This window comes from Cucurbita pepo, chromosome LG15 (genome assembly GCF_002806865.2).
Source record: "Cucurbita pepo subsp. pepo cultivar mu-cu-16 chromosome LG15, ASM280686v2, whole genome shotgun sequence".
In the NCBI taxonomy this organism is placed as follows: Eukaryota; Viridiplantae; Streptophyta; class Magnoliopsida; order Cucurbitales; family Cucurbitaceae; genus Cucurbita; species Cucurbita pepo.
The window spans coordinates 565,853-632,543 of NC_036652.1; the positions used below are offsets into that span (position 1 = coordinate 565,853).

At 37.9% G+C, this 66,691-nt stretch overlaps 9 protein-coding genes across 10 annotated transcripts; 7 read left to right on the plus strand and 2 right to left on the minus strand.

Annotated features, from left to right (window-relative positions):
• Positions 1-3,309: 3,309 nt before the first annotated feature.
• LOC111811216 (actin-depolymerizing factor-like) lies at positions 3,310-7,378 on the minus strand. The gene is made up of 3 exons (XM_023697970.1): positions 7,202-7,378; positions 5,746-6,011; positions 3,310-3,753 (listed from the first exon to the last, which is right to left on the minus strand). Exons 1-3 carry the CDS (start codon positions 7,223-7,225, stop codon positions 3,603-3,605), a joined length of 441 nt encoding a protein of 146 aa, XP_023553738.1. The 5' UTR covers positions 7,226-7,378; the 3' UTR covers positions 3,310-3,602.
• Positions 7,379-13,650: 6,272 nt separating this feature from the next.
• Positions 13,651-15,307, plus strand: LOC111811215 (transcription factor MYB4-like). Of its 2 annotated transcripts, none has more exons than XM_023697968.1 (3): positions 13,651-13,808; positions 13,967-14,099; positions 14,844-15,307. In XM_023697968.1, the coding sequence occupies exons 1-3, from the start codon at positions 13,676-13,678 to the stop codon at positions 15,253-15,255; spliced, it is 678 nt and encodes a 225-aa protein (XP_023553736.1). In that variant the 5' UTR covers positions 13,651-13,675; the 3' UTR covers positions 15,256-15,307. The 2 variants fall into 2 exon arrangements, with proteins under 2 accessions (XP_023553736.1, XP_023553737.1); XM_023697969.1 differs by having other exon boundaries at positions 13,970-14,099.
• Positions 15,308-18,959: 3,652 nt separating this feature from the next.
• On the plus strand, positions 18,960-22,284 carry LOC111811211 (11S globulin seed storage protein 2-like). The gene is made up of 4 exons (XM_023697964.1): positions 18,960-19,304; positions 19,380-19,660; positions 20,107-20,544; positions 21,619-22,284. Exons 1-4 carry the CDS (start codon positions 19,007-19,009, stop codon positions 22,018-22,020), a joined length of 1,419 nt encoding a protein of 472 aa, XP_023553732.1. The 5' UTR covers positions 18,960-19,006; the 3' UTR covers positions 22,021-22,284.
• A 2,653-nt stretch (positions 22,285-24,937) lies between these two features.
• On the plus strand, positions 24,938-27,538 carry LOC111811210 (11S globulin subunit beta-like). The gene is made up of 3 exons (XM_023697963.1): positions 24,938-25,564; positions 26,370-26,912; positions 26,993-27,538. Exons 1-3 carry the CDS (start codon positions 24,980-24,982, stop codon positions 27,398-27,400), a joined length of 1,536 nt encoding a protein of 511 aa, XP_023553731.1. The 5' UTR covers positions 24,938-24,979; the 3' UTR covers positions 27,401-27,538.
• On the minus strand, positions 27,455-30,011 carry LOC111811212 (patellin-4-like). The gene is made up of 6 exons (XM_023697965.1): positions 29,901-30,011; positions 28,983-29,196; positions 28,439-28,905; positions 28,207-28,331; positions 27,983-28,124; positions 27,455-27,899 (listed from the first exon to the last, which is right to left on the minus strand). The coding sequence occupies exons 1-6, from the start codon at positions 30,009-30,011 to the stop codon at positions 27,630-27,632; spliced, it is 1,329 nt and encodes a 442-aa protein (XP_023553733.1). The 3' UTR covers positions 27,455-27,629.
• A 1,825-nt stretch (positions 30,012-31,836) lies between these two features.
• Positions 31,837-36,365, plus strand: LOC111811214 (rho-N domain-containing protein 1, chloroplastic-like). The gene is made up of 2 exons (XM_023697967.1): positions 31,837-32,028; positions 34,982-36,365. Exons 1-2 carry the CDS (start codon positions 31,989-31,991, stop codon positions 36,184-36,186), a joined length of 1,245 nt encoding a protein of 414 aa, XP_023553735.1. The 5' UTR covers positions 31,837-31,988; the 3' UTR covers positions 36,187-36,365.
• Positions 36,366-42,157: 5,792 nt separating this feature from the next.
• LOC111776234 (protein LIGHT-DEPENDENT SHORT HYPOCOTYLS 3-like) lies at positions 42,158-42,957 on the plus strand. Its single transcript, XM_023655629.1, has one exon. It carries the CDS (start codon positions 42,229-42,231, stop codon positions 42,781-42,783), a length of 555 nt encoding a protein of 184 aa, XP_023511397.1. The 5' UTR covers positions 42,158-42,228; the 3' UTR covers positions 42,784-42,957.
• An 8,643-nt stretch (positions 42,958-51,600) lies between these two features.
• Positions 51,601-52,872, plus strand: LOC111811873 (protein LIGHT-DEPENDENT SHORT HYPOCOTYLS 3-like). Its single transcript, XM_023698911.1, has 3 exons — positions 51,601-51,843; positions 51,950-52,135; positions 52,263-52,872. The coding sequence occupies exons 2-3, from the start codon at positions 51,957-51,959 to the stop codon at positions 52,570-52,572; spliced, it is 489 nt and encodes a 162-aa protein (XP_023554679.1). The 5' UTR covers positions 51,601-51,843; positions 51,950-51,956; the 3' UTR covers positions 52,573-52,872.
• An 8,644-nt stretch (positions 52,873-61,516) lies between these two features.
• LOC111811871 (probable arabinose 5-phosphate isomerase) lies at positions 61,517-66,226 on the plus strand. Its single transcript, XM_023698909.1, has 3 exons — positions 61,517-62,384; positions 65,552-65,775; positions 65,873-66,226. Exons 1-3 carry the CDS (start codon positions 61,704-61,706, stop codon positions 66,027-66,029), a joined length of 1,062 nt encoding a protein of 353 aa, XP_023554677.1. The 5' UTR covers positions 61,517-61,703; the 3' UTR covers positions 66,030-66,226.
• Positions 66,227-66,691: the final 465 nt, after the last annotated feature.

Consider the following 66,691-nt stretch of genomic DNA (forward strand, 5'->3'; position numbering starts at 1 on the left):
GGGGCTTCCCGAACATCCATCCATCCGGGTTCTATCGAGGCATAGGCCCTCCCGTGCCCATGCCGAGTCATTTACGGATACCGTACCGGATAGCGGGTGTATGTAGCAACCTCCAACACGCGGGCTAGGGCGCAATACCGGCACACCCGTGCCGTCCGGTACTGTCCTTCAAAAACCCATTTCAAAGGAAGTCGCCCGAGACACTCGTCTCGGCACGCTCGCCCACACTGTGACACACGTATGTGCCACAGGGTAGCTCACTTAGGCCACAGGGCCCAGGGGTGGTGGAGAGCTAACACCATGGTACCCCCTATAGTACATTTTGAGCCATTTTCATTCTACCAGGAGTAGACATGATTTTCGTGAGGTGTCATACGGTGTCGTGCATTGTCCGTCCAATGTCCGATCGACACCAAACTTGGCGAGCATTCATATTTCATATGGACGGACTTAACTCCCGAACCGCATGACCAAATTCCTTCCGGAACCTCGACTTTTGAGGTTAAGGCCCGGGGCCCTACCCGGCCCTTCAACAAGCCTATCTTGTCCTTCATGTCTATGCTGATGTCTCTGTTATGCTTGTGTCTCAACATGTCTTCAATACCCACTTTGCGTGGTGGTGTGTTGGATGATGCATCGTCCTCCTCGATCGCATCATGGCATTCTTCTACGTTGGCCCGCATATGGCCGGATGGGCGTCTCTTGAGGGACGCCCCTTTGCTTGTCATGGCGTGAGGGTCACAACCTACTCTCTTCATAGTAAGGTTGTGACATTCTCCCCCACTTAACTTAGTCATCGTCCTCGATGACTTACTCGGGTCACAATCATATTGCAGATTGTGACACTGAGCGCCCAAAGGAGTGAATTGTGAGATCCCACATTGGTTGAGGACGCTGAGCGCCCAAATGGGTGAATTGTGAGATCCCACATTGGTTGAGGACGCTGAGCTCCCAAATGGGTGAATTGTGAAAATGGGTGAATTGTGAGATCCCACATTGGTTGAGGACGTTGAGCGCCCAAAGGGGTGAATTGTGAGATCTTACATTGGTTGAGGACGCTGAGTGTCACGGTCATGCTTGTCCAGGGCATGTTGGTTATCGTAGATCGATTCTCAAAATATGCGACATTCATCCCCACTCTCAAATTATGCTCGGCGGAACTCACAGCCCAACTGTTTTTCAAACACGTTGTAAAGTTATGGGGCATTCCGTCGAGCATCATCAGTGATAGGATGGCAGATTCATTGGGACATTCTGGACTGAGTTATTCGCTTTCTTGGGAACAACCTTAAACATCTCCTCGAGTTATCACCTTCAAACCGATGGACAGACAGAACGGTTCAATTGCTTGCTCGAAGAATACTTACGTCACTTCGACGCTCGCCAAAAGAACTGGATACAATTGTTAGATGTCGCCCAATTTTGCTTCAATTGTCAAACAAGCTCGTCTACAGGGAAGAGTCCCTTCGAAATTGTAAGTAGACGACAACCGGCCTTACCCCATATTATTGATCATCCTTATGCAGGAAAAAACCCTCAAGCTCACAACTTTACAAGAGAATGGAAGCAGACGACAGATATAGCCCGGGCATATTTAGAGAAGGCTTCCAAGCATATGAAGAAATGAGCGGACAAGAAGCGTCGCCCCCTTCATTTCCGTGCAGGAGATCAAGTCCTTATCAAGCTGAGACCAGAACAGATCAGATTTCGTAGCCGAAAGGACCAGAGATTAGTTCGTAAATACGAAGGCCCGGTTGAAGTCCTTAAAAAGATTGGGGCTACCTCCTACCGAGTTGCACTCCCCGCATGGATGAAAATTCACCCCGTCATTCATGTGAGCAACTTGAAGCCCTATCACCCTGATCCAGACGACGACCATCGAAATACAACCACAAGACCGAGCATCGATCTGAAACAAAAAGAGACAAAGGAAGTGGAAGAGATCCTAGCCGACAGGGTTAGGAAGATAGGAAGACCTGTACGGACGATTCGTGAATTCCTTGTCAAATGGAAGAATCTCCCTACAGAGGAAACAAGCTGGGAACGCGCCGAAGATCTGAACTCCGCCGCCACCCACATCGCAAGGTATGAAAGTAGTCGGTTGACGGGGACGTCAACCAATTAGGTGGGGGAGGGTGTCACGGTCATGCCTGTCCAGGGCCTGTTGCCCATGGCCGCATGCCCATGACAAGCCAAACCCTTGTCATGTCTTTTCATTCTAGTGTTTTTCCCTTTGTAATTCTAGAGCGTATGACACCTCAAGAAAATCATGTCTAGGCCTGCCAGAACTAAAATGGCCCAGAATGTACTATAGGGGGATATGACTAGTCGTCAACTTCTCCCTACCCAAGGTTATATATGCTAAGCTGTTGTTATCTTTCTCTTGCTTGCTTATATAACGTCTCTTTCTAAAATCTCTCTCTCTCGTTTTCTAAAACCTTCTTTTAAAACCGAGGCTAGAGGCTCGACCGTACGTCGCTTGGCCGTAGGCGACGCAAGAACAAATTGGCTTAACTCACTTGTCGCTGGAAAGTGAGTGCCGCACAATCGCTAGTCCGCTGCCTTCGAAAGTGCGATTGTGTCACTGAGCGCCCAAATGGGTGAATTGTGAGATCCCACATTGGTTGAGGACGCTGAGCACCCAAAGGGGTGAATTGTGAGATCTCACGTTGGTTGAGGACGCTGAGCATCCAAAGGGGTGGATTGTGAGATCCCACATTGGTTGAGGATGCTGAGCGCCCAAAGGGGTGAATTGTGAGATCCGACGCTGACCCTCAAGGGGGTGGATTGTGAGATCCGATGCTGGCCCTCAAGGGGGTGAATTGTGAGATCCCACATTGGTTGAGGACGCTGAGCGCCCGAAGGGGTGGATTGTGAGATCCCACATCCATTGGAGAAGGAAATGAAGCATTCCTTATAAGGCAACAATGTGAAAACTTTTGCCTAATAGACGCATTTTAAAAATCGTGAGGTCGCAACGATACGTAACGGGCCAAAGCAGACAATACCTACTAGCGATGGACTTGGGCTGTAAACAAATAGTATTAAACCCAAACACCAAGCGGTGTGTCAACGAGGACACTGGACCACCCCACATCCATTGGAGAGGAGAACGAACCATTTCTTATAAGAGTGTGGAAACCTCTCCCTAGTAAACACGTTTTAAAAATCGTGAGGTTGACAATAATACATAGGCTAATGACAATATCTGTTAGTAGTGGACTTGGGCTATTACAATCTATGTTCGGTAACAGGTAGTGTTCTTCATTTCACATCATAAAATGCAATAGAGATATTGAGACAGATCCATCAGAGAACAAGTTACCAATGACAATACGTTCGATAGATATCTAAACATTTTGTATTACAAACATATCTACATCTGAGAAGCAGCCATAGCAACCAGACATCAACATCATGTCGATCAACCATATATCAGCATTCTACAGATGTTAGTTTATTTTACGGTTTTGTGCAACGTTTTCATTCGCCAAGGGATCGGTTTTACATATATCGAAACGGGGATAAACCGATTCATGAGTATTCAAAATACAAGCTGGTTTACCCCGACGAGAACAACAAATTAAACTAACCGAGACTGTTCATTGAGCACGGTCTCTGATCACATCCAGGTCCATCTCTGCAGGGTCGGTAGCTTGAATCTCATAGTGTATGCCATTGAGATCGTGTCGAAAGCTGTCCTTCGATGTCGCATAGAGCATCTTAGCACGGATTCGTGAACTAGCTGGAGACCTGAAGTACAATAATCTAGTGTGAAGAATAATCCATGAATAACCAAGTGACTATGAACATGAAGAATCCTAGTGGCTAGAGATTAGAAATTGTAGTTTGATTTTAAATAGTCGCTGGTGATCAGTTGGTCATAGGATCAAAACCTCGGATAACTAACGTTTTTGTAATAGCCCAAGCCCACCACTAGCAGATATTGTCTGCTTTGGCCCGTTACGTACCACTGTCAGCCTCACGGTTTTAAAATACGTCTACTCGGGAGAGGTTTTTCACACCTTTATAAAGAATGTTTCGTTCTCCCTCTCCAACCGATGTGGGATCTCACAATCCATCCCCCTTAACACCGCCCGGTGTCTGTCTCTGATGCCATTTGTAACAGCTCAAGCCCACCGCTAGTAGATATTGTCCGCTTTGGTCCGTTACGTATCGCCATCAGCCTCACAGCTTTAAAACGCGTCTACTAGAGAGAGGTTTACACACCCTTATAAGGAGTGCTTCGTTCCTCTCTCTCCAACCGACGTGGGATCTCACAATCCACCCATTTTGGGGGCTCCATTGTCCTCGCTGGCACACTGCCCGGTGTCTAACTTTGATACCATTTGTAACAGCCCAAGCCCACCGCTAGCAGACATGATCCACTTTGGCCTGTTACGTATCCCCATCAACCTCACGGTTTTAAAACGCGTCTACTNAAGGAGTGCTTCGTTCCTCTCTCTCCAACCGACGTGGGATCTCACAATCCACCCATTTTGGGGGCTCCATTGTCCTCGCTGGCACACTGCCCGGTGTCTAACTTTGATACCATTTGTAACAGCCCAAGCCCACCGCTAGCAGACATGATCCACTTTGGCCTGTTACGTATCCCCATCAACCTCACGGTTTTAAAACGCGTCTACTAGAGAGAGGTTTACACACCCTTATAAGGAGTGTTTCGTTCCTCTCTCTCCAACCGACGTGGGATCTCACAATCCACCCATTTTGGGGGCTCCATTGTCCTCGCTGGCACACTGCCCGGTGTCTAACTTTGATACCATTTGTAACAGCCCAAGCCCACCGCTAGCAGACATGATCCACTTTGGCCTGTTACGTATCCCCATCAACCTCACGGTTTTAAAACGCGTCTACTAGAGAGAGGTTTACACACCCTTATAAGGAGTGTTTCGTTCCTCTCTCTCCAACCGACGTGGGATCTCACAATCCACCCATTTTGGGGGCTCCATTGTCCTCGCTGGCACACTGCCCGGTGTCTAACTTTGATACCATTTGTAACAGCCCAAGCCCACCGCTAGCAGACATGATCCACTTTGGCCTGTTACGTATCCCCATCAACCTCACGGTTTTAAAACGCGTCTACTAGAGAGAGGTTTACACACCCTTATAAGGAGTGTTTCGTTCCTCTCTCTCCAACCGACGTGGGATCTCACAATCCACCCATTTTGGGGGCTCCATTGTCCTCGCTGGCACACTGCCCGGTGTCTAACTTTGATACCATTTGTAACAGCCCAAGCCCACCGCTAGCAGACATGATCCACTTTGGCCTGTTACGTATCCCCATCAACCTCACGGTTTTAAAACGCGTCTACTAGAGAGAGGTTTACACACCCTTATAAGGAGTGTTTCGTTCCTCTCTCTCCAACCGACGTGGGATCTCACAATCCACCCATTTTGGGGGCCCCAGTGTCCTCGCTGGCACACTGCCCGGTGTCTAACTTTGATACCATTTGTAACAGCCCAAGCCCACCGCTAGCAAATATTGTCCGTTTTGGCTCTGTTACGTATCGCCATCAGCCTCACGGTTTTAAAACACGTCTGCTAGGAAGAGGTTTTCCACACCCTCATAAGGAATACTTCGTTCTCCTCTCCAACCGACGGGGGATCTCACAGTTTTCGTTAGTATGTGTGTTGTGGAGCAACACAATGAACAATGTATATCAAGTAGACATTAACATAGCAATAAGAAAGATAAGAGTAAGTTGATGATAGGTAAAAGCTAACCATGCTATGAAAAATATCTTGCTCTTCTGGCAGTTGTCGGATGTCACGAAATCAAAATCATAGACAGCGTAACGACAATCGTTGTCGGGCAGAGCAGCAGTGAAATCTTCATAGCTCTCTGCAGGACTGCCAATCTTGTCAACCACCACCTCTCGTTTCTTTTCATCGACCTTAAAGATCACGTATCGATACATTTTCTTTCTCTGTAGCTCAGAAAATATTTTCTTGGTGTGTTCATTCACACCCATTGCAGATAAAGTGTTTTGCTGCAAAGGTAATTCATAAATGTCAAGCAATCAAATAGAAGTCCATGGAGGAATCACATCAACAAATAACAGTAACAGCTTCCCAGTTTTGCTAGGGAGTGGTTTCCACACCCTTATAAACAATGCTTCGTTTTCTTCTTCAACCAATGTGGGATCTCACAATCCACCCCCTTTCAGGGCCCAACGTCCTCGCTGGCATTTGTTCCCCTCTCCAATCGACGTGGGATCTCACAATCCACCCCCTTTCAGGACCAGCGTCCTCGCTGACACTCCAACCGATATGGGATCTCACAATTCACTCCCTTTCGGGGCCCAACGTCCTCACTGACACTCGTTCCCCTCTCCAACCGATGTGGGATCTCACAATCCACCCCCTTTCAGGGCCCAGTGTCCTCACTGACAATCGTCCCCCTCTACAATCGATGTGGGGTCTCACAATCCACCCCCTCTCGGAGTCCAGCGTCCTCGTTGGCACTCGTTCCCCTCTCCAACCAATGTGGGATCTTACAGTCCACCCCCTTTCAGGGCCCAGCGTCCTCACTGACAATCGTCCCCCTCTACAATCGATGTGGGATCTCACAATCCACCCCCTCTCGGAGTCCAACGTCCTCGTTGGCACTCGTTCCCTTCTCCAACCGATGTGGGATCTCACAATCCAGCTTCTTTAGAAGCCCAACGTCCTCAGTAGCACTCGTTCCTCTCTTCAATCAACGTGGGATCTCACATATACCAACAAAGTAAACAAACAGAGCAGAACACCATGATTAATCCCGAGATCCCAAATAGATTCAAGTTTTATAATCCTAAAGTTTCTAAAAAGAAATTGCAGAACGAACAAAGAAGAAGACACTGGCACAGAATCAGACCCCACCCTCCACCTCCAAAACCTGATCAGTAAGGATCATAACTTCCTCCCTTTAAATCAAAGCTTTCAGAGCCATAACATAACCTCCCTAATCCAACTTTTTTCACCAAAACACACCATATTTGCAGAACAAAAGCAAGAAGTTAAGGTCACAAAATACATATATGCAGGCTCCACAAGATGGGTAGTTCTCAAAGATCAAAAATGGGTTAAGAATCAAGAGATACACATAATCAGCATCAAATCAGAACAAAACCCAGTTTCCCAGTTGACATGTAGTTGAGTTAAAAGCAAAGAAAACATGAAAGTAAGAACATAAAGATACCCGTCGGAGGCCTCTGAACGACATGATGACCGGAGAAGCGGCGGCGATTAAGAAGCTTAAGCAAAGGGAGGAGGAGAAGAAAGATCAGAGATGGTAGGCACAAGAACCAGAGGCAGAAGATATAGAAAGAAGAGAAAGGGAAAGGAAATGAGACCCAATGGCTAATCCTCCCAATTTCCCAAACAATCAAACTGAAATATTCTTCACTTTCAAAGTTTTTTTTTTTTTTTTGTACTAAAAAAAATACAAATTTTGGTAAAATAACTTTCATCTCAACTTAATTCTATTTGTTCTTGGCTTTTGATTTAAATTTAGTTTATATTTGGTGATTTTAGTTTCAAAAAACAAAATGTTTGGTTTTAATTCTTAATTTATAAGTTTGAAATTAATTTTTAAATGGTCTATCATCAGACCATCTAACATCAAAATAGAAAAAAATACACGAATGAACCGAGACTATTTACACGAATGAGTCAAAAGTTTAAAAGAATTGAAAGTCACTATCTATACTAATAAGATGCACTTTCTTTTTCGGTAGCTCAATCACAGTAATTTCATGATTAAGCGTGAAAGAGATATTTTTTAGGATGCATGTGAGTGAGAATAAAGTACCCTGAGAGGACGAGTAAATAACGTGACCATGTTGAGGTTCATCAGGTGTTGAATCCAGATTCTGAATCTTGGGCATGGATTGTTACTTAGATATGGTTTGGGGACAGGCGGAGTTTGAATAAAGCATACTAGGAGGACACGAGTAGATAACGTGACCATGTTGAGGGTTATTAGGGGTCAAATCTAGATTTCGAATCCTGGGCATGGGTCGTTACCTATGATTCTGGGACAAACCAAGGTAGAGGTTGTTTTCACGGTTGACCAATACTCAAGTTGATATATATTTTTTAATCGGTTAGACTTTTTAATAAAAAAAATATAAGTTGCAAATAAGGAAAATGATAAAATAATGAAATTACATGTGATATTTGAATAAATTTGGGTTTATTATATAATTAAATGTGGCAATTAGCTCATAGATCCAACTCACATATTTAATATATATATTCTTTTTTAGGAAAAAAAAAAGCTTATTATTATTATTATGGAAATCATGTATTATTTTCGTTTAGCTTACAAATTTGCAAAAATAGTATTGAAATGCAATTAATTTCTTCCTCCCTACACAATTTCTAGGTACTTTTTATGGGGCTTTGGTGGTTCTATTTCCGTTCGGCTCTTTAATGTATTATTTGTCTCGAACATATCTGTATTCTTTGAAAAATACAATATATTTCTTTGACAGTATGCGGATTGGGTTAGGTTGTGAAAATCTTTTGGATCAACCGAAATTTTGGGTTGATTGGATTGGTGATTCGAGCCATCCAAATAAAATTCACAACCCAACTCATCCCGATCTAACCCTTTTATTTTTAGGTTGGGTTAGGTTGTCTGGTTATTCTTTCAGTTTTTTAAAAAATTATTTACTATCCTCCCAAGGTGAAGGTCATCTGTCTGATCTATATGGAATTTTTGTTTATATGGTTACATTGAATTAACCAAATGAGGAGTTTATAGCCTTTCTTTGACAAATTAACTACTTGTCTCGGGTGGAAACCTTACGACAAGCCTCTGGAAAGGGAAATCCTTGACACGGGAACTCTCTCTTGAGGTCTTTGGCTTTACTCATTTAGGGCTTGCGTGACCCATCAATTCATGGTGGCAAAGTGGGCAGGGCAATCGTATGCTCCACGAGGAAAGCGCTTGAGGAAATATAAACACTATCATCTCTTAGAGTAGAACAAGCGCTCTAGGAAAAGAACGGTTTCCTTGTTACTAGGTAAATCTCATAAATTTCACCCGTTATAATGTTATCACTGACATCGTTATAAATGTCAAATGTTCTTGATTTTCATAATAATCTTAAAATTAAGGTTTGGTTGTAACTCTATTTTCGAATTGGTCGAGTTGACTCAACCAAAAAAATGTCAACCCACAAACCGACCTAAATCTTTTATTTTTCAAAAATTCAATCCAACTTTTGGGTTGTAACCCTATTTTTCGAATCGGTCGAGTTGACTCAACCAAAAAAATGTCAACCCACAAACCGACCTAAATTTTTTATTTTTTAAAAATTCAATCCAACTTTTATGGTTTGCGTTAGGTAGTCTAAATCAGTCAGATTCACGACTTATTTGACATTTTATAAATGTTTCAAAACTTAGATCACCACTCTATTAGCCACGGTGACATTGATTCAAGTCCAATTTTTTTGTTCAAAGTTCTATTTTTTTTTTTCCTTCAAATATAATATTAAAACGTTTACAAATAATTAATGATAATATCGTATTTTTTTAAAAAAAATATAGTAACATTTTTCCAAAGGTAAAGTTTAAAGTTATACCGTTTTAACTTTTCACCCTCTTTTTCATCTCCCTCTCACTGTCATAGGTACGTCCCTATCGAGAAATACACTTTATTGATGGAAAACGTAGCAAATTTTATGTTTTTAGCAATTTTTTTTTGATACGTTACGTGTATAAATATGTTAATAATACATTAATTTTTTTTACCAGACATACCAAATCGAGAAACTATAATACACTAAAAAATAAAATCGACAATTTAAAAAGATTAAAAAGGAATTTAAGAATCATATAGTATATTACATTAATAAATTATGAGTTAGGATATAAATACTATATAATAAAATGTTTAATAGAAAAAATGATTAAAAATTTATTAAAGTTTAGAAAATAAAAAAGAAAAAAAGAAAAAGGATGCGTTGTAGTAACGCAGGGTTGTCTTTAATAATGTCTGGTGGGTCTTTCATTACTTCTGGGGCCCACTTTCCTTCAATTCCTCGCACGTGTCCATCTTCCCCACACGCTTTATCTTATTCTAATGCATTTTCTTTCTTTTTTTTCGATAAATAAATAAAATATTAAATTTTGTATTTAATAAGTTTATGTATTAAATAGAAAATAAATAAAAAATTATGCTAAATTAACAAGAATATCCTCTAAATAAGATAAAAGATACACATCTTTAAATTTAAAAAAATTTAAAAATATTATTATCATGAAAAATATTAATATTTTATTTAAAAAATAGGGTGAATTTTAAATTTTTTTTAATAAACTTAAATTTTTTAAAACAATTTAAAAAAATTTAAAGTTCTTTTAAAAAGTTTAAAATTATATTTACAGTTACTGTCACGTTTAAAAAAATATTCATTAATTTTTAAAAATAATATTAAAAGGTTTAGAGATAATTTATNATTGACGATATTTTTTTATATAAATAAAGGTTGCCGATCCTATTTTTAAAAATTTTAAATTTATTTATCATTAATTATATTTATATATTTTAGGTGAGGGGAAACCAATCTCCACCGTCGGATGGACCCACCGAAATTAAGATCTTATGTAGGACAATTGGTCGGAAAGTTGGCCAGGGTGGGGCCCACAGGCTATAGCCAATCTCCTCACGTTTTACCGCCGCCGCGTTGTTATTATTATTATTATTATTATTATTATCAAACTTTAATATTCAATTTCAAATAATGATTTCATTAAATATCATTTTCGAGTTTGAATATATAGTGAATTTATTATCACTGTTGGGGAATAAATTAATAAGTAAAAAAAAAAAAAAAAAAAAGGTTAAAATCAACCAAGGCCTAGGCACACGATCTAACCCAGGTACGTGATCTGATCTAACCTAGGCACGTGACCCAAATCAAAACCCACACATACGATTCAAAGGGGTTTGAGCACGGTTCTCTCTTTAGCTATTGGTTTACGTCTAATTCACTTCTGAATAATTAGTTTAGCTTACCACTTCATCACGCGGAATAAGCATTGGAATCGTTTTCATTTTATTTAGAATTAAACAAAATTAAAAGTTAGCAAATTATAAGACTCGATCAATTTAGAGGTATATATATCACTGATCAAGAGGTCTGAATTCGATCCTCATCTTCACGTGTTGGACCCAAAAAAAACTTTAGTTTATTACTTCCCGTTCCTTTACGAGGACCTATCAAAATAGGTAGGTCCAAACCTTGTCCTCTTTCCGACCGAGCGATAATAGCTAGGGTTAGTCGTTTGAGATCAGTAAATTCCTACCCCTTTCTCACTTGAATTGAATATAGAAAAATCATTTTTTAGATTTGGTGATATGATTATGAAGAATTATTTGAATAAATAATAATTAATAGATGGTCAAAAATGGGTGAAGGGAAGATCTTAAAGAAAAGTTTTAATCTTAATTAATTAACATTAACTAACTTTCCTTCCTCTTTCCTTTTAAGTTTAAAAGTCTCCAAAGACATCATTACAAACCTTTAATTAGTGGATGTCTTCTCACTCACAATTTGTATATCCTTAAATGCTCCATTTTCTTCACAAATAACTCCGAGGTTGACTTATACCAACTTTTCCACCTCCCCTTCTTAATTGAAATGTTTTTTTCAAGCCTTTCTTAGCCGCAGATTAGTGTGAGCAACACGTCCTGGACGGGCATAATCATGACACTGGACAACTTACTCGATTTGAGCTACTTTTGAGGGTGAATATTGTGCCCACAAACCAACACGATTCTCATATCTACATTTCCTGCAATATAGTCACGTTACTTCCTCTTTGCTTCTAAGAGTGAGGACTATCCCTATAAACCAACACGAGTCTTTCTAGGATGTCTGGCCTTTCTCTGCATCCGCTGCAACATGGTTAAGTTACTTACTCCTTGCTATCGATTAAAGCAAAACACACTTAATTGTAGAGTTTCTATGATTGAGCCACTGAAAAAGAAGGTGCAACTTGTTGGTATATGTAGTAACTTTTAGTTTTTTAGAGTCTTTCTTAACCATCATATCTTCAGGATTGCTCTCATTCAAATGTGAACTCGGTTCATTCATGTACCCCTCCTTTACTCTAGTATCACATGCCCACAAGCTTCCACATTGGTTCGTTCTCGAACCACATCTTACAAGAAAAGGTACCGCTTTGATACCAATTCTTATGTCCCATGTCCATAATTTGGATAGGGATTCGAAATCTAGACTTGGCATCTGATAACTCTTATATTCTCCCGCATCTCCTACCATATGGTCAAATTACCTATTTTTCACTTCTAGAGTCAAAATTATCCCAACAAACCAATATGGGTCCTTTCAGCATTTTTTGTCCTCACTCACATGCTTCATAGTGTTGCTCCAAGCAAAACATGCTTAACCTTAAAGTTTCTATGATTGAGCTATCGAGAAGGAAAGTGCACCTTGTTGGTATAGGTAATGATTTTCAATTCTTTTAACATGATATGCCATGTACACTTCTTAACATGATTATTTTAGGATTATGAAATACTGTTATGTTATGCCACGTACGTGTTCATGAAAGTTATATTTATGAAAGAATGAATGTACGACCTAAATCATATGTTATGACATGATTTAAAGCTATGGAGAACTCATGCATTTGTGTATGTCATGTGCATTGGGATACTTCCCCATTATGATGAGTATAGACCCGTACATTGTGATATCTATGTACACCCTGATATTATGCGGGCTTCTTTCCCTCTATGTCTCCAGCAACGTGAGCGTGCACTAGCTGAAGGGTAGACCCAGGGGGTGCGTATATGCCCATTTGGTGGCTCCAAGTACATGGGTCGTGTGTAGAGAAGTACTGCACATCCAATTTTTGCTCAAATTGGAAAGCAGAGTTCAAGGCTATGAAATGTTTTATGAAAGAATAGGTCCCACCATGATTGCTTGTGTATGCATCTCCCGACCCCAAGCCAAGTGTTACTCTTACTTTTCAGGTAAAAGTAATGCATCCTTGTATAGATGATGACATCATGGTGACGACCATGAGACCAAAGCTAGAGTAGATGCATTGATGTTGTTCTTCTTTCGTAGTCTTACGTTTGTAACTAATGTTAGTGATGCGTCATAATTTGTGAGTGAATGATATTTGAGTTATTAACGACAAATGTATCGTGAATAAGAAGATTTTTTTAAAAATAATTATAAAAAAAAAAACAACCCGACAACCAAACCCAACCTTGTAAACTCTATTCGAGTTATTCGAGCGTCAACCCAACCAATCCAAAATTTCGAATTGGTCGAAAAGATTTTCCCAACCAATCGAACTCGTGGGTATCCATAGATAGCAACGTTTCAAAAGAAGAGTATGCAAAAGTTGATGGGTTTGTGGAAAAACAAAATGTTAAAAGAAAACCCACGTTTTAATTTGAGGAAAGAAACCCTAATGGTATCACATCGAACAGCCCCACAATAGAAAGGTAATTTCCTCGAAGGATTGTAATTTGTAGGCTGATTTTCCCCTTTAAAAACCAAACACAAGTGCGCCCTCTTTTCCACCCACTTTCCCTTCTCTAATTCCCTTTTTCTTACACATATATATGCATAATTCAAGCCCTCATCTCTCTCTCTGTTAGGGCTCTAAAGAACTCAACATGGTGAGAGCTCCATGCTGTGAGAAAATGGGGCTCAAGAAAGGCCCTTGGACCCCTCAAGAAGATCAGATTCTCATCAATTATATCACTCTCTATGGCCATGGAAATTGGCGAGCCCTCCCAAAGCAATCTGGTAAGTTTATATGTCCTTTTACTCAAAACCCATTAAAAAAAATCTAGCTTTTCTATGAACTTGGCCAAGAAATGAGAGGGAAATGCTTTCTAGCTCGATTTTTCTTCGTTTTCTTACGTGGGTTGGCTCGTTTTTTCATAATTTCTTATGGGTTTTAGCAGGATTGTTAAGGTGTGGAAAAAGTTGCAGGCTTCGGTGGATTAATTATCTAAGACCAGACATTAAACGAGGAAATTTAACCAAGGAAGAAGAGGAAACCATTATTAAGCTACATCGAGTGCTTGGAAACAGGTTCGTTTCTCCTTAAATCTAAAAGGGTTATCACTACTCGTAGAAAAACTGAACCTAACGTTACCAATTCTGAAAGAGCTACCAGATACCTTTCAGCAAGTTACCAATGAGTGAAATGGCTAGTTATCGTTAATTGTTTGTCTTTCTAGTAGCTTTTCTTCTCTATTGTTTGTTCTTGGAGAGATAGATTCAAACCTATAGATGAAAGAAGAAAACAAAAAGTTTTTTTAGGTGTTAAGTTATATATTTTCATTGTGAAAAATTCAAATATTAATGTCCGTACCAAAACAAATTATTGAACCGCTGTTATTACGTAGTTGTCTCGTAATAATTTAAAATGTATGTTTTCTTCTAATAACTTTTCGATACAGATTTGAAACACATTTTGTGCTCTCTCGTACAAACAGCAAAAAACCGTCCTTCGCATGGTTTTTGTCTCGTTCATGCTTTCTCAAGTACAAAACGACTAAAATTGTCAACCACATTATTCTAGCCTGTTAGGCAAGTTCTCGTGACTCAGGTGTTCTCGAAAATTGATATAGTTTAACCATAGCTAATTATTTAGATTTCACATCGATTATTGCATAATCTTTAATCCATTTTATGTCATCATGTGACACTAACGAACAAAACGACATTGAACTTAACAAACAAAACATGTTTTTTGTTTTCAACCAATAATTAAGAATCTAGGTTCTTGGTTTTTCCAATAAACTGACATTTTATATGTCTTCTTGATCGTAGATGGTCGGCAATTGCAGCAAGGTTACCGGGAAGAACCGACAACGAGATAAAAAACGTTTGGAATACCCATTTGAAGAAAAGACAAAATTACACCGCCATGAACCGGCGAATCTGCGGCGGCGACGAAGAACCTGCAACACAACCCTTCAAATTTACGACCTTTCACTCCATGCAGAACCCTGCTTCGACTTCTTCGCCGCCCCATTGCTCCCGTGAAAGCTCCTCCATCGTCTTGCCGGAGAACGGTGACTTGTCGACGAATAATCTGCCCGAAGCCGACGAAAACTTCTGGGTGGAAGTTTTGGCCGGCGATCAGATCGCCACCGTGGAGAGCCAACAGGGATTTGGAGGTGAAAGCCAAGGACAGTTTGATAGTATGAATTTTTGGTACAATATTTGTTCGAGGTTATAACCCGAACCAATCCTACCTTATTTTAAAAATTAAGAATATTTGATGTTTGAAACCAATATTAGTAATTTGCTGATAATTGATATTTGAGTTTTTATGAAATTTTAATTATTAATATAACATCCTATTTTTTTCTAAAATAATTATAAGAGAGAATAAATCATATTTATACACAATACTAAACTTGGGTCGGGTCGGGTTAGGTTGAGTTAGGTCGGCTTGTGAATTCTATTTGGGTTGTTTATACTAAACTTGGGTCGGGTCGGGTTAGGTTGAGTTAGGTCGGCTTGTGAATTCTATTTGGGTGGTTTAGGTAACCAGCCTAATCCACTTGAAATTTTGAGTTGACAAGTTAGGTTGTCGGGTTGTATTTTTACTGCGTATAAAAAATCTTATTTATACACCATATATGTTATATTAATAATTAAAATTAAGTTGGCTGTGAATTCTTTTTAGTGGTTCGAGTCACTAATCTAACCCACTTGAAATTTCGACTGATTCAAAAGTTTTTCTCGATACAACTCAACTCAACTGGTATATATTTTTAGTTTCTCGAACTTATTTTTTACAAAAATAATTATAAATTTATTGGAAAAAAATAGTTAAATTTGAATATTGGAAAGTTGAAGTAAAATATATACAATTTTATATTGCAAATTGTAAGGCCGACATAAAATTCCATGTAAAAGGAGAAGTATTCAAATTGGATTCTTCAAGCATTATTGTCATGTTTTAAACATCTCTATTTATCCTTTTTATCCCTCCCTCAATAATTAATATCTCTCTAAGTGTCGGTAAAAATATAAATCTAGATTCGACACCGGATGAACCCGACATTCTACTACATCCCGTGCGACATGGTCAGGTTATCTAGTTCTCGCTTCTAAACAGTTCGGCTGTGGTCTCGATTTATTCATTACTCAACTTTTACTCGACGTCTCGTTGAAATTGAGAGACTAAATAAAAATTACCCACCAACTTAATTGTATTTTTTTTTTATTGTAATATAAAGTTAAAAGTTTTTATAAAATGTAATAAAGATATATTTTATTGGACATGAAAATCTATAGAAAGATTTCATGGATTAATTTTTAGAAATAAAATCTTACAAAAATACTAAATTTATGGTCCTTAAAATGTTTAAATACATTGAAATTGAGTATTAGACTGCAAAAAAAAAAAAAAAAAGTTTATTTATTTATTTATTTATAGTGGAAAATGGGTTAGTGGGTTATTTCATTCTAATTTTTAATTTCAAATTTCACTATTTTGATTGAAATTTAGTGATAAGATGTCTCCCCATTAATAGTAGAAAAATATACAAATAAAATGTGTTTTTTAATCATAATTGAGAGCTAATGATCGTGAGATTCCATATTGAAAAGGATAACGAAATATTTCTTATAAGAGTATGAAAATCTATTTCTAGTAGACACGTATTAAAACTGTGAGGCTGACGGTGATATGTAACGAGCCAAAATGGGCAATATCTACTAGCGATGGGCTTGGGCTGTTACAAATGGTATCATAGCCAGTCACTGGGTGGCGGGATAGCAAGGATGCTGGCCCTATGAGAGTGGATTTTCAACTTTCGATTTTGATTCAACTTTTGTGTATTTAGATGGTATTAAAGCGGAACCTCTCCTTATATGATGTGGTTTTGGATGAACGAATGTGGAAGTTGGTGGTCACGTGATGATTGATTAAAAATGGTACATGAATGAACCAAGACCTAAATCTAAATGAGAGTGATTCTTAAAATATGATAGTTAAAAAATACTTAAAATAATTGATAGTTACTGTCTATATGAACAATATGTCTCAATCTTTCCCAACGTAAATGGACATGTGTAATTATTTGTGACACTCGAGTAAAGGACAGAAACATGAATAAATCGAGATCACATTCGAGTGAGAACGATCCTAAAGATAAGATGACTAAGAAATACTTAAATGAATTGATGAGTATTTGTAAGAGAAGTTATTAGTCGTTGAGCATTTCAGAAGATTCAAACTACATAAATTTCTTGAACGATTTTGCAAATTACACAACGTTTTCAATAATCTAAGTTCCAACCCTTAAAAATACTTCTAAAATTTGTTATTTATTTTTTAAAAAATATTCACATTCTTTCGAAAATATTTTCCTTAACCTTTTATAATATTTTGGAATTTAAAACCCAAAACAATACGACCATGAACAAGAATAGAATTTTGGATCTTCACCTATGACTAATAATTTCTTCTAGGAAAAACTAGCCAGCGTTGAGATATACGTTTTTCTGTTGATGAACATAGCATCGAGAGAAGTGTACTTCTGGCAATGCTAGCACTTCTTGTGTCACTACGGTATCATTTCTCTTGACACAATGCATAAACATAAGATAAACATAATTTCTTCTAGTGTAAAGATATGTCGGCATAGGTTCGTCTTATCAACTATTCTTTCTTTTTGAGACAAAAAAAAAAAAAAAAAAAAAAAAAAANCGTTAAAACATCACAAAAACTCTAAGTAAGCCTAACACATACAATTCACTCTCGATGTCTCGTAAGTATCTCAAAGTACCTCGTGACAAACACTTGCTCTCGTATGTAAAATATCTTAATAAATTTAATAATATTTCATCAACAAAAATATAATTTAATGCTCTACCAATATAAACACTTCATAACATAATGATCTACTTGCAAAAAAATGTAATATATGCGTGTGAGAAATGAGGTGGGACAGAGAATATAATCTCGAATTTTCGACCCTGTTTATCTAAAAGAGAGAAATATCTCCTTATTCCTCCATTCTCGATCGAACCGAGAATTCTTGATATGAACTAAGAGACATCAATCATACAATATACTTCAATGAAGATGTGAAAAAAAATGTTGTTGAAATTATCAAAAGACGTTTCAATTTATGCCACATTGAAAAGAATGAAGCTTCATTGTTATAAATTTTGAGTCGATTATAATTTAGAGTTATGATGTTTGTTTAATATTTTTTAACGCTTATTTACAATCGATAATAATGGTCCTACAGTATACCTAGTGACTAATTATAATCAAAGTATGAATAGGCTATATAAAGTCAGGTATGTTATCATTGTAATGAACTTCGAAAATGTAGTAAAATGAGCATTTATGTTTTCTAACCAATGACTAAGTTTCTTTGCAATTCTACGTAATTTAGATAATCAATCTTACTTGTGAAATGATTCGAATCTCAAACGAGTGTTCTTGCCTTCCAATATTTGATCAACAAGAATCATTCAAACTAGACATGATCAATCTTGAGTGATTCGAATCTCAAACAAGTGTTCTTGCTTTAAGATATTTAATCAACAACGTAATCTAATTTTACTTTCCCTTAGGAGTGATTTCATATCAATTCTCTCCTCTAATCGAGGCAGGTCTTCATGAGTCCTAACCCCATAAATTTAATGAACGTCTCTAATTAAAACTTGATTTGCACGACACGAATCACTTGATATGCTATCAAACAAAAAATCAAAGCTCAAAAACAACAATTAGATAAAAGACAAAGGGGGAAGGCAAAGAAAGAAAAACAAAGACAAATGGTGGGTGTGTGCAAAACCATTTCCATGCATTCACCACGTCCTAGATTCCAATTTCAGAGAGCAGCCCAAATGTTGCTTCATTTCAACACCAAACACTCCCCTTTGTTCTATATATTAACCCCTTTCTCAATCCCATTTCATCTCACTATCTCCTTTCTACTCTTCTCTTCTATACTTCAACTATGGCGACCAGAGTTGTACTGGCGATTTTGCTATGTCTTGTTGCTTGTGGGTCGAGCTCTCAGTTGCATGAGCGGCGCTCGTTCAGGGAAGAAGCTCAGCAATGCCGACTCGACAGGATTCGATCGATGCCACCATCGCGTCGTATCGAGTCTGAGGGAGGCATCACTGAGCTTTGGGATGAAGCTGAGGAAGACTTTCAATGTGCTGGAGTTGCTGCCATTAGAAACATCATAAGGCCCAACTGTCTCTCTTTGCCTAAATTCCACAGCTCCCCTATGCTCATTTACATCGAGCAAGGTACGATTCGAATGAAATTCGTTTCAAAATTACTCACAAACATGTTCTAAAAATTATGGTTTACAAATGGAACAGGTGAAGGGTTTTTGGGGCTGAACTACCCCGGGTGCGCGGAGACATATGAGGCACAGTTGGCACAATCGTCAAGAAGGTCTTCGAGGCGCATGGGTCGTCGAATTGGCGCCGGGAAAGAGGATGACCAACACCAAAAGGTGCGGAGAGTTCGCCGTGGTGACATGATCGTTGTGCCTGCTGGCACTGTCCAATGGTGCCACAACGACGGCGGGCAAGACCTCGTCGCCGTCGCCTTCTTGGATCTCAACAACGAAGACAACCAACTCGACCTCCGCATCAGGGTATTCCAATTCTACCTTAAAAATCTCAACTTTAATAGTTTGTAGGTAAGGAATACATCTCCATTGGTACAAGGTCTTTTGGGAAACCAAAAGCAAAGCGATGAGAGCTAATGTTCAAATTGGACAATATCATACCATTGTGGAGTGTCGTGATTCCTAACATGGTATCAGAGCCATGTCGATAGAGTCCTAAAATGTTGAACAAAGAAGTTGTGAGCCTCGAAAGTGTAGTCAAAAGCGACCCAAGTGTCGAACAAAGGGTGTACTTTGTTCGAGGACTCCAGAAAAGGAGTCGAGCCTTGATTAAGGGAAGACTGTTCGAGGGCTCCATAAGCCTCATAAAAGGCTCTATGTTGTACTTTGTAGCCACGAGAGCTAATACTCAAATTGGACAATATCATATCATTATGGAGGTTCGTGATTTCTAACCGACAGTTATTTTGTAGGGATCTTTCTTGGCGGGTGGAATTCCAAGGGAAGAAAGGAGGGAACTTAGAGGATCAAAAAATAATGATCTTGTGAACATCTATAATGGGTTTGATCAGGATTTTCTTGCACAAGCTTACAACGTTCCAACAGATTTGGTGAGGAGAATGCAAGAAGAAAGGAGTAGTGGACTGATCGTGAAGTGTGATGAACAAATGTCGTTTTTGACACCGGAGGAGGAGGAAGAAGAATTGAGTGAATCGCCTTCAAGAAGGGAAGAGATATCAAATGGGTTGGAAGAAACCATATGCACTGCTAGAGTTCAGCACAACATGAACACCCAAAGAGAAGCTGATGTATACTCCAGGGAGGCTGGTAGGATTAACATTTTGAACCAACTCAAGCTCCCTATTCTCAGATTCATGGGCATGAGTGCAGAGAAAGGCCATCTCTTCCCGGTAAAATACTAACCCTCGTTTCATTTCATTTCATTTATTGTGAGATCCCAATCAAGAGGAGAACGAAGCATTCTTTAGAAGGGTGTAGAAATCTCTCCCTTGTATACACGTTTTAAAAATCTTGAGGGAAACCTCTACTAGTAGTGTGCTTGGACCGTTTCAAATGGTATCAGAGTTAGACACCGAGCGGTGTGTTAGCGAGGACGCTGGGCTCCCGAGGGGTGGATTATGAGATCTCACATCGGTTGGAGAGGGGAACGAAACATTCCTTGTAAGGGTGTGTAAACCTCGCCCAAAGAGGACAATATCTGTTAGCGATGTGCTTGGGCCGTTACAAATGGTATCAGAGCCAGACACTGGGTGGTGTGCTAGTGAGAACACTGAGCCCGAAGGGGTGGATTGTGAGATTCTACATCAGCTGTAGAACGGAACGAAGCACTCTTATAAGAGTGTGAAAACCTCTCCCTAGCAAACGCTTTTTAAAAACCTAAGCCAGAAAGGGAAAACTCAAAAAGAACAATATCTGCCAGCGGTGTGCTTGAGCCGTTACAAATAGTATCAGAATCAGACACTGGGCAGTGTGCCAGCGAAGACGCTGGCCCCCAACGGAGTGGATTGTGAGATCCTACATCGGTGGGAGAGGGGAATGAAACATTTCTTACAAGGGTGTGTAAACCTCGCACAAAAAGAACAATATCTGTCAGCAGTGTGCTTGGGTCATTACAAATAGTATCAGAGCTACACACCTTGAGGATACTTGCTCCCAAGGGGATGAATTGTGAGATCCCACATCAGCCTGGTGTATCAGCGAGATGCTGGCTTCCAAGAGGGTGGATAGTGAGATCCCACATCGGTTGTAGAGGGGAACAAAGTATTCCTTATAAGAATGTAAAAACTTCTCCTTAAGAGACGCGTTTTAAAAAGATTGAGGGAAACCCAAATGGGCAAGCAAGTACAATATTTACTAGCACTAGGGTTGAACCGTTACCTTCGTAATCCAACCCAAACCGTATAACTACAACCTCCATGGGTGAATCTAACATTTGGTTCTAACATTTGGTTTTGGCATGACAGAACGCACAATACAACCTCCACTGGTCAATGACAGACCACAGACTAGTATACGTAGTAGACGGAGAAGCAAACTTCCAAATATCCGATGACTACGGCAACCAAGTGTTCAACGAGCGAGTATCAAGAGGAAACATGTTCGTGATACCCCAATTCTACCCCGCATTGGTTCAAGCCGGGCAAGAAGGGTTCGAATGGATCACATTCAAGACCTCAAACCAGCCAATGAAGAGCCCAATCGCAGGCTACACATCCTTCTTCCGAGCCCTACCACTCCAACTCCTCGAACAATCATTCCAAATCACAACCGCCGAGGCTCAGCAGCTGAAGCAAACAAGAAGGCAACACACTTTCCTCTTCCCACCTAGCAGCGGCAGCAGCAGCAGCCGCCGCCACAGGTCTTAAAGAGGTCCCTTTTGCCACTCGTAGAGATATGAATAATAATAATAATAATAATAAGAAGAAGGCCACAGGTGTTGTTGGATGGCGCTGTCTTTGTTATCTTTGTTTAGGGTTGTTGTTCTTTAAGTTCTTCTTCTTGTAGAATAGAGAAGAAGGGTGTTTCTAATGAAGATGAAGGAGTTTTAAGATTATCCAATGTGTAATACTATATGTAATAACTTATGAATAATGTAATAAAATATGTGGCCCGTCTTACTTCTTTCCTCATTTTGTTTCTCCTAATACGAAAATTGGGTTACTTAGAACCAGTGTGTTGAACACAACTCTCTGTTTGAAACACTCGCACAATTTATTAAGACTAATCGAGAAGAGATTTACAAAACAATAAGTAGAAACTACTACTTTGTATTGTTTGGGATTCACACAATTGATTAAGACCAATCGAGAAAGATTTACAAAACAATCTGTACAAACTTCTACTTTTGGTTGGGATTTATTGTGATGATGAACTAAGTAGGGCAGAGGGGTATTCCTAAAATTTCCAAACGTTTTTTCCTAAAATCTCTAAATCATTTTCCTAAATTTATTCTTAAAGTACGGGAATCATTTTCCACATTTATTTCTAAAAATCCTAAATCATTTTATTCACGTAAATATAGTCACTCATAGTTGGGCTTAACCCTATTGTGCAAGTGACGATATTTTAAAGCGTGATGATCCAAATTTGAGTTCTATGTCATCTTCATGTCATTCATATCCTAATTTCTATTCATATCCTAATTTCTATTTGAAATTCCAAAATATTTGTGAAAGGATATGAATATTTTGTAAACAAATAGAAAAGTTGAACGGAATGAGATGGTAAAAGTGCATATATATAGGCGTCGTGACATTGACTATTACCTTCCAAGATTATGTTGTAGGGTAGTAACTATATAAACTAATCATAAAAAGTTTGAACGGAATGAGAAATAAAGAAAACTAGTTGAACTAAACAAGAATGAAGAGAATCAACTTGACGTGAATGGGAATCGAGAGAAACAACGTAAATTGAACCAAAACAAAGAGAAACACTCACCCGAACCAATTGTTGGACCTGGATTAGAGCGTTTCACTAGAGAAGATGTATCATGTTGTTTGTGTAACTAGATTTGAGCACCCCTACTCACACCATCATGTTGTTGGTTTTTCTTGCACATGTGGTCACCAAAAGATGGGATGACAGTCGATTGCATGGTGAAGTTGTCTTCGAGATGTGAATGTCGAACTCGTTGAATTTATTGTAGTTGTAAGAAACCCGTGTAGTGAAACATGATCAATAAGACGTAAATCAACGATCCACTACTACAATAGGTGGTTGAAAGTTTCATTACAACAAAATGAGAGGAATGACCCAAAGAGATAATGAAAAAATGCCCAAAAATAGTCGTGGGACGTGAGAGAGAGTGCACTAGGGCTAGGATCTGATGAAAAACAACCAATGAAGCTATGACCGATGATAGTTGTGGGATGACTGGCTGTCGCAAATGTTGAAATTTATGTTCTAAGGCGGGTAATTAGTTATTTTAATTTAATGTTATCCATTATATGAAAAATTATAAGGTTATTAGTGTAATCTTGAACGGTATGTGGTTATCATATAAAATGATCGTGTTCAACTAATAACCTAAAGGGTCTCTAACATATGAATAAGATTTGGTGTCTTGTTCCAAGAGCACATAGATGAGATAAAAGGCTACTATATGTCACTGTCATACTTGTCTAAGGTGTGTTGTCTATAGCCGTATGTCGGATGTCTCGATCATGGTTGTCTAGAATGTGTTGTCCATGACTGCATGTCGGTTACAATCTCCTTTTTCATGCTTTTGTCTTAAATGAACCTTTACCATATCATGTTGGGTCGAAGTATACGACCTTTCACCAAAATCATGTCTACATTGAGCTAAAATGCCTCAAAATGTACTATAGGGGGATGCAACTAGTCGTCAATTCTTCCTACCCTGAACTTTCTGCTATTTAAGCCGTGATGTTTCTTTCTGTGCATATAGCCATATAACGTTGCTTTCTTCCATTCTTTCAAACTATTTTCAAATGTATTTCCTCGTTCACATTTTTTAAAACATTTCTAGCAAAAGTGACTCGAAGCTCAAGCATACGTTGACTTTGTTCATAAAATCCAAATTTCTCAAGCTGACTTGTTCACTGAGTTAGAACAAGTGTCATACAATCGTTGTCATGCTATTGCAAGAGTACAATTGTAATACTCTGCGCTCGTGTAAGAAAAAGATAAGCTCCTTTTTATTTATTAGTAATATATAGGTCAGGGAGAACTCCAAAACTAGGGTTCGTTCCTAAAAATTTACCTTACAAACAATATCAACCTTAAAAAATGGCACCCCTCCGAGACTCCCGAATTACAAGCTAGCCCACAACGATTTTTCCACCGTAGCTGCTTCTCCCTTCCCCCTCTCTCCGTTCTATTGTCCAAACAAGACTAACACTTGGAGTGAAGTCATAAAAATCTAAATTTAATGTTCGTTTTCAAATTTAGGTTAATTCATACAAAGGATATAACCCGTAAAACAAACATAGACATTTAATTCTCATACATTAATTATCGAACATATTCGAACACAATATCGTATCAAAACCAAACAACTAAATGACAAATACTTTGGGAAGTGAGAAATGTAAGACAACATAAACGACACAATGTAAAGTGCCAACACAAACCTTATAAATCAGAATTTACCCTTCATTTCTTCAGATACCTAAAGCCACCTCCGACATACCAAAACAATGATGTGTTGAAACACAAAGGCATTTGCAGCCATGCAATATGAAAAATGGCAAACTCTTCTCAATCGTGTCCAACCCTTCACCATATTTCTCCATCTATAAATCCCAACATTTCCCACTTCCCAAATCACTTCAAACAATACACCAAACACAAACATTAGCCATGGGAAACCCTCTTTTACTCTCCTTTTCCCTTTGCTTCTTAGTCCTCTTCAATGTCTGCCTAGCAACCGATCAAAACATCCAAGGCTACCGCAGCCGGCGCTATGGCGAGAGCCAGCGCTACGGCGAGGGCCAGCGCCGGTACCGCGAGTGCCGCCTCGACCGACTCGATGCCCTCGAACCCTCGAACCGTATCGAGGCCGAAGGCGGTGTGATCGAGATGTGGGATCCTAACCATGAGGAGTTTCAATGCGCCGGCGTGGCTTTCCAGAGATACTTAATTGACCCCAAGGGTCTTCTCCTTCCTCAGTACACTAATGCCCCACGGCTTATGTACGTTGAAAGAGGGAGAGGGTTCAAGGGAGTTGTGCTTTCGGGTTGCCCTGAAACGTACCAAGAGTCTCAGCAATCGGCTGGGGAGTTTCGTGATCGCCACCAGAAGATCCGCCGTGTTCGCACCGGTGACCTCTTTGCTGTGCCTGCTGGCTCTGCTCATTGGACGTATAATGATGGCAATGAGAAACTTATTATCGTTGTTCTTCTTGACGTTAGTAACCATGCAAACCAACTGGACTTCCATCCAAGGGTATGTCAATTTGAATTCATGGGTCGTAATAAATTTACTAGATTTGCTAAATTTAAGAAGTTTTTAGTAATGGGTCGCAATAAATTTACAAACTTTACTAAATTGAAGAAGTTTTTAGTTACGGGTCCGTTAGTAATCACTGCTCTATGCAACGGTATAATATTGTTCACTTTGAATATCAGCTTACCCATGATCACCCCTTAATTATGATCACCCCTTAATTAGCTGGCTGACGTGGGACTCTCTCCCAACAATTCTCAACAATCCTCATCTCGAACAAAGTACACCATAGAGTCTCCCCTGATGTCTATGGAGCCCTCGAACAATCTTCTCTTAGTCGAGACTCAATTTCTTCTCTGAAGCCCTCGAACAAAGTACACTATTTATTCAACACTTGAGTCACTTTTGACTACACCTTCGAGTCTTACAACTTTCATAGAGCCTCCCCTGATGCTTATGAAGCCCTTGAACAACCTCATCTTAATCGAGGCTTGACTCTTTCTCTGGAGCCCTCGAACAAAATACACTTGAGTCACTTTTGACTACACCTTCCAGCCTCACAACTTCTTTATTCTACGTTTAAAAATTATATTGACATGCTAGGTTAAGGATATGGATCTGATACCATATTAGAAACCACAACTCTCTATAATAGTATGATATTGTCCACTCTAATCATCATCTCTCATGACTCTACTTTTAGTTAGGAGATGCTTACTTATCAACTCATGATCACTTCCTTAATTAGCGAACTCCTCATCAACCATTCTCAAGAGGGTCACAATAAATTTGATTTCTTTTTCAGGCGTTCTACTTGGCCGGAAACCCAGAGGAGGAATTCCCGGAGAGGAGATCGGAATATAAGCAAGAGCAAACACGACACAGTACCCGCCGGGAGGGATCAAGCAACAAGAACAACATCTTCTTTGCCTTCGACGATAGAGTTCTCGCAGAAGTTCTCAACATAAACACCGAGATGGCGAGGAAGCTTCGTGGAGAAGACGACTTCCGACGCAACATCATAAAGGTCGAGGGACAATTCGAGGTAATCAAGCCACCAAGATCACGAGGAGGACAAAGAGGAGACGAACAACAATGGGAGGAGGAACAAGAGGAGGAGCAAGAGAGAGCATACGAGCGCAGCCGAGGCCGTCGAAGCCACCGATGGGCCGACGACAATGGTTTAGATGAAACCATTTGCTCTATGAGATTAAAGGAGAACATTGGCGATGCCTCCCGCGCTGATATCTACACACCTGAAGCTGGTCGTCTTAGCACCACCAACAGCCATCGCTTCCCCATCCTCCGCTGGCTCAAACTAAGCGCCGAGCGTGGTGTCCTTTATAGAGTAAGCGCACCACCCCACATAGCTTTGAGTCAATTTGAGCTAATTTTGAACTAAACCAAACCATTCTTTGTGCACAACAGAATGCAATGTACGTCCCGCATTGGAACCAAAACGCACATAGTGTCATATTCGTAACAAGAGGCCGTGCGAGAGTCCAAGTAGTCGACGACCGAGGCCAAACCGTATTCGACGGCGAGCTACAACAACGACAGCTACTAGTGGTACCACAAAACTTCGCCTTAGTCAAGAAAGCAAGCGATGAAGGGTTCGAATGGGTATCATTCAAGACCAATGACAACGCCATGATCACCCCACTGGCCGGGCGGACCTCAGCCATGAGAGCCTTCCCAGTTCAAGTCATTGCCAGCGCTTATAGAATCTCAAACGAAGAGGCTCTAAGGCTCAAATTCAACAGGGAAGAGACCACTTTGCTGCCCCCACGCATGTCATCATCGGCACGTAGGGCTAACCCGATAGAAGCTATGTAAAGCGCTTGGTTTGGTTCGGTTCGGTTTGGTTTGGTAGGAAGGGCCAGTTTTGGCTTTTGTTTTTATGGTGTAATAATTTAGGTTTTAAAGCTTCGGAATAATCGTAATAATAATAATAAAGACGAGGCCTTTCTTATACAACAACTTATGTTCGATCGATCCTTTCTGTCTAATAAATCTCTAAACTTTTTAAAAACGATTCGAACACTATTTCTCGAACGAATCTCGACTATTTGTTGAACAAGATGTACATCGGGACGGTGGGCTTGACTTTTGATCTGTAATACACAGTCTTCTTGCTGTTGAATGTTGGATTCTCAATTGTGATAACAATCTTTCCAGGCTCATTGATGTAGAAACAATTCCTCAAGCTCTCTCCCATTTTTTTCTGATTTTGCAACTGAATTCTGTATGATCCTTCATCTTCTGGCACGAATTCTTCCTTGTACACCACGTCCCATCCCGCTACCGTCACGTCCCACACTATCGTCACCCCAGTCTGCAAATTCAATCGTAACCCTTTAGCTTAAACTTTTAGATTAGGTTCAAAAACGTCGTCTAACCCCACAAGTCTTGGCTTACCTCAGGAGCGGGGAATTCAACGGTTCCAGCGAAGTTTCCTTTAACGGTAAGCTCTGAAGTTTTATCAGCCGGTGAGAATTCGTCGTCGTCATCTCTTTTAAGCCCGCCATATCGAACTGGCAATTGTTCCGGGGCGATAAACCTGGATTACAACCGTCCAAACCAATTGCTTAAAAGTATTCAATACCAAACTTTTGAAGATAAAAGATGCATAACAAGCTCACTTGAGAAGTGTCTTTGACACTTTTGATTGATTGGCAAAGATGAACTTCGCCTTGGTTTTATGGCTAATAATCTTCGACCGGAGTATATGTCGAGCATAATACCAAAACGGAGCGTTTATAACTATCTGTATAAAAATAAAAATAAAAATAAAAAACACTACGACCTCTTACAAAAAAAATAGAGATAGCAACAAGTATCGTTCAAACCCAGAAGAGAAAGAGAACCGTTTACGTTTTTATAAACAAGCTCGGGATAATGATCTTGTATGAGCAAGAGAGCTTTCTTGCTAACACTCCGAAACTCCTTCATAGCGGGACCAGGAGAGTTTTTCAAATCCGTAATTTGAACGATAGAATCAACGCCTCCTTTCTCAAATCTCAACCGTTGGATCCCTTTCTCCATATTTTGAACCATCCATCTCAAGAACTCCTCACATTTCTCATCAGTTCCAAACGTTCTTTGATACATTTCTCTATCTCTCAACGCCGCATTTGCATGAAACCAAAGAGGGTGGCCTTCCCTATCCTTACCCTCCAAGAAACCAACCAAATTTTGAAGGTCACCTCCAAGTTTCTCCTCAAGAATCTCATCAGCTTTGTACTCTTTGCGCCATTTCAAAGTGTTCTTGAGCATGTCAAACGCGTCCGAGACTTTGTAGCGTTGAGCTTTCAAGAACTTCTGGAGCAAAACGTCGGTACCTGTTAAGAATATTTAGTACTAAATTATAGCTTACCACACATATCATATCATATTTAGAGCAAAACGTCGACGATACCTTCGTGACCTTTGCTCGGTAGCAAAGGGACTCCCCATAGGCTTATTTCTTTGTGATGTTCTTTGGGTTTGGGTTTGCCTAAAAGAGAATTGCCTATGATTGCTTCTTCCACTTTGGTACGAAATTCGATCAAAGCTCTCTTTTTCTTCTTTTTTCTCAACTTTTTCTCCATTTCATCCAATTCTTTTTCGCTCGTTTCGCCTTCTGATCTTTCCTGTTCATCAAATAAGCCCCAATTTTGTTTTTTTAGTTAAAAAAAAAAAATAGGAAACAAGTAGAAATTTGAGGAATCAAATACTTATGGATCCAATCTGTTTATAAAGTATAAAAAAAGGATTTTTAAGTTACGTTAAAATTTACGTCAAATTAATAAAAATACTCGTAAACTTTATATTTTATCTAAAAATATTATAAACGGTTAATTTTGGAAGGAACCCGTTAGTACTTTGTTTCAAAAATATTCATAAGTTTCAAAAATATATCTGAACTTTTGAAATTTAATTAATAAAAATACTGTACTAATAATAATTTTTTTAAAAAAAATTAAAAGATATTAATATTTCTTTCGATAGTTAGGTTTTTTAAAACTTGGTATTAACGGTTTTGTCTATATACTACAAGTAAAAGTATTAAAATTAAATACTTTCGGAAGTTCAAAAATAATTTTATTTTTTTTATAATATTTTGAAAATTAATGATATGGGTTTTTTTTTTATTCTTTTAAAGTTTAAAAGTAATATTGAAACGTTTTTTTAAGAAAATATAAAGTTTAATGGTAAAAATATATATATATATATATGAGAAATTAAATAAACTTAAATTAAAAATAAATATTTTTTTTTAAAAGAAAAATAGAAAAATGGAGCTGAACCAAATTTATAATTTAACGGAAATGATTGACGAAAAGATGGGTCTCACCGGATCATCTTCTAGATGATCAAGTTCTTCATCGTTGTTCATGGAGAAATTCATATCATCTTCCATAATAGTCTCGTCGTAGACCTGTTTCTTCTTTTTCTCGGCCACCATGTTTTCTTCTTCGAATTTCACGACTCTGACGATTGGAGAGATTGTTGTCGTAAAACCAGATACCGGCTTAGTTAGAACCGATTAGAATAAGAGATTCATAGAAAAGAACAAAAAATGATCGACAAAGTGATAACAATTGAGAACTTCATTGAATGGAATGACAAAAAAAAAGCCACAAATGCCATTCCTTTTCTTCTCCCAAATTTAGGAACTTTTCTTTTTCAGATCATAATTTTGGTTCATTTGTTCATAACAAAACTGATGATCAAATGATTTGTGGATATGAATTGGCGTTGTTCTAAATTTGTGGTTCTTATCAATTCCAATAAACTTGGAATTTGATGTATAATAAGAACGGTACATAGGGGATCCAAAATTAAATTTACCGATAAACTTGGTAAGACATATATCTTACTCGAGCTATACTTGTTATGCTTATAATCTATCTCTCAAGACCTCAATTTGTTCGTTTTTTATCTACCCGTTGGAGCTCATCGTTCTCCCTAATCTAGCTCTTTCAAGCTTTATACATTCATTAGTTTTGACTATACAGCTCCTTCGACCTCATCTATCTTGTTAGAGGTATTCGAGGTCATTAGATAACCGAGTTAGCTTATAATTATTCTCTACATCCCGTTTCCTAATCTAATTCTTCAGGGCTCATAGTTTTTCTTGCTCCTTGAAACTCAGAAGCCCATATTCTCTTGGGTCATCTATCCGCTCATCATCTAATACTAATGTGAATCTTGTCTTGACGGTTTAGGATTAAGAACGAGCTAGCAAACCCCTTTTATATTAGTAATTAATACAATTATTATATAAATTTTTTAATTAAAATAATCTCAAAGCTTAGGGATATAAATTGATATTTTCCCGAAAAAAAAAAACGACAAAGTAATAGCTTTAAGATTAATTGAAATACAATGGTATAAATGCCCGAATATAAAGACAAAAACTATATTTCAAGTACTAATATTTGATTAAATTATAAAAGAACACCGTTAAACTTTTCGAATCTGTCGTACTATAATTACGAGTGATCTTTTGTAAACATTTTAAAATATTTTAAGTAAAATCCTTTAAATTTTTAAATGAAATATATATATATATATATACTAAGATATTTGTTACGATAAGACTAAACATAAAACTACAACATTCAGATACATTGACTTTTCGTACGACATTTAGATACGTTAACTTTTCATACAATATTCAGACACATTGACTTCTCGTACGACATTCAGATATGTTAACTTTTCATACAATATTCAGACACATTGACTTTTCGTACGAACATTTAGATATGTTAATTTTTCATACAATATTCATACACATTGACTTTTCGTACGACATCCAGATATGTTAACTTTTCATACAATATTCAGACACATTGACTTTTCGTACAACATTTAGATATATTAACTTTTCATACAATATTCAAACACATTGACTTTTCGTACAACATTTAGATATGTTAACTTTTCATACAATATTCAGACACATTGACTTTTCGACATTTAAATATGTTAACTTTTTGTACAATATTCAAACAAGTTGACTTTTTGTAGGACATTCAGACATGTTACAACTTTTCGTCCAACATTCTAAAAATAGATTTTTTTTTTCTTTTTTTTTTTTCTTATCAAATATGAAGATTAATAGGGTAACTTTTAAAAAATACGAGTATATATATATATTTATTGGTTTTTCATGGGCAGCAGGAGAGCCATTTTGAGGTTGGGCCAGGAAGATATGGTTAGGGAAGCCCAGTCTCCCATGGGGCCCGACCACATCCTCTTCGCCCGAGGAAGATGCCGCATTTCTCAACCCAAACCAATCTCTCCCTTTATCGGTGATATTCCCAAACACAGGCCGTAGGGCAAAGAAGAACATAGCGGAGGGCGAAAATCCTCAAAAGAAATGCAAATCTAAAACCCCTTTTCCCCCAACTAAAACCTTTCCTTCAAACCAGCAATGTCTCAGCTGCCTCATCTTCTTCCTAACAACGCTACAGGTTTCTGTTCTTGATATCTACAAATTCGTTGTTGGGTACTCTTTAATTTTGTGCTTTGTTTGCTTGGAAGCTTGGAAATTAAGTGTTATCTTGTTTACATTTACTGGGTGTCTCTGATTTTCTTCTAGTTTTATGGGTTTTGTGCTGTCTGAGGACCCTGAGCTTCTTGAATTTTGAATTTCTATTTGGGAAGGGTTTTGTGGTTCTTGATTTTGTCTATGTTTTGCTGTTCTTTCCTTTCCTATGTGGAAGTTATGGAGAAATTATGTGACTGTTGCGCAACAAGTTTAAGTTCTGTTTTAGAGTACTTAATACCACTTTCCGATTGCTTGAAAATTCTCTACTTAGTTGGATGATGTGAGATCCCACATCGATCGGAGAGGAGAACGAAACATTCTTTATAAGGGTGTGGAAACCTCTCACTAGCGGAAGCATTTTAAAAACCTTAAGGGGAAGCCTGGAAGTGAATGCTCGAAGAGGACAATATTTGCTAGCGGTAGGCTTAGGCTGTATTGAATGGTATCAGAACTAGACACTGGGTGATGTGCCTGTGAGGAGGCTGAGCCCCGAAGAGGGATGGACATGAGGCAATGTGCCAGCAATGACGCTGGCCCCGAAGGGGGTGTATTGAGGGATCCCACATCGATTAGAGAAGGGAACAAGTGCCAGCGAGAATGCTGAGCCCCGTAATAGGGTGGATTATGAGATCCCACATCGGTCGGGGAGGAGAACGGAGCTTCCTTTTTTAGGGTGTGGAGACCTCTCCCTAGCAGACGCGTTTAAAAACCTTGAGGGGAAGCCCAAAGAGGACAATATTTTCTAGCGGTGGGCTTAGGCTGTTACAAATGGTATCAAAGCCAGACACCAGACGATGTGCTAGTGAGAAGCCTGAGCCCCGAAGGGGGATAGACACAAGACGGTGTGCCAACAAGGACGCTGGCCCCAAAGGGGGGTGGATTCGGAGGTCCCACATCGATTAGAGAAGGGAACGATTGCCAGCGAGGACGCTGGGCCCCAAAGGGGGATGGATTGTGAGATCCCGCATCGGTCGGGGAGGAGAACAAAGCATCTTGTATAAGGGTGTGGAAACTTCTCCCTACCAGACGGGTTTTAAAAACTTTGAGGGGAAGCCCAAAAGGATAAGCCCAAAGAGGACAATGTCTGCTAGCGATAGGTTTGGGCTCTTACAAATGGTATAAGAGCCAGACACCGAGCGATGTGTTAGTGAGGAGGCTGAGCCCCGAAGGGAGATGGACATGAGGCGGTGTGTTAGCAAGGACATTGGCCCCCGAAGGGAGTGAATTGTGGGCTCCCACATCAATTAGAGAAGGGAACGAGTGCCAGTGAGGACGTTGGGCCACGAATGGGTGTGAATTGTGAGATCCCACATCGGTCAGGGAGGAGAATGAAACGTGCTTTACAAGGGTGTGGAAACCTCTCCCTAGCAGACACGTTTTGAAAACCTTGAGGGGAAATCCAGAAGGGAAAACCCAAAGAGGACAATATCTGCTAGCGGTAGGATTGGGCTATTACAGATTACTTGACCCATTGATTTGTTTAGCTGCTTGATGTTCTTGCCTTAATATTGGCGTTTCTTGAACGTGATCTTGTTGATATGTATTCTGTTTCAATTTCTGGGCTCTATTATACCTTTATCTTGAGTTACATTGAAGTGTTGTTCATAATTTATTGATGTGCCCCCATCCGTTCGGGGAACTAATTGACAATTATATTCGAGTCGTGCTTATAGAAACTAATGTTGTTTTTTCTTATCGGTCACTATTGATGCATTATTGATGTTCAAAAGTAAGCTGACAACATGGTTTGCGTTGTAGAAACATAAGGTTGTTCATATATGCCCAAATCATGAAAGTGCCTTTGACTGTTAAGTTGTTTTCTCGACGCCCTTTGTGAGATCCCACATTTGTTGGGGAGGAGAACGAAACATTCTTTATAAGGGTGTGGAAATCTCTGCCTAGCAGACACGTTTAAAAACTTTGAGGGAAAGCCCAAAGAGGACAATATTTGCTAATGGTGGGCTTGGGCTCTTACAAATAGTATCAGAGCCAGACACCAGGCGATGTGCCAGCAAGGAGGCTAAGCCCCAAAGTGGGGTGGACACGAGGTGGTGTGCCAGCAAGGACACTGGGTCCTAAAGGGGGTGGATTGGAGGGGTCCTACATTGATTAAAGAAGGGAACGAGTGTCAGTGGGACGCTGGGCCTTAAAGGGGGTGGATTTTGAGATCCCACATCGGTTGAAGAAGGGAACGAATCATTCTTTATAAGGGTGTGGAAACCTCTGCCTAGCAGACGCGTTTAAAAACTTTGAGAGAAAGCCCAAAGAGGACAATATTTGCTAGTGGTGGGCTTGGGCTTGGGCTGTTACAAATGGTATCAGAGCCAGACACCAGACGATGTGCCAACGAGGAGGCTAAGCCCCAAAGTGGGGTGGACATGAGGTGGTGTGCCAGCAAGGACACTAGGCCCTAAAGGGGGTGGATGGGGGGTCCTACATCGTTTGGAGAAGGGAACGAGTGCCAGTAAGGACACTGGGCCTTAAAGGGGGGTGGATTGTGAGATCCCACATCGGTTGTGGAGGAGAACGAAACATTCTTTATAAGGGTGTGGAACCTCTCCATAGCAAACGCGTTTTAAAGCCTTGAGGGGAAGCCCGAAAAGGAAAGCCTCGGGAGGATAATATCTGCTAGCTCAGCGGTGGGCTCGGGCCGTTACAAAATCTATTCCCAAATTCGCATGGAGGGTTAAGCAAATTGGATAAAAAAGAAAGGTTTGGGAATAAATCTGCTCTGTTCTTGCAGTATTCATGAGATCTCAATGTAATAATGGAATCATACTTCGATTTTTGTTCTAGTTTTCTTCATATGATCTTGATTACTACTCGTGCTGGAAATTTAAAAGTTTATATAAACATGGATTCTTGATTTGATATAGGCTTTGGACTGTCCGATAGCAGATGCCTTCCGTGCTCGGGAGTTTTTGGACGAGCAGCCACCGTCTCTTCTCGCTCTTTATGTACCGAACATAGAATCAATGCAGCAGTCAAATTCCGACCCGTAAACTGTACTTTGTTGCGAGCGTCTTTTACGTGCCAAGCCAGCTCGGGAGGTCATAGGAAGTACTCGGATTTCTCTAAGCAAAATAGGCATGGCTACTCAAGAAGCAGAAATAGGCAAAATGAGGATAGAGACAGCCTTGAACATGTCGATGAATCTGATTTATTGTCATCGAAGAATGGACCATTTCTTTCTATCTCGAGCAATTCGAAATCCCAAACCACGGCTACCCCGGGCCCGAGGGAGAAGGAAATTGTTGAACTTTTCAGGAAGATTCAAGCACAGCTTCGGGAACGAGCTGCGATGAAAGAAGAGAAGAAAATCGAAGCTCAAGGACAAACAAAAGGGAGTGAGACGGTCGATTCGCTTCTTACGCTATTGAGAAGGCATTCAGTGGAGCAAGGGAAGAGAGGTGGCGGCGGCAGCGGAGGCGGAGGTGTCAAGGACTCGAGTTTTAACCATGTCAAAGAGAATGGTCCTTATGATGAAGGGAAAAGCTCAAGCATTTTCGGTCTAAGTTCTCATTTGAGAGAGAAGGCTCAAGAGCCAACAGGCTCGTCTTTGAGTCGACCGGTTTCAAATTTTCAACGTAAATCCCCCGTGCCTGTGGTGAAGTACCAACCGATTTCGCCTGGGGAAAGTATTTTGAACTCCATTGATGTTGTGAATTCAAAGGGACTGAAACTTAACGGAACCGAGACAGGTTCTCAACTGAAAGCAAAGGTATGGACTCGACAGGAGTCGGAACGAGAGCACTGGGAAGAGCTGCAATCACAAGGAGAGACAGAGCAGGAGCCAGAGCCAGACCAAGAGTTCGAGTTGGAGCCAGAGCCTGAATCATACGAGCTAGAGCACGAACCTGATGAGATGGAGCCTGAACTTCTTAATTTATTAGGCGTCGATGACACATTTGATGAAGACGTTAAACACGATGGGAAATTTTCCAAGAATGATGATCACGAGGACTTGAACTCATTGAAGCTTGCTGAGCTGAGGGCGATCGCGAAATCTCGGAGTTTGAAAGGGTTCTCGAAGATGAAGAAGAGCGAGCTCGTGCGGTTGCTAAGCAATGCTCAGGTATGAAAATTTCATGTTGCACAGGATGTTTAGGCGCTTTTTTTGTTTTGCTTGAATATAATCAATCTGTATGACCAGTTTTGAGTTGAAATTAGCTTTACAGACCTTTTCCCAGATTGTATATCAGGCTAGCCTTTTCACAGGTGCAGAGTACTTGCAATCTCTATTCATATGAATCATTTTTTAAAAGCGTTTTTCAAGAACAGGTTGTGACTCTCACGTAGTGTACTAAAGTAGTGGTGACACGTGAGTGTTGCCCATCGAGCTATATCAACGACCGAGGGAGAATTATCTTATGTGATCGAGGAGAATGGTGCATCATCTCGTGCACAAAAAAATTGGGCGTTAAGGTTTAAGCAAGAACAAAAGGAACAATGTGTCGTAGACAAGTTTAATGGAAGCGAAATGGAGCTTCAGGCTATTATCTCGAGAGTTTAGTTTGTATAAGTTAAAAATGTTAGCTCGCCTCGCCAAATTTTGCGTCAAACGGATATCAAATAGATACTCTAGAGTTAAGTTCGTATAAGTGAAAGATGTAAGCTCGGCACATTAACATATGATACCTTTTGATTTTGACGTGAATGAGTGTCAGGTCAAATATACATTAGAATGTATTATCGAGGAGACATGGAGATGCAAGACAAATGATTTGAGTGTTTTCGTCTAGAAATAGAATTTTAAGGATAGTATCGGATGGCATGGATGTACCGACGTTGTGCTCTTTTCCATAGGTCAAAGTTTAAGTCATAGGGTCAGCTTCGACATGGTGTGTAGAAATTACTCAGCACATGGTTCATGTGACAATAATGTCGTGTTGGATGAATGTTTATAGGTTCTGAATATGAAGTTAACTCATGGGTCAATTCTTGATCAGTGTGTTCGAGAAAGAAAGTTGAGAAGATGGATGACATCTTGATGCTTGTAGTGACATCACAAACCATTTGGGAGACTCAATGGTTTCTGGCTTTCATGATCATCACGTTAAACATCATTATATTGGATAGGTTTGGATAAGTATCTAAATTACTCGATGAATCTCGGTAAAGTGTATCAATTTGTTTTGACTCAACAAAGGGTTAAAACACACCGTGATGAAGTCTCAAATTGATATGATATTGTAAGGTCTCACATCGGTTGATGAGGGAAACGAAACATTCCATGTAAGGATGTAGAAACATCTCTTTAGTGGATGTGTTTTAAAACCTTGATGGGAAACTGAGAAGGAAAGTAAAAAATAAAAATGACAATATCTGTTAGTAATGGACTTGAGCTGCTACAAATGATATTAGAGCTGGACAACGAACGGTGTTCTAGCGAGGACGATTGGAGAGGGGAACAATAATTTGAAAACGTATAAATGATATTATTAATTAATTTATAAACACGTTTTGTATTTAAAAAAAATGATATAATTACTCAATTTTTGTCGTATTTTATTTTTTTTAATTTATTTTACTCTTACTTTATTTATCTTCGTTATATTTTTTCGTCACAGTCTGAGATTCGAAACTTCAAAAATTAGATCTCGAGACTCAAAAAAACCTTTTGCAACACACAATCGAAAGGAATAAATTCCATTTCACTTGGAACCAAAAACATTATGTTTTGTTTGGTTTGTTTTCTAAAAACAAAGTATAAAAATTGCTGTTTGAAGTGACTTTGGAATGACAATGGCTACTCTCACACTGTGTATTGTCAGTTGATCTTCTACATGTTTCTTTTTGTTTTGTTGTTATGTTTGGAACATGTCTAGGATAGAAGGTAGCCATGTAGGGCTCGACGCTCAAGATTCGACCGTTCACTACGTTAAATTATATCCTTTTAATTTGATGGTCGAATTAGTGAATTTCATGAAAATATTTCTTTAAATGGTTAAATCTCGAAAAAATTGATTAAAAGAAGTGTTCGTCGAGGATTCATGGAGTTAAAAATGAGCATGAAAATGGCGAAGTCAGGAAATCAGCTAGTTCATTTGAAGCGTTGTTTACAACCAAGCTAGAATGCTAACACGTGTAGCATCTTGATGTTACGACTTGGGGAAGTTTCGTCTAGCTCGATTACATAGATTGTCTGTAGATTGTACTGAACGAAAAAAAGTACCCATTTTTTAGATTTCGATCTTAGTGTTGGGATGATATTTATGGCATCTTGCTATGATCTCAAAATTTCAAAAATAGCACGAATCTAGGGTACAACTTCGATATGTTGTCTCTAGCATCTCGATGTTGTCTCGATATCTTATAATTAGTTTTTTTTTTTTTAAAAAATTTAATCGTTAAGAGGAGCTATTCGAAGAGTAAAATTCTAAACCGGATTTGTGCACTTTGTCGAGTTTTGAGAGGATTTTGGAAGAGTCAGAAGAAGATTTTTTTAGGCTTAGGAGCCTCAAATGGTGAATGGCGAGACTTGGACTAAAATGTCGATGTAACAATAAATTAGTGTTTTTTATGAGTTGAATTGACATTCGTTCATTTTCTTTCATTCATTGTTGATATTGCAGCTTAATCAATCGCTATAATTCACTTATTAAAACAATAGTTCATTAATGAAATCAATTCCCTACGTTTCTGTTCTTGATTTAATTCTCTGGGAATAAAATTTGGCGTTATCCATAACACTTCTTTACTCGATCACTAAATTAAAAATTGATATCAGACACTTGCGATAGAGATTTTTTGCTACACAATTACGTCTCTACAATAGAGTTTCATTTTTTTACTTAGCTTGAAGGGTTCTAAAAGTGAAAAATATCCCTACAGACCAACATGAACCCCCTTCAGCGTGTTTTGTCCTCATTCATATGTTTTTTTAGTGAAATTATAAGAGGTCAACCGGCATAGAATAAAATGTATTGAAATGACATGTATTAGTCTATGAGGATAGTCTACTCTTAAAACAATTCAAAACAAGCAAGCAACGTGCAGGAAAATGTTGGGTCGACAAGTGCCAATTATAGATTCTAAATTGTAACCGTCCAAGTCCACTGCTAGTAGATATTGTTTGCTTTGGCCCGTTACATATTGCTGTCAGCCTCACGATTTTAAAACGCATTTGTTAGGGAGAGGTTTCCACACCCTTATAAGAAATGTTTCGTTCTCCTCTCCAACCAATGTGAGATCTCACAATTCACTCCCTTTGGAGGCCCAACGTCCTCGGGACGTTGGCACACTACTTGGTCGATTGTGAGATCCCATATCAGTTGAAGAAGAAAATAAAACATTACTTATAAAGGTGCAGAAACCTCTCCCTAACAGCTGCGTTTTATAATCGTGAGAGGCATAAACGGACCATTTATTTCCAAATGATCCATCAATTTGACTAGCCAATGTTTCAAAAAAGTAGGCATCTTTTTCAAAATAACAATAATGATTACAATATCAAACGTTTTCTTTTTTAGACTCTAATTTTTTTCAAAAAGAAAAAAAGAAAAAAAAAAATTGTCCAAGAAGCCTAGAAATTAAATGCCTTACCCACCTTTAGTTAGATTGAGTTATGTTTATTTATTTAATTAAATGGATTCAACAATTATTTTTTTGACAATTTATTTTTTTAAAAATAATATAGAATTATGTAATCCAAATAATGCAAATTTTAAAAAAAAAACTATATATACATATATTCTTTTTAATTTTATAAATAATTCTTTTAGTTTTTATAATGTAATTTTCTTGAGTTATATAAAAATATATAAATAAATGTAGAACATTTTATTTTTTATTAAACAACGATTTAAATTAAATATCCAGCGTCTTGTCTTTTCGAAACAGGCTCTTGTGAGGAACTAGAAAAGTCTCACTCACAATTTAGATTGTTTTACTTTCATTCTGGATTTCCGTTATTCTCTTGAAAGGATTTAAAAACGGGAGCTCAGAGAGGAGCACCCCAAACTCTCGACTCTCTTTTTTCTTCAGTGGGATCGTAGCAAAGTCGATTAAGAACAACACTCCTCTTCCTACTCGCGAAACGCGTTCTTACAAAGGTGGCACAAGAGGACCTGAAAACCCTTTTCGGGTTGAGCTAGCCTGAAAAAAATTCACCATTCAAATAATTAGGTTAGTCTAAAAAAATGTCTAATTATTGTCCTGTTTGTTTTGTCAACTGTGTTAGTCGTGCTTTAAACGCTTGATTGTATTTGGTTGTTTTAAATTCAATGTACTGTTTGAAATGATGTTTATTAAATGCACACACGTTTTTAATAGTCTTAAATTATTGTATATTTATAACTATTTCAAATCTTTCAGTAACGATCTATTGCTTGAGTCGCTCGAAAAACAAATCGCCATGAACAAACGAGAAATGAAAAGTGGTGACCAAAGCATTGAGATTTGATACGCTTCGTTACTTTATTGATTACTTTATCATTATTATTTTCTTCTTCCAATTGAATGCACAATTTGGTGATGCAAAAAAGCTTAGGATGCTCATGGCATTTATTCTATAGAGATCCAACAAAGTTGCCATTAAACTTTGTTCAATTGTAGTTGAATGTGATTAAGACCCAATTGGCATCCTAAGCAAATCCAAGATTACCCTAAAGCTATAACTATTCCTTCTCAAGCCTCGTGGTTCGTATAAGATATCGAAAACAAATATCAATCTAGCGAATCGAAAATTTATCATTGGAGTAGGAATCTTACCGAATTTCATATGAAAATTGAGATTTGTAACAGTGTAGTGATCTAAATTTCGTTATAGCTAGGTTATCGGTATGACGCTCCTGATCCCTATTTCTGTTTGAAATTCTAGAATTTTAGGTTTTCAAGGGTAATTGTGAAACTTTTGAAAGTGTTCGTGTATTTTTTAAACAAATGACGAGGTTCGTGGATACTGTTTGTAATTTAAGAATATCAGCTTATACCTCTAAACTTATCACTTACCGTCACGGACTAATAACTATATTAATTAAAAACCTTAAACTTTATGTGAGATCTCATATCAGTTGGAGAGTGAAACGGAACATTGTTTATAAGGGTGTGAAAACCTTTCTCTAGTAGACGCGTTTTAAAAACCTTGAGGGAAGCCCGAAAGAGAAAGCATAAAGAAGACAATATTTTCTAGCGATGAGTTTGAGCCGTTACACTTTCGTAAATGAATAAAAAATTTCACACGTTTATTACTAGATATCTCTAGTAGTATCTTATCTTCTTTCTCGCTACTTAATTAGGATAGAGAACATCCTTTTTATTTGGTGATTTTAAACGAAAATAAGCATAAACTAGCAACGAATGCACTGATTCACTTATGAAACGTTAAGATCTATCCTCGACTTGGTTGAGAAAAATCATGTCTTAACTTTTTTTTCTTTTTTTTTCATACTTGATTTGGCCATACGAGAGAACATTCATCTTATTTGGTGATTTTGAGTTGATTTTAAACGAAATCAAGCAAAAACCAGCAACGAAAGCTCTGATTCAGTTATAAAACGTTAAGATCTAAATTGATAAACTTATTAGCTTGAGATCTAAACCGACACCACCGGGACGACGGGTCCATAAACATATCATGTTTCAAGCTTTTTGGGTGTCTCCATCTAAACCTAATGTCCACCTCTTTTCACCAAAAGAAGTACCATTATAACTTCTCTCTCTCAACAATTCAATACAACAATAATAACACCAAAAACTCAATTAATTACCTCTTCAACTCCTTTTTGGGTTAAAACCAAACACAAAACATACTCAGAAACCAAAGACAGAACATTTTCAGAAACCATAATCTACTCAAAACATAAGATGAAGCTAAAAATCAGCTGTTTTGCTGTTCTTTTTGTGGTTTCTTCTCATATCCCATGAAAAAAAGTTGATAAAAATCCTCTCTTTCTCTCACTAAGGCTCTTACACACACTTCAAGAATGGAGATTTTAATAATTCCAATCAAATAAATCAAATCTTGTGTCTTAGATTTTCTTTCTTTTTGTCCACTGTCTTGCTTTTCATGACTAGCAAACATTTTAGTATAATCAAAATATATTCATCAATTTCTCTCTCCTCCTTCAATATTTATTTCCACAAACCCTAATTGAAAAGAACACAAATTTTTGGAACCCAAATGGATTCAATAATCCCTGAATTTGAAGGTCTCAACAACACCCAACAATTTGGAGTGTCAAATCTTCAAAATTTAGGTATTGGGTCATCTTCATCTTCATCAAACAGCCGCTATGAGAATCAAAAACGGCGAGATTGGAACACATTTTGTCAATACCTTAAAAATCACCGACCGCCATTAGCTCTTTCAAGGTGTAGTGGAGCTCATGTTCTTGAATTCCTTCGCTATTTGGACCAATTTGGTAAGACCAAAGTGCATACTCCGATCTGCCCTTTCTATGGCCATCCTAACCCACCAGCTCCATGTCCTTGCCCTCTACGCCAAGCTTGGGGTAGCCTTGATGCCCTTATTGGCCGCCTTCGAGCTGCCTTTGAAGAGAATGGTGGGATGCCTGAAGCTAACCCTTTTGGTGCTCGTGCTGTTAGGCTTTATCTTCGTGAGGTTCGTGATTTGCAGTCTAAAGCAAGAGGAATTAGCTATGAAAAGAAGAAACGAAAGCGCCCTCAACAACAACGACAACAACAACAGCTCCCTCAACCTTCCAATGGAGCTTAAAAAAAAAAAAAGCAACTTTATAATCATGGAAGCCAATTAGAGGGTACCCTTCTTCTTTAATCATCATTATCATCATCATTATGCTGCTTTTTATCTATCAATTCTAGGGTTTGAGATGTTTTTGTAAGGTTTTAAGGTGTAACCCACTTTATGAATTACAAATTTAATCATCAATCTCATCTCTTTCTTGGAATTTTGAGGTGGGTTTTTCTTAAAAATGTGAAATTCTGACTAATCAATCCAAATTAGAGAAGATTTGGAGAGATCCCACCCAGTTCGGGAGGAGAACAAAACACCCTTTATAAGGGCATGAAAATCTGTTCTTAATAGATGCCTTTTCAAAATCTTGAGGACAAATCCGAAAGTGAAAGCTTAAAGAGGACAATATCTGCTGACGGTGGGCTTGGGGCGTACAAATGGTATCAGAGCCAAACACTGGGCGATGTGTCAGCGAGGAGGCTGAGCCTTGAAGGGGGTGGACATAAAGCGATGTGCCAGCAAGGACGCTGGGCCTCGAAGGGGTGGATTGTGAGATCCCAAATTGGTTGGGAAGAGAACAAAACACCATTTATAAGTGTGTGTGAACCTCTTCTAGCATACATGTGAGGACAATATCTACTAGGTGTGAATTTGGACGGTTACAAATGGTATTAGAACCAGACACCGGGCGGTATGCCAACCAGGAGTCTGAGCCCTGAAGGAGGGTGGACAGGAGGCGATGTGTCAGTAGGGATGTTGGGCTTCGAAGGGGGGTGGATTGTGAGATGCCACATCGGCAAGACGCTGTCCCCAAATGAGATGGATTGTGAGATCCCATATCGGTTGGGGAGGAGAACGAAACACTTTTTATACGAGCTCATAAAACCTTTCTCTAAAAGACGTGTTTTAAAAACCTTGAGAACAAGTTCAAAAGAAAGTAAGCAGTGGATTTGAGGCGTTACAATTTCTAAGCTAAATTGATACAAGTTTTCTGTATTGGTTCAACAATTGTCTTTTGTTTGTGTGTGCTTTCTGTTTGCATTAGAAAAGGCAAAAAACAGGCATCGGATTATATCATAAATTGTATCCTTTTGATGCAAAACAGTGTTGGTGAGAGCAGCAGTGAACTGTTAGTGGGTACTGCAAATTTTACTATCCAACTGATGGAACGTTTACAATGTACTTGGGTTTCAACTTTACAATGCTCATATAAAATCTTACACATCATTTCCAGATTTTGTTTCTTTCTTACTCCACTTTTCTCCACATTATTATTTTCCTCCATTCATGTCTCTTCAACTTCCAAATTCTCAAAATTCAAATGATTTTGTATAAAGAATTCCTTTTCATGTTCAAATATCTTAGAAATAGTGTATATAATCTTCCTACAAATCATTCATTATAGGTATGTACATACGGGTCGGATTTGGTTGGAAAAATCTTTGGAACAAACTCGAAATTTTGAGTTGGTTGGGTTAGTAACTCGACCAACCCGAACAGAGTTTACAACCTAATTCAACCCATCAGAGTTTTTTTTTAATCCTACTTCTTAGAAATCATTACAAAGGTATATACAGGTCGGGTTTGGTTGAAAAATCTTTTGAACAAACTTGAAATTTCAAGTTGGTTGGGTTAATGACCCGAGCAACCCGAATAGAGTTCACAACTCAATTCAACCCTCTATTTTTGGGTTGGGTTATCCGGTCTTTTTTTTAATCCTACTTCGTAGAAATCATTATAGAGGTATATACAGGTCGGGTTTGGTTGAAAAAATCTTTTGAACAAACTCGAAATTTCAAGTTGGTTGGGTTAATGACCTAAACAACCTGAATAGAGTTCACAACTCAATTCAACTCTCTATTTTTGGGTTGGGTTCTCGGTTTTTTTTTTTTTTTTTTTTTTTTTTTTTTTTTTTTNACTTCTTGGAAATCATTACGAAGGCATATACAAGTCCCGTTTAGTTGGAAAAATCTTTTGGACAAACTCAAAATTTCAAGTTGGTTGGGTTAACGACAAGAGCAACCCAAATAGAGTTCACAACTCAATTCAACCCTTTATTTTTGGGTTGGGTTATCGGGTTTTTTTTAATAAAAATTCTCTTATCCACTATATATGTTACATTAATAACTAAAATTTCATAAACCTAAAATATCAAACATTTACAAGTTACGACCTATAATAAACTTTGATTACAAATGTCAAATATTCTTAATATTCGTAATAATCTTAAAAGTAGGGTTGGGTTGAGTTGTAACTCTATTTTTCAGGTCAGTCGAGTTGACTCGACCAAACAATTGTCAACCCGCGAATCGAATTGAATTTTTAGATCTAATTGACCTCAATGTTTATGGTCGAATTATCCAGTCATATGAACACTCGTAAATCATTGTTTGTTGGAAAAATATCTATTTTTCTCAATGATTGAAGGAGATAAAAAAGACTTCATTTTATAATAATTTACATTTTTGTCTCGGTTAATTTGAGAAATATTCAGAGGTAGATTTTTTTTTTCTTTTGTTGGTGCTGTCATGTCATTTGATAATGAAAGTTAGCAATGGAAAAGACAAGTGGTAAAACTGTAATTTTCCATATTGATAGAACTTTCACTGTTTTCACTTATTTACTTGTAAAGTTGCAGCTGCAAGTTTCCTTCTTTGTCATGTCAGTGTCTCCCATGTCCTCGAAGATGAAGTGAAGTTTGCTGCAACTTAGAACATTGAAACAAAAAGTAAAGAAGAGGAAGATGAGAGGGGAAAGGGTGAAAAAAAGAAGAGTAAAAGTACGAGAGAGATCAAATCGTTAACGTTTTCGAATCGTACGTTTAAACATAGAGTTGTTCGTAAGACTCAAGAACTCGATCAATTCGAATTATCTAACTCAAACTATAAGTGTTAGGTTGGATTTGATTTTTCTCAATTTGGGTTGGATTGAATTTTTAGAAAATCGAAAAAATTAAATCAATTCGCGGGTCGACATTTTCTTTTTGTTTAGTCAACCTGACCAACTCGGAAATAGGGTTAGAACGCTACCTTACTTTTACATTTGTAACTGATGTTAGTGATACATTCTGACTTATGAATTTTTGATATTTGAGTTAACTAAAAAAATTAATCTAAACCCAACTCAAAATTAAAGAGTTAGGTTATGAACTCTATTTCTGTTGCTCGGGTCACCAACTCATCCAACTCAAAATTTCGTGTTGGTCTAAAAGATTTCTCCAATTCAACTCAAGACGTGCACACTTCTACCTAAGCATAGTTTACTTGGTTGAGGCCTAATGCTTTTATTCAAAAAATTAGATGTTCTAATCCCTACTATTCGTTATAAATGAGAAGGGTCGGGAGTAATTTTCTAATTACTTTAAATGTCAAATTTTCTCGGTATTATTGTAGTTGGATTTCGAAGAAATTGGCTTCTTTTTTTAAGTTTCTGATATCCGCTTGATTCCTACTTCGATTAGCACCTTTTTTCGCATTTTTTCAGCTAATCTCTCATTATTTTCACGCATAAACTCAGAAATACGTTGATTTGCAAATATGATGGTCGATCATCGTTGAGATCGTAAAAATTGAACATTTTTTTAGTTTTTTTTTTTTTTTTTATTTAAAGATTTATTGGATATAAATTTAGAAATTAAAGAATTTTTAAACTTCAATGAATCTATTAGCATTTAAAAGTTAATGAATTTATTAGGATGATTGAAATGAAGTTAATTAAGATTCATTCAATCACTTCCATCACTTCAAAGTCTTCCATTTTTGTTCTTTAAAATTAAATGGAATGAAATGAATAATAAATATGAAAGAGGGGTCATTAAGGGGATGAGGACCACTCCATTTGGAGGGGTTTGAGGAAAAGGCTCCTCCATTTAGGATCTCTGCACCCTCTATTAATGGGTGGATATCAATACATTCACTATTTCATTGATGTATATCTCTACTTTTAACTTTCTTAGTTTAATTATATTCACATCTGAATAAACGAGAGATACATAAATAAATTGATACCATATTCAAACGAGAGCGATCTTAAAAGAATGTAAAACATGTTTTACGTGGAGCAATTCTATGCTTTGTGACCTCTTAGGAGTTTTCCTGTGATGCAGGTAAGTGAAGAAAAATCATGTTAGAAGGGCATTTGGAAGGACTAATGTTGGTCTGTGGAGATGGTTTTCACTCTTAACAAGCAATGATATCATAAGAGATGCAAGGGAATGATGTGGTAGGAGATGTAGGGGAATGCTAGGGCACAGAGATGTCCAATCTTGGGTAAGAAGCGAATGGGGATGTCAGGGCATACGAGTGCTGAATCATGAGCAAAGAAACGAGAAGTAGTAATGTGACCGTGTCGCAAGAGATGCTGGACTCATGCTGGTTTGTGGGAATAGTTTTCACTCTTAAAAAGCGAGAAGTAGTAATGTGATCATGTCGGAGGAGATGCATGAGAATGACAAAGCACACAAGTGTCAAATCTTAGGCAAAGAAATGAGTAGTAATGTGACCATGTCACACGAGATGCAGTGGAATATCATGGCATACAGGTGCTGAATCCTGCACCTGGGTCGTTACGAGCTAAATTTTTTTAAAAAATATATTTTATTTTAAATTTGGTTAAAAATTGAATGTACAATGAAAAATATATTAAAAAATTGTGGAAAAAAAATGGCACTTTTGTAATTTATTTAGCAAATGAAATAAATATCTATGTGAACATGAATGTACACCATTGTACTTAGGTACCATATTAATGCATTTTAGGAGAAAAATAATTGAAAGTTTCATCAAAATCTTTGCTTTTTTGATAAGACATTTGAGCTTATAAGAATAGGATTATAAAATGAGTTATGATTAATGCATAAAACATTAGATTTTAAGGATAGTTAAGTTGGTAGGAGACTACTCATTGTGATAAGAAAGGAGTGATTGAATAGTTGAATGGGATGCTTCTTCACATATCACATGTCTATAGCAACCATATCACATGCCAATTCCCACCTTGAAATGATTGATCAAAACCTTTTTTTTTTTTTTTTTTTTTCGCTCGGCTTAAATTAACAATTCAATCACAGTTTTTATCGAGTATTTCTGTAACATCCTAAGCCTACCGCTAGTTGATATTATCCGTTTTGGGCTGTTATATATCGTCGTCAGCCTTACAGTTTTAAAATGCATATGTTAGGGAGAGGTTTCCACACCCGTGATAAGCTAAGCAGTGTTTCGTTCCCCTCTCCAACTGATATGGGATCTCACAATCTAAACCCTTGGGGATCATTGTCCGTTTTGGCCTGTTATGTATCGTTATTAGTCTCACAGTTTTAAAACGTGTCTGCTAGGGAAAAGTTTCCACACTTCTTACCCGGGGTGGTTCATTCCTCTCCTCAACCGATGTGGAATCTCACAACCCACCCTCTTGAAGACCCAACGTCCTCGCTGACACATCGCCCCGTGTCTGGCTCTAATACTAATTGTAACAGCCCAAACCCACCTCTAGTAGATATTGTCCACTTTGACCCTTTACGTATCGTCATCGACCTCAGGATTTTAAAATGCGTTTGCTACAGAAAAGTTTCTACACTCATTAATAGTAGTGATTCGTTCCTCTCTAAGAGATATGGTTCCACAATTTCTAAATTTTCCTCTTTTCTTACCTTTTAATCTTAGTTTCTTGTTTTTTTTAGAAACATTAAGGCATATATAATTCATAATCTAACTTAGTAGGTTTAAAACCCAAAATCGATTATTCAACCAAAAATCGATCCCCCTAACCCAAGTTGATTTGAAGTAAGAAGGGGTCATGAAGTATTAAGATAATATCTGCTAGCGGTGTGATTGAGATGTTATAATTATATCGACACCGTAAAGTGTACTATCGAAGATACTGGGCCCACCTCTAATAGACTATATTATTTAAAAAAAAAAAAATTGTATAGTTTTCCAAATTCTATGATTTTAGTCACTAAATTTCAATTCCATTTGAAAGTAATGGACATGATGGCTTGCTTCCATTGAATAATAATGGCTTCCAAGGATGGATCACCATCAATAACAGTGCCATCTTTTTGGCTAATAGTCACCAATTTATCGGATTAGGGAGCAATTGGGACACCCATTTGGACATACCCTACAACCAACCCTAAACTATTTGTCATCACAAGAAAACGACTTGCCCTTCCCCTTCATTTATACCAACTCCAATGTATTTCCCTACCCAAACAAATTAGTAGTATGCTCCTATTCAAAGCTTGCCCATCTTTCAAATTTCGAACGATAATTTGTATTTACTTTCTCAAATGGCGTTTTCCATGACTCGTAAATATGAAGATGACAATTGTGTTACTAAATTTATTGGCTTTTAGACGCCTTTAGAACTATTATATAACTCGATTTGTTAAAGTATTATAAGTTCAAATAACTTTTTTTTTTGTAATGATTGTCACTTTTGTCGAGATGATATAGAGTGAATTGCCTCAAGTCAAGGACGAAGAACGTGGTCTCCCCTCCTCCTCCCGACCTCAACAATATTACTACAAGCCTTGATTGAAGTGGGGTTGTCAAGGAGAGGTCAAGATCGCGCACCCACCTGACTAACACTCAATTAAGCTCATTACGGTCCTATTACGGCTAGTTGAGTAAGCTCGTAGGAATTTTGCTATGATGCATATGGGTGAGGACAAAGTATGCTGAAATGACCCGTGTTGGTCTGTGGGAATAGTCTTTACTTATAGAAACAAGAAATAAGTAACGTGACCATGTTGAATTTTAGGCATTAGACGCTACAACATTATTTAAGTATATTGACCTCTCAATTAAGAATTTATTAGGAACGTATGCAAGAAACAAAGACATGAATGATGATCATATTAGGGCAATACAAAAGTAAGACTAATCAAGAAAAAGAAAAGTTTTTAGAGTAAAGTAATTGCTATCGTCCATTTCAACTCAACACGACAGCATTTACATAATCAGTTCCTACATATCGAGTACCACATCAATATATGTAAATGATTATGAAAATGATGTCATGTATACCTTGTAATTTTTATATTAATCTTAGTAAGTTCAACTAGATAAGATATATGTTTTTTATGAAGAGGTTAGAATCTCGAATGTCTTTGCCCCAAGAACGTTTTGTTGAGCTAAAAAAAACTTACAATTGTTATACATGTGTTGTTGCATCAATTTCTATGCACGTTTCTTATAGGAACCCTCTTCAATTTATATATATTTTTTAGACTAACCTTTCAAAGTCATAGGGTAAATTAAATGAAACGTTTCAACGTCTAAGGTATCTTGATCAATAAATCATATTGGTCGTATAGCTAACTCAAATCTATAAGTATGTCGACCTAAATATTGTTCAAGTAGTTAGAATGTTAAATTATCGATCAAAATTTTAGTGGTTCGAATCCTTACCCTACCTATTTAACAAAATTAAAAGTTTAGTATTTTATGAATGTGTGAAAGAAGTAAATAAAATTAAAATTTACTAATCTATTAGATAATTTTGAAGGTTGAGTGACTAAATAGATACTAACTTCAAAATTACTAGACTAAACTGATAATTTACGGTAAGAAAAAAATTAATAAATGACTTCAAATATGTAGATTCTAGTTTAAACCACAATCGACAAAGATATAGCTATGCTCTTGAAAATTTCGAGGACCTACAAGTGTCTAGTGAGTTGTTTTGTTTATTGAGTATTAGATCCATTCACCAATTCGAACATAGTTGAACTGAAAACAAATAGTTTATTCTCGTACCGATTATAAGATGTATCATAAACAAATTAAAGTTTTGAAAGTTAAGATTGATTTAAAGTGAATTTACCATATCTTTGAAAAGATCACACTAACAATGTTTTTTTTTTCTAAAACTATAGCAATTGGCTAAAAACTTAGAGTGATTTTATCAACAATCAAAAGTGGTTTCTTCCAAGAACAAGTTGAAAAGGTTTCTTAGAGAAAGCTTTATTCAATTTTTTTTTTTAATAAACTAAGTATTTCCATTAGGACAAGCCATTAAATTCTCGAATTTGAATCTATTTCACTTTGTTATCGAATAGTATTGTGAGATCCCACGTTGGTTGGCAAGGAGAACGAAGCATTCCTTATAAGAGTGTGGAAACATCTCTCTAATAGACGCATTTTAAAATCGTGAGGCTGATGACGATACGTAATGGGTCAAATCATATAGTAACTGTTAGCGGTGGGCTTGGGTTATTACAAATGATATCAGAGACAGTCATCGGGCGGCAGGCTGACGACGATACGTAATGGGCTAAATCGGACAGTAACTGCTAGTGGTTGGCTTGGGTTATTACAAATGATATTAAAACCAGTCATCGAGCGATGTGCCAGTGAGAACGCTGACCTCCAATGAGGTGGACTGTGAGATCCCACATCGGTTGAAAGGGTAACGAAGCTAGAAACTTCTCTCTATTAGATACATTTTAAAATCATGAGACTAACGACAATATGTAGCAGGCCATAACGAACAATGTCTAGTAGCAAGTGAGCTTAAGCTCTTACGAGTAAACATACAAACAAATCAATCTCAACCATTGATTAAAAAGTTAATCCAAACACATGCATATGTATACATTTGGAGTATTATTGAGGAAGATCATTGTCAGAAAAGTTGAATATATGTGTGAAAAGAACAGTAAAAGTTGAGTAAAAGTTGAGACAGTAATTAGTTTCATATTTTTTTCCAAAGCGAGTGAGTGAATGTGTTGGTAAAACATTACAATTATGTAAGACAAAGACAGGAAAAGTATCTTATGATGTTCAAACACATCCATCCACGGCAAAATTTTCAACCTATTTGCTAAATCTAACCTCTTCTTGTCTCCAAAATCTCAGCTCACTGTGCTCTTCTTCCCCACAAAAACACACCAATTTGGATGAGAAGGGAAAAAACTTAGTTGTTCTTCCTTTTTTAGAAAACCCCAAACAAATATCCTTTCAATTTCACAAACCCATTACAAAAAAAGCTTCCTTTTTTCTCTTAAAACATTGAGAAAATCCAAGAACAAGAAGAACACGAAGAACAAGAAGAAGAAACCCTAGAACAAGCTTTGAGGTAAGCTTTTAATGCCAAAATCTCAAAATTTATTGTTTTTTGTGTTAAATTCTTGATTCAAAACTAAACCCTTTTGGGAATTCCTTTTGTGTGTTGAAAATAAAAGAATTGGAATGGACTTCTCAAACAACAGCATCAACCACCAACAAGCTGTAGCAACCTCCTCTACCAGCAGTAGATATGAGAATCAAAAGCGTCGCGATTGGAAAACTTTCGGTCAATATCTCAACAATCATCGCCCTCCGCTCGCTCTCTCGAGATGCAGCGGTGCGCATGTTCTTGAATTCCTCAGGTACCGAACAAAGAAGTAATTTTAAAAAAAAGGGCACCGATTGCCTTTGTCTAGTGTCAAAATTTTCTAGTTCGATCGATCGATCGATCGATTTGTGCGTATATCCAAAAATCTTTCTCGTTTGTAGGTATTTGGATCAATTTGGAAAGACGAAAGTGCACACAGCTATTTGCCCTTTCTATGGACTTCTGAACCCTCCCGCGCCATGCCCGTGCCCTCTACGACAAGCGTGGGGTAGTCTCGACGCGTTGGTTGGCCGCCTTCGAGCCGCTTTCGAAGAGAATGGTGGGAAGCCTGAAGCCAATCCATTTGGGGCTAGAGCTGTGAGGCTCTATCTTCGTGAAGTTCGTGATTTGCAGTCAAAAGCTAGAGGGATTAGCTATGAGAAGAAAAGAAAGCGCCCACAAGCACCTCATGGTGCACCAAGATCATCATAAAAGATGCAAACTTTCAAAGGGAAATAACGAACACAACAAATTCACCAATTGGGTATTGCTCTAAACCTAATTATAAATCATGGGTTTTGCTTAATTTTTCATTTTCTTTTTTTTCTTGAATAAATTAAGGGTTTTTACTCTCTCTATTTCCTCTAGGGTTTGGTAAATTTCAAGCATTTTTTACCCTCTTTTCTTTGCTTTGGTGAATAAATTTTTCTGAAAAAGCTTCTAAGAAGACTGTGAAAAGGTGTAAATCTCTGCTTTTGATGCAAATACTATCAGTCTTACTATTTGTGCACTTATGCTCAACGTTTGTAAATCTTGTTCATGTTTGTATTTAAATTAATCATCATTTTGTTGTCTTAATTTTAGTTCACATGTTAATTTAGTACAAAACATGCTGGTTTCTCTGTCTTGTTGCAGAACTTTTAATAATCTTGTCCAAATCTTGCTGTGAGATTCAATGTTCTTATTTTTTCCTTTCTTGTCTTGTCGTGTCTTAGAACCAAAAAAAAATGGTTAAATGGGTGAAAATCTCTAAAAAAACCTAGCCACGAGTTGGTGTCGGGATTCATGACTCTGTCATTTTGATCGAGAATATAATGTTTTAAAAATTGAAGTCGGTTTGAAACCCTTATGATTGTGAATTAAAATAGATGAATTAGGATGTGGTGTGTGAGTTGAATGCCTGCCATTGTTGCATCCATGGAAGAGAACTTTTGGGCAGTTGAGACAGTACATAAAAACAAAATAGGGTTACCAAACATGGTTTTGTTAGGGTTCATGTTGTTGTCCAATGAGTTATAGATATCCTCGTATTTGAGTCAATGTTGTGTCCATCAAATTAGGTCAAAAACTTAGATTAATTAGTTTTTTTTTTATTTCTTTTTCTAACTTACTTTTTAAATTCTAAAGTTCAAGTTCAATTGGTTAAGACATAAGTCCAAAAATCACGAATGAAAAAAATTATAAAAACATCAATCATGGTATAAACCAACTATTATTGTGTTTAGATTATACATTTGATCTTTTCACGTTTTATACCAAATATTTACGTAAGTTTTTGTGAGATCTTACCTTGGTTAGAGAGGAGAACGAAACATTCTTTACAAGAGTGTAGAAATGTTTTCCTATAACATGCATTTTAAAACTTCGAGAGGGAAGCACTTAAAGGGAAAACTTAAAGATGACAATATCACCAACCTCGAGGGGGAAGCCCTTGACGGGAAAGCATAAAGAGGACAATATCATCACGAGAATGCTGAACCGAAGGGTGTGGAAAATAATAATAATTTTAAGAAAATTTTCTATTAAATCACTTTACTATAACATTTCCAACCTAATATAATTTATTTTAATCTTTCATCATTCACAAATTTGTGATTTTGGAAGTGAAAATTACTTCAATTTGTGCTAAGCAATAAATCATTTGAGAGAAGAACCAAATACACGTGCGAAAAAACGCTTACCACAAGCATAGTGAGCTTAATAGTCTACTCGTGTTCGATTTTATTTAGAAATGAACAACTAAAAGCCAAGAACAAAGTAATACGAGTAAGAATATATGTGAAAAATGTTTTGAGGAAGTTGATTTTGTTAATTGCATTTATAACTCAACTACTTTAAATGTAAATATAGTTTACTTGATTTAACTACTTCTAAAATGATCGGAAGATAGGAACGTTAGGCATGATAGGTATCACAGTCATGTTACTTGTGGCTGCATGTCCTTTCCAAACCCTTTTTACTTGTTTTCACGTTGGATAACAATATATTGACTCCGAGTCATTTTAATGTCTACTCCTATCAAAACTAATTTGCCTAAAAAAGTACTTTAGGAGATACGATTAGTTGTCAATTCTTTATATCAAGGTTATATGCTATCAATATCGTTGTTGTTGCTTACTATTTGCTAGTCTAGAACATTGCTTTATGTGCAAACGTCTCTCGAAACTTTTTTTCCCTGTTTTCTAAAACCGTCTTTCAAAAGCAGAATCGAAGGCTTGAGCTTATGTCGTCTGGGCCAACAACAACCTAAATGTCATTTGGCTGATTTTCTCGAGGGAGAAAGTAAACGTTGCACAATCGCACTGTGAATCTCAAAAGAGTACAATTATGACAATAGACACAAGTTTTTTTTAGTTCAACAATTGTGTCAGTCAGAAATCTAACCATCTACATTTTACATATCTTTTTGAGCGTGAAGTAACATCAGTTGACCAAGTTGATAGATACTATCTTATATGCAATATCAAAGACGTGATTCGTATGGGTCTGTTTTTTTTTTTTTTTTTTTAAATAGCAAGGAGTCAATTCTTTCGTTGGCCGATTCAGCTAGCCAAATTGTACTAATGCAATCCATTTGCCCTACGAGACTACACAGCAAGTCAAACTCTTAGTAAAACTACGACTAGGGTGACTCATTATATTCTCTCTAAGGGTAGGTCAGTGAAGCGTCGAGCTCAGTCATATATCAATAATAAATTTAAATCCCTTAATTTTTTTCCCCTTGTTTTCCATTATTGAAACATGAGTAATCAATATTATGCAAGTTATAGAACAAAATGATAGAACCCACTTAATAACCCACTTTGCAAGGACCAAAGTGCAATTATAGATAGTTAAAGCAAATTTGCTATCAAGTAGTTGAAGTTTTGTTTATTTCATTTTAGTCCCTTGGAAGTGAGAAATTAAAGGAAGTAGATTTGAAAAAGTTTTGCAAAAAAGTCCAAAAGTTTTCAATAAATGCAGGAATCAGAAGTGGAGTGTGTCCCTTTCAGAAAGGATAAATGAGAGTCCCTCTTCCCTCATGTCATCTACAGTTCCTCAAAGCTTCAAAAGTAAATACACATTAAAAATCTTTCAGTGGAACTGTCACTTTGTTCATTGCTCCCTCTTCTTCCTCATATTTACTCTCCAATAACCCAACCATCACTTTAATTACCCTTTACTTTTCATCTCCATTATTTACTTTGTTTATAACCCGGTTTCGTAAAAGTAACGATTTAGTTTTTAAATTTTAGTTCAACGCTGTTCGTGGGTTGGGTGTGGTCGAGTTAAGACATTTTCTAAACGCAACTTAGTTGGAGAGAAGAATGAAGCATTCTTTATAAGAGTATAGAAACCTCTCCCGAATAGATGCGTTTCAAAACCGTGAGGTTGGCGGCTATATGTAATGGGTCAAAACGGACAATATCTGCTAGTGATAGCCTCGGCCTATTACACATTTATTAAATAATAAACTCAAATCAACACAACTTATCTGCTACCTGTGGCCTCGGGCAAAATTATGAACCTAAATTAACTCAACCTAGTCTATCATAAATTTTTTGGATCAGGTTGGTTAGAGTTGTTTGGGACGCTTATTCAACTTTTTGTTTTTAATAAAAGTAAAATGTTTGTTCGTAAAACCTTTATTTATTTATTTTCAAACATGAATGTATTTTGAGAAGTTATCTAGAAGAATAAAAATTAAAAAAATTAATTATGAAATTAAATAGATATATGTATATATACGTGTATTATAAGAAGAAATTAACAATAAATTCATATTTGTTAGGTTCTGGTGCCAACAATTCAGCACGGAAGAAAGGATTCTCGGAGCCGAGATCACTAACTAAACTAATCTAATACTAATAGAATAGAAAAGAGTTATCTTTTCTGTATACTTTCCTCGGTTCCGTTGCTACCGCAGACGTTACGCAATCAATCAGATCATATAGATATCCCTTCAACACAACATAGGTCATCGAAAGGATCTTGGAGACCCACCAAAGCACGAAAGTCAGAATCTTTCAGAAAATGGATTCCTATTTGAAGAGTGCATATCCACATGGATAAGCTCACACTAACCCGTCAATTTGGGGAACAGATGAACCAACTGAGTCTATGAAGTTTTCATTTATTTGAACTCAACTCAACCTGAATAACTTTATAATCCCACATTAGAAAAGTCGAGCTTAGACCGCTTCTATAACCCTTTATAATTAAGACCAACCCGTTTCTTATTTTTCATGTTTATGAAATATAAGTGAAATATCATTATCGTTTTTGTCTATGAAAATATCATTCTCCGTTGACGGGCATCGTAAAAATATGGAGATATCCACTACTCAAACGAGAGGAATGGACGTTCCAAAAGTGAAAAAGAAATTATTCGAATTTGTTTACATATCATTTGAGACCCCAAACTTATCTCGTTCTCTCGAGCATATCCAATTTTGTAGACCTCTTTTGTTTTTTTTTTTGTCCTATATTCTTCATAAACTTGCTCTCCAATTTCATAATGTTTGGCTTTCCGTTTCTTTCATTTATTGCTTTGAAGATGATGAATAGCCAGTCAAAAGTCATCCGCTTTAGTCCGTTACGTATTGTCGTCAGCTTCACAATTTAGAACGTGTCTGTTAGGAATATACTTCCACACTTTCGTAAAAAATGGTTCGTTCCCCTCTTCAACCGATGTGAGATCTCATAATCCACTCCCCTTACCCCCTGGTGTTTGGCTCTAATACAATTTGTAATGGCCTAGGTCTACCGCTAATAGATATTATCCACTTTAACTCGTTATGTATCGTCGTCAACCTCACAGTTTTAAAACACGTCTAATAGTGAGAGGTTTCCACACCTTTATAAAAATATTTTGTTCCCTCTCCACCCAACGTGAATCTCACACAATTAATTGATTTTTTTCGTTAAAAGATGTAAAAACTTAATGTTGTTTGAGCTACTTGGACCCGTAAAGATAGATCCAACATATTTCACTATTTCAATTTTGATATTCCCAAAGGAAAATCTTGGTATGATGTATATCGAGATCTTTGCATATTATGCCAAGACATGTAATCTCCAAGCGTAAATAAATTTAGGAGGTCAACCCACGTCAGCGAATCGTTTCTAGATCTCGTGAAAGAATATGAGATTTTATGCTCGAATTAATTAAAGGTACATTTTGGGTATCGAGAATATCTTTTTTATGAAATTCATAGTTGTCATCACTATGTCAAAAGTTTTAAACTAAGATTTTCCACGAGAGTGAACCTTTCCACCGACGCATGCTCAGAGTCAAAAGATTAAAAAATGAACTAAGTTTTTAAAAAGTATTATTATTAGCTTAACTTACGTATAATTTAACAGTTAAGTTATTTGTAATTTCAACCGAAATTGAGAGCATCAAATCCCTATCATATAAATGGAATGCTAGGCAAGCTTCGCAACAAAAACGAAGCAAGCCCTTAACTCGCCTCTCTAACGAAAGTTAGTCAAGCTTGAAAGTTGTTGCACGCTAGTAGCATGCATCCGTTTTTCAGCTAGCTTCAAAGTGCTAGTTGTAGCGCCTACACACTCTTTGTATATAAAGGTACGTCTCTTCTGTGGAGTTGGATTCCACGAGTCTTATCTTCCCTCCAATGACTAGCTTCCTTCCCTTTCTTGTTCCAGTTCGACAGCAAGAACGCTACCCTACCCATTTATAATTTTGATTCAAACGTTCGACAAAATACGAACCAACCTATATTATGATCTAATGAGAGCATAAAAAGTATAATTAACCCAACTTGAATAAATTATAGTGTGAACAAATTTGTTTAAATTTGAAAAAGGAAATGTGGGGGGGCCCTTTTGTAATCTCTTGTTCTAAGCAAACCTATAGTTTCTTCAAAAGGGACATGACATGTCCTATCATCTAGATTTATGGAATATTATTACATCAAATCTATATATTATGTCCAAAACATTATATCAATCTCATTAACACCATTCTTTAAATTAATTAATCTAATTTAATTAAAGCTTACTACAAAGTCATGCTCCATACGTGGATGGTTCGGGTCGAGAAGAGCTCATACAATGCGAAGGGTTTGACTTAAGTGGATGGTTCGGGTCGATTATTGTATAATCTGTCTGATTCACGAGGTTATCTTTATCCAACGGATTTTGACTAATGAAACTATAACAACCCAAGTCAAGCTCACCGCTAACTGTTATTGTTCTATTTGGACTCTGTCTCAATGTTTTTATTGCTAACAGATATTGTTCTATTTGAGTTCTCCTTCAAAATTTTAAAATACGTCCATTAACGAGAGATTTTTACACACTTGTAAGGAATGTTTCGTTCATCTTTCTAACCGATGTGAGATCTTAGAGAAACCCTAAAGTTTATATTTTGTATCTAAAACGTCGTTGAATAAGACACGAAGTATTAGACAACACCTTTAAAATTGAGGGATCTTCAATATTGATTTGACCCTTTAAAGATAATCGATTGTCGGAGAGTTCCCTTGCTGTTTCTTTGTCTTGGGGGAAATTTATCAAAAGTCCCATCAAACATAAAAAATTGTATATTAATAGTTGTTTTAAAACAAAAATTTTTAATAAAAGATCTAAATTAATTGATTGATAAAAGTTCGGAGATTAAATCCGATATTCGAGTAAAAGAAGGGTACATAAATGGACCGAAACCACATCCGAAAGAGAGCGATCATGAGAATAGAATGACAAAGAAAAACTTAAAAGAAAATGAAAGTTACTACTTATACCAACAAAACGCACTTTCATTTTCCATGGCTGGTTAAGCGTGTTCTAACTGAAGCATTTCTATGTTGGGTGATCTCCTATAAATTTTTTTGGGATGCATGTGAGATCACACATCAGTTGGAGAGAGAAACGAAAACATTCCTTATAAGAGTGTGGAAACCGCTTCTTAACAGACGCGTTTTAAAACTGTGAAACTGACGACGATACGTAACAGGCCAAAACGAACAATATCTACTAGCGATAACCTTGAGTTATTACAATGCATGTGAGATCACACATCAGTTGGAGAGAGAAACAAAAACATTCTTTATAAGAGTGTGGAAACTCCTCCTTAATAGATGCGTTTTAAAACCGTGAAACTGACGACGATACGTAACAGGCCAAAACGAACAATATCTACTAGCGATAACCTTGAGTTATTACAATGCATGTGAGATCACACATCAGTTGGAGAGAGAAACAAAAACATTCTTTATAAGAGTGTGGAAACTCCTCCTTAATAGATGCGTTTTAAAACCGTGAAACTGACGACGATACGTAACAGGCCAAAATGAACAATATCTACTAGCGATAACCTTGAGTTATTACAATGCATGTGAGATCACACATCAGTTGGAGAGAGAAACAAAAACATTCTTTATAAGAGTGTGGAAACTGCTCCTTAATAGATGCGTTTTAAAACCGTGAAACTGACGACGATACGTAACAGGCCAAAACGAACAATATCTACTAGCGATAACCTTGAGTTATTACAATGCATGTGAGATCACACATCAGTTGGAGAGAGAAACGAAAACATTCCTTATAAGAGTGTGAAAACCGCTTCTTAACAGACGCGTTTTAAAACTGTGAAACTGACGACGATACGTAACAGGCCAAAACGAACAATATCTACTAGCGATAACCTTGAGTTATTACAATGCATGTGAGATCACACATCAGTTGGAGAGAGAAACAAAAACATTCTTTATAAGAGTGTGGAAACTCCTCCTTAATAGATGCATTTTAAAACCGTGAAACTGACGACGATACGTAACAGGCCAAAATGAACAATATCTACTAGCGGTAGACTTGAATTATTACGATGCATGTAAGTGAGGAAAAAACATCGTGTAAAGACTATTTTTCACTTTTAAGAAGCGAGAAGTAGATAACATGATCATGTCGCAGCCGTCAGGTACCGAATGCACTCGATAATATAACCTAACAAATTAATGGATAATTTTTTTTTTTTTTTTTTTTTTTTTTTTTTATTTGCATGAAGGTAAATTTAGGTCGGCCAAAAGAAAAAAAAGGATTATAGAAAAATAATGGAAATATTAAGGCCGTCCATACATTAAGCTTGACTGCAAGAGGGTGGGACCCCTAAGGAAGTTGACATGACAACGGTCTCGTACGGCGCGGTCCCAGATAAGGACCTCATTGGTCCGCGGTAATGACCGCACTGTCACTGTAGCCGACACCCCTCACAGCTCCGCACGTGCCCTGCACTTTCCACTGTCCACACGCGGCTCCACCATCCTTTTTATATTATTTTATTATTAATATATAAATAATAAATAATACGAGTTTTATTTAAATCCTATCCACCGTAGGATACATTATATTTGTACGGTTCGATTCCACAGAGTTTTGGGCCTCCAACTAAGCCCAAATTCATATTTGTTGCTATTGGGCTTTTTTCCTCAGTCCATTTTCTCATGGGCCTAAGGCCCAAATATTTTTGTTAATTTATATATTTTTTAAATTTTAAGACGAACCATTTAACTCTCTCGAGATCGTAATCGAGTAAACAATATTTATTTAAATTAAGAACGAACGAGAAAGTGGATAACTAAAATTCTCGTTTATTAAACATGATTCCTTATCCCGTCCCTAAATTTGATTTTTTAAAAATTACGTTGAATATTATATTTTATTTATTTATTAAAATATAGAAATTGAAATCAATAATTATATATATATATATAGAACCCTTAATTAATGCATGTTTGGATTGATGTGAATATTTAAAGGCTACATGTGAAAGCATTGAAAATCCAACAAACATTGTGGAAAATTTAATAAGAGCCAGCTAAATGTTAAAATAATTTCATCTATTAATATTCTTTTTTTTTTATTTTGTTCTAAATTTTTAAATTTTGACATTTTAAACGAGAATTTTAACTTTGAATATGGTTCTATTAATAATTAAAATATTATAAAATATAAATATAGTTACAGATATTAAATATTTTTAATGATGATAATAATATTAAAAGTAGAGTTTTCGGACGGGTCGGGTTGACTCGACACAAAAAATAGTCAACCCATGAACTAAATTTTCGATTTTTCAAAAATTAAACTCAATAATATAATATTTAGGATTTGGGTTGGTCGGATTCTCGAGTACTATAAAAGATGTCTAACCCACCGACAAAGTTGCAGAGGCTCTTCTTCTTACCGCGTAAACCAACCGAAAACTACCTGCCTTTGTCGTCTCCATTTCCCTTCCTTTCTGTAACCAAATATGAAATTAAAAAATTGAGAGAAAAAAAAAAAAAAAAATCCGTTTCTTGTTCGTTCTCCGTGTCGATTTGATTTCTCAGTACAGTGCTCCAATGGGGTCTCTCCCTCAATCTTCCGACATTCCCCTTTCCATGTCGCCGCCGCCGCCGCCGCCTGAAAAATCCCCAAATCCAAATCAGAGCCCTATCGACGAATCTGCGCTTCTCAATCTCTTCAAATCCCAACAAAATCACCTGAATTTCTTCTTCCACAATCTCGATCTCCCCCAAACTCTCAAATTCGCTGTCACCCTTCTCAACGCCACCGGAACCATCTTCTTCTCCGGCGTCGGAAAATCTGGCTTCGTCGCCAACAAGATCTCACAAACCCTAGTTTCTCTTGGCATTCGCTCCGCTTTTCTTTCCCCACTCGATGCGCTTCATGGAGATATCGGCATTTTGAATTCCGGCGATGTTCTTGTTCTCTTTAGCAAATCCGGCAATACTGAAGAGCTTCTTCGTCTTGTTCCTTGTGCTAGGGCTAAGGGTGCGTATCTCATTGCTGTGACCTCTGTTGAAGGTAATGTGCTTGCTGGGGTTTGTGATATGAATGTGCATTTGCCTCTTGAGCGTGAATTGTGCCCTTTTGATCTTGCCCCTGTTACCTCCACTGCGATTCAAATGGTTTTTGGAGATACTGTGGCTATTGCGCTTATGGGTGCGCGGAATTTGACTAAGGAGGAGTATGCCACTAATCATCCTGCTGGGAGGATCGGCAAGAGCCTCATTTTCAAGGTTACTTCTACTTTTACTTCATCCCTTTGTTCTTGAGCTGCTTTTCTTTATGTCTATTGGGATTCCAGGGAGTCCATGATCATGGGTTTATAAGTAAGGAATACATTTCTATTGGTATGAGACCTTTTGGGGAAGCCTAAAGTAAAACTAGGAGAGCTTATGCTCGAAGTGCACAATATCATACCATTGTTGTGAGATCCCACTGGGGAGGAGAAGGAAACTGTGATGTCTCATATTACTTGGTTAGGAGAACAAAACACCCTTTAAGGGTGTGGAAACCTTCCCCTAGCAGACGCGTTTTTAAAGCTTTGAGGGGAAACCCGGAAGGGAAAGCCCAAAGAGGACAATATTTGCTAGCGGTGGGCTTGGGTTTAGGTCGTTACAGTTGGAGCCAGACACTGGACGATGTACCAGCTTTCTCGTTGTTCCCCGAAGGGGGTAGATACGAGGTGGTGTGCCAGTAAGGACGCTAGCCCTAAAGGGGGGTGGATTTGGTGGTGGTTCTGCATCGATTAGAGAAAGGAATGAGTGCCAGCGAGGGCGCTGGGCCTCGAGGAGGGGTGGATTCTGATGTCCCACATTGGTTAGGGAGGAGAACAAAACACCATTTATAAGGATGTGGAAACCTTCCCCTAGCAGACGTGTTTTTTAAGCCTTGAGGGGAAACTCGAAAGGAAAAACTCAAAGAGGACAATATTTGCCAGCGGTGGCTTGGGTTGGAGTTGTTACAGAAACATTCTTTATCAGGGTGTGGAAACCTCTCTCCCTAGCAGACGCGTTTTAAAAACCTTGAGGGGAAGTCCAAAAGGGAAAGTCCAAAGAGGACAATATCTGCTAGCGGTGGGCTTGGGCCGTTACAATTGTGGAGAGTCGTGACTCCTAACATGGTATCAAAGCCATGCTCTTAACTTAGCCATGTCAATAGAATCCTCAAGTGTCGAAACTATAGACCTCAGGCTCTATAATGTACTTTGTTTGAGGAGAGGATTGTTGAGGATTGTTGGGAGAGAGTCCCACCTGGGTTAATTTAGGGAATGATCATGGGGTTATGAGTAAGGAATACATCTTCATTGGTACGAGGCCATGAGAGCTTATGTTCAAAGTGGATAATATCATACTATTGTGGAGAATCGTGATTCTAAACACCTTCTTGTAGCTGGAGATTCCTTCCTGACCCTATTAAGAACTGTAATCAGGCTCCCATATCAGTTAGATCACCAGTTTTAGTATCTTAATCGAACAGTAGGTGGCAGGCAATGTCTATTTGAACCATGTTTCATTCTTGTCAGATTCTAGGAATAAGCTTTGGTTCTACAAATAAAATGTGATCTAAGAAGCACGGATACTGATAAGACACGACATGGACATAGTGACACATAACGTTTTAAAAACCTAGGACATGGATACTACAATGACATGTTTATACAAGATGAAAATCAAAATCAATCATTTATGTGCTTAAGAATTGAGGTCAATGCATTTTACTCTCAAAATTTATCCAAAGCCGAGTGTTCGATACATCTCTAACGAATGTTAGATCAACAATCTATGTTGATTTTGTACAACTAGTGTCTAACAAGTGTCGTAGTGTTCTAATTGTTCGATACATGTCAGACACGGATATGTTAGTCCAACTAAAGCGTCCATCCTTAGCCATCTTCCTAAGTCGGAAACCGAATGGTACGTCCTGGCAGATCGACTAGTAACCCTTCTGTTGCAACTATAAATCTTATACTCTTCTCATTTTCTCTTGTAGGCCAAATGACAGTTCAACGAGCTGATCATTGATTAAAATACGTATTGAACATTATATGCTCATCCTTCTTCTGTTAGGTTCTTGTCCTGTGAATTTGAGGGGCATTTGTTTGATCTTGTTGGATTTTGACTGCTTTTATTACATTTCTGCAGAAAATTTTTGGTTTTGAGAGACATGTTTGGGTTTTGATTGCTTGTTTGTTGTGATTTCTTCTTTTATAGCCCAATTGATACCGACCCAAGCCAACCGCTAGCAGATATTATCTTCTTTGAGATTTCCCTAGGTTTTTAAAACGCGTCTGCTAGGGAGAGGTTTTCATACCCTTACAAAGAATGCTTCATTTCCCCTCTCCAACCGATGTGGGATCTCACGATCCACCCCCTTCGGGACCTAGCGTCCTCGCTGGCACTCATTCTTCTCTTCAATCAATGTTGTTCCCCTCTCCAATTGATGTGGGATCTCACAATCCACTCTCTTCGGGGCCCTGTCCTCGTAGGTTATGTAGGCACTCGTCCCTACTCTGGTATAGCAATTGGAAATGGCGGGCTCGACCTTTGACCAAAAATCAAATTAATGAATGAAACAGCCNCGATGGGTTCTCTGCCCCTGCGGGGATGGAGCGACAGAAGTTTTGAGAATTCAAGAGAAGGTCACGGCGAGATGAGCCGTTTATCATCACGATAGGTGTCAAGTGGAAGTGCAGTGATGTATGCAGCTGAGGCATCCTAACAGACCGGTAGACTTGAACCTTGTTCCTACATGACCCGATCAATTCGATTAGGCACTCGCCATCTATTTTCATTGTTCAACTCTTTGACAACACGAAAAAACCATTGTTCAACTCTTTGACAACATGAGGTGAAAGTTCAGTAGTTCAGTCTCATTCATCTTGAGTTTCGTCTTTGTTTACCGTTCAGGGCTAGCACTCCGCCTGGTGTCCACCCCACTTTGGAGCTTAGCGTTCTCGCTGGCACATCGCCTAGTGTCCCCAATCGATGTGGGCTTGGGCTGTTACGAAGGGGGTGGACACCATGTGGTATGCCAGCAAGGACGCTGGCCCCGAAGGGAGCTGGATTGTGAGATCCCACATCGATTAGAGAGAGGAACCAATACCAGCAAGAACGCTGGACCCGAAAGGGGGGTGGATTATGAGATCCCACATCGATTTGGGAGGAGACCGAAACATTCTTTAAAGGGTGTTGTAACCTCTCCCTAGTAGACGCGTTTAAAAAACCTTGAGGCGAAGCTCGAAAGGGAAAGCTCAAAGAGGACAATATCTGCCAGCGGTGGGCTTGAGCCGTTACATAGTGAAACTGAGTTTGATTTGTTGCACTTTACCGTAACTTAGGGACTATGAGAAACGATCTCGAGTCAGCCAACAGTACAGAACTTGATATTTGTTATTATGCAGGTAAAAGATGTGATGAAGAAGCAGAATGAGCTTCCTGTCTGCAAAAAAGAAGATCTAATAATGGATCAATTAGTGGAGCTTACGAGCAAAGGATGCGGCTGCCTGCTTGTCATAGATGATGAATATCACCTCATTGGGACATTCACAGATGGTGATTTGCGGCGCACTCTCAAAGCTAGTGGTGAAGCCATCTTCAAGCTCACGGTAGGCCAAATGTGCAACAGGTATCAATCTTTAATACCCACTTGTTTTAGCTGACTCCATGAGAGGTACTTGCTTGTACAAGTTCTTGCTGTTTGTTGAACTTGTCCCGTATGGCAGGAACCCGAGAACGATCGATCCCGAGGCGATGGCAGTCGACGCAATGAAAAAGATGGAAGCACCGCCATCTCCTGTACAATTTCTGCCTGTTATCAATCAGCAAGCTATGTTGATTGGCATTATCACATTACATGGCCTAGTTTCTGCAGGACTGTGAGTGGCATATGTCTCCCATTTCTTTGTCTGCATTAGAGGTTTCTATTATTGTTCAGTCTTTTTTGTGTAACACTGTTCATCATTGATAGCCCTGTCTAAGTATAGTGATTACATAAGTGTAAGAAAACTCGATACGTAGAGGATGAATCATGTCGTTTTCATATATTTGTCTTTATAGGGATGTGAGAATTGTTACTACTCTCGAAAACTCTCGAAAACATAGGTCAACAGATTTAGGCATATAACCTTGAGAAAGATGTCAGAAGTTTAAATATCTCTGATACGGATAGTGTTGAGCTTAGAACGAAGATTTTCGATCCTAAATCTCCCCACCATATACACATACTCAAGTGAAAAATAAGTTAGATTCTACACGACCTGTAATGGCCCAAGCCCACCTCTAGCAGATATTGTCCTCTTTGAGCTTCCTCTCAAGGTTTTTAAAACGCGTTTGCTAGGGAGAGGTTTCCGCACCCTTATAAAGAATGTTTTGTTCTCTTCCCCAACCGATGTGGGATCTCACAATCTGTCCCCTTCGGGTCCCAACGTCTTTGCTCGCACTCGTTCCCTTCTCCAATCGATGTGGGACCCCCCAATCCACCCTCCTTCGGTGTCCAGCATCCTTGCTGGCACACCGCCTCATGTCCACCCCCCCCCCCCCCC

What these genes read in the sequence shown, in the direction of transcription:
- LOC111776234 (XM_023655629.1), top strand. Translation starts at nt 42,229, where the DNA reads ATGGATTCAATAATCCCTGAATTTGAAGGTCTCAACAACACCCAACAA.
- LOC111811216 (XM_023697970.1), bottom strand. Translation starts at nt 7,225, where the DNA reads ATGTCGTTCAGAGGCCTCCGACGG. An exon ending in CGTTCAGAGGCCTCCGACGG is followed by an intron (nt 6,012 to 7,201) that starts GTATCTTTATGT and finishes TTACCTTTGCAG; the next exon opens with CAAAACACTTTATCTGCAAT. An exon ending in AAGATATTTTTCATAGCATG is followed by an intron (nt 3,754 to 5,745) that starts GTTAGCTTTTAC and finishes ATTGTACTTCAG; the next exon opens with GTCTCCAGCTAGTTCACGAA.
- LOC111811873 (XM_023698911.1), top strand. Translation starts at nt 51,957, where the DNA reads ATGGACTTCTCAAACAACAGCATCAACCACCAACAAGCTGTAGCAACC. An exon ending in CATGTTCTTGAATTCCTCAG is followed by an intron (nt 52,136 to 52,262) that starts GTACCGAACAAA and finishes TCTCGTTTGTAG; the next exon opens with GTATTTGGATCAATTTGGAA.
- LOC111811211 (XM_023697964.1), top strand. Translation starts at nt 19,007, where the DNA reads ATGGCGACCAGAGTTGTACTGGCGATTTTGCTATGTCTTGTTGCTTGT. An exon ending in GCTCATTTACATCGAGCAAG is followed by an intron (nt 19,305 to 19,379) that starts GTACGATTCGAA and finishes CAAATGGAACAG; the next exon opens with GTGAAGGGTTTTTGGGGCTG. An exon ending in AGAAAGGCCATCTCTTCCCG is followed by an intron (nt 20,545 to 21,618) that starts GTAAAATACTAA and finishes TTGGCATGACAG; the next exon opens with AACGCACAATACAACCTCCA.
- LOC111811871 (XM_023698909.1), top strand. Translation starts at nt 61,704, where the DNA reads ATGGGGTCTCTCCCTCAATCTTCCGACATTCCCCTTTCCATGTCGCCG. An exon ending in GCAAGAGCCTCATTTTCAAG is followed by an intron (nt 62,385 to 65,551) that starts GTTACTTCTACT and finishes GTTATTATGCAG; the next exon opens with GTAAAAGATGTGATGAAGAA. An exon ending in GTAGGCCAAATGTGCAACAG is followed by an intron (nt 65,776 to 65,872) that starts GTATCAATCTTT and finishes CCCGTATGGCAG; the next exon opens with GAACCCGAGAACGATCGATC.
- LOC111811215 (XM_023697968.1), top strand. Translation starts at nt 13,676, where the DNA reads ATGGTGAGAGCTCCATGCTGTGAGAAAATGGGGCTCAAGAAAGGCCCT. An exon ending in AGCCCTCCCAAAGCAATCTG is followed by an intron (nt 13,809 to 13,966) that starts GTAAGTTTATAT and finishes TATGGGTTTTAG; the next exon opens with CAGGATTGTTAAGGTGTGGA. An exon ending in CATCGAGTGCTTGGAAACAG is followed by an intron (nt 14,100 to 14,843) that starts GTTCGTTTCTCC and finishes TCTTGATCGTAG; the next exon opens with ATGGTCGGCAATTGCAGCAA.
- LOC111811212 (XM_023697965.1), bottom strand. Translation starts at nt 30,011, where the DNA reads ATGGTGGCCGAGAAAAAGAAGAAACAGGTCTACGACGAGACTATTATG. An exon ending in CCGAGCTTGTTTATAAAAAC is followed by an intron (nt 28,332 to 28,438) that starts GTAAACGGTTCT and finishes ATTTTTATACAG; the next exon opens with ATAGTTATAAACGCTCCGTT. An exon ending in TTGAATTCCCCGCTCCTGAG is followed by an intron (nt 27,900 to 27,982) that starts GTAAGCCAAGAC and finishes TTGAATTTGCAG; the next exon opens with ACTGGGGTGACGATAGTGTG.
- LOC111811214 (XM_023697967.1), top strand. Translation starts at nt 31,989, where the DNA reads ATGTCTCAGCTGCCTCATCTTCTTCCTAACAACGCTACAG. An exon ending in TCTTCCTAACAACGCTACAG is followed by an intron (nt 32,029 to 34,981) that starts GTTTCTGTTCTT and finishes GATTTGATATAG; the next exon opens with GCTTTGGACTGTCCGATAGC.
- LOC111811210 (XM_023697963.1), top strand. Translation starts at nt 24,980, where the DNA reads ATGGGAAACCCTCTTTTACTCTCCTTTTCCCTTTGCTTCTTAGTCCTC. An exon ending in AACTGGACTTCCATCCAAGG is followed by an intron (nt 25,565 to 26,369) that starts GTATGTCAATTT and finishes TTTCTTTTTCAG; the next exon opens with GCGTTCTACTTGGCCGGAAA. An exon ending in AGCGTGGTGTCCTTTATAGA is followed by an intron (nt 26,913 to 26,992) that starts GTAAGCGCACCA and finishes TGTGCACAACAG; the next exon opens with AATGCAATGTACGTCCCGCA.